This window comes from Pipra filicauda, unplaced genomic scaffold (genome assembly GCF_003945595.2).
Source record: "Pipra filicauda isolate LSUMZ 115617 unplaced genomic scaffold, ASM394559v2 scaffold572_size285001_pilon, whole genome shotgun sequence".
Taxonomy (NCBI): domain Eukaryota; kingdom Metazoa; phylum Chordata; class Aves; order Passeriformes; family Pipridae; genus Pipra; species Pipra filicauda.
In genome coordinates, this window is record NW_024104723.1 from 220,032 (window position 1) to 285,006 (window position 64,975).

General features: G+C 38.6%; 2 protein-coding genes and 1 long non-coding RNA gene across 9 annotated transcripts; 2 read left to right on the forward strand and 1 right to left on the reverse strand.

The window, feature by feature from the left end:
• Window positions 1-17,852: 17,852 nt before the first annotated feature.
• On the reverse strand, window positions 17,853-28,877 carry AMIGO2 (adhesion molecule with Ig like domain 2). 7 transcript variants are annotated; one of them, XM_027730726.2, is made up of 3 exons: window positions 28,760-28,877; window positions 22,443-22,530; window positions 17,853-21,354 (listed from the first exon to the last, which is right to left on the reverse strand). In XM_027730726.2, the coding sequence occupies exon 3, from the start codon at window positions 21,279-21,281 to the stop codon at window positions 19,704-19,706; it is 1,578 nt and encodes a 525-aa protein (XP_027586527.1). In that variant the 5' UTR covers window positions 21,282-21,354; window positions 22,443-22,530; window positions 28,760-28,877; the 3' UTR covers window positions 17,853-19,703. The 7 variants fall into 7 exon arrangements, with proteins under 7 accessions (XP_027586527.1, XP_027586525.1, XP_027586526.1 ...); XM_027730724.2 differs by lacking the exon at window positions 28,760-28,877 and adding an exon at window positions 28,327-28,717; XM_027730725.2 differs by lacking the exon at window positions 28,760-28,877 and adding an exon at window positions 28,327-28,717 and having other exon boundaries at window positions 22,443-22,653.
• On the forward strand, window positions 27,911-41,439 carry LOC120324524 (translation initiation factor IF-2-like). The gene is made up of 3 exons (XM_039387534.1): window positions 27,911-34,002; window positions 35,585-35,714; window positions 40,445-41,439. Exon 1 carries the CDS (start codon window positions 28,203-28,205, stop codon window positions 29,037-29,039), a length of 837 nt encoding a protein of 278 aa, XP_039243468.1. The 5' UTR covers window positions 27,911-28,202; the 3' UTR covers window positions 29,040-34,002; window positions 35,585-35,714; window positions 40,445-41,439.
• Window positions 41,440-41,552: 113 nt separating this feature from the next.
• Window positions 41,553-46,935, forward strand: LOC120324525. Its single transcript, XR_005565902.1, has 3 exons — window positions 41,553-42,833; window positions 44,323-44,439; window positions 46,590-46,935. It is a non-coding gene; the product is annotated as an uncharacterized LOC120324525 (long non-coding RNA).
• The last annotated feature ends 18,040 nt before the right edge of the window (window positions 46,936-64,975 follow it).

Below are 64,975 nucleotides of genomic sequence, written 5' to 3' on the forward strand. Positions count from 1 at the left end.
CTTCCCCTTATGAGAAGTTGTAGACTGCAATGAGGTCTCCCCTCAGTCTCCACCTCTCCAGGCTGAACAGACCAAGTGACCGCAGCAGCTCCTCATACAGCTTCCACTCAAGGCCCTTCACCATCTTCATTGCCCTCCTTTGGACACTCTCTAAGAGCTTAATATCTTTCTTATATTGCAGTGCCCAAAACTACACACAATATTCAAGGTGAGGCTGCCCCAGTGCAGAGCAGAGTGGGACAATCCCCTCCCTCGACTGGCTGGAGATGCTTTGCCTGATGCTCCCCAGGACACGGTTGGCCCTCCTGGCTTTCAGGGCACTGCTGACTCATATTCAACTTGCCATCAACCAGGACTCCCAGGTCCCTTTCCATGGCACTGCTTTCCATTCCCCAGTCTGTATGAACATCCAGGGTTGCCTCATCCCAGGTGCAGAATCCGGCACTTTCCCTGGTTGAACTTCATACAATTGGTGATTGCCCAGTCCTCCGATTTGTCAAGGTCTCTCTGCAGGGCCTCCCTGCCTTTGAGGGAGTCAACAGCTCCTCCCAGTTTTGTGTCATCTGCAAACTTGATCAGTATCCCCTCCAGTCCTGTGTCCAAGTCAATTATGAAGACGGTGAAGAGCATAGCCTAAGATGGAGCCCTGTGGAACCCCACTAGTGACAGGTCACCAGTCTGATGTTACCCCATTCACTGCTACCCTCTGTGCCAATTGCTCACCCACCATGTGAGTGTTTATCCAGCTGGATGTGTTTATCCAGCTGTGTGCTGGACATTTTGTCCAGAAGGATCCTGGGAAAGACAGTATGGAAAGCTTTATTGAAATCTGAAAAGATTACATCAGCTGACTTCACTTGATTAACTAGGTGGATTACCTTGTCATAAAAGGAAATCAGGTTTGATAAGCAGGACTTTCCTCTCATGAAGCTGCGCTGGCTGTGACCAATGACTGCATTGTCTTTCAGGTGTTTTTCAAAACCTCCCAGAATAATTTTCTCCATAACTTTACCAGTCACTGAAGTGACAGGTAAGTAGTTTCTGGGCTTGGAAACAGATAACCCAAATTTAGAATTTCTTGTTTCTAGGAAGTTTGGCCCCTTCAGATCTTGCTCTTGATGTTTGGTTTGTTTTTGTTTTTTCGTGCACACTCTAAAATATAATGTTATTTCTGCAATTTAGAGAGTAGTAAACCATTTTCACATGCACGTATTTCCCCAGACTCTCACAGTAACTGAAAGGAACTGACATTTTTGTCAGCTGCCTGCTTTGTGCAAAAAGAATGCAAAGAAAAGTAGCAGAAATGTCAAGTTTAGGCAGCAATGGAGGCTTCATGGGTTCTACAGTTTGGAATACTCTCTACCATGAGAACTGCCCTTCAGTGACTCTCAGATACCAAAGCTTTTCTGCAATTTAAAGACCTCGGGTATTTTTGTAATATGTTGTGATTGCTGAAACCGTATTTTGTGATGAACATCTGTGGTTTTTATTGTGAACACTTCCCTCTAGTATTATGACTATTATGACTAAATGTACCCCATAAAAGTTCAGTGCCAAAGACTGATCCTGTGGACAAGCCTCAAATCAGGGAGCTACATCTGTTGCCACAGGAATAAACCGTCTCTTCCATCTGTGAGGAGGCCACACAGCCTGTTTCTGCCACAATCCCGCATACAGAAGAGGGGCCTGATGCTTGTCCCAGAGGTAATTTTGTGGTCTGGTGGCTTTGTACTGTCAGACAATTTTTTATGGGATAGGTTTCACAGGTGTCTACACCTGAGTTAATTGCAGGGACTCCCTTTGTAGTCAGCAGATTCATATAGGGCACATAACTTGTATTGGACAAATGCTTCTCTTCAACAGCTATAAAGGAAATCTAGATAACCAGCTCAAATGTAGACATCAGCTAAAGAGATGACTGTGGTTGTCTGCTGAATCTCACCATGGGTATGCTTTTCTGCTTCTCTATTGCTCAGCTTCTGCATTTTGGAACTTGCCACATGCAGGTTTTTTAAGGTTGATGTCCAGGCTCAGTACAGATGGAAGCATATCTGATTTGTTTGTCTAGCTGATTTGCTGAAACATATTCCACCACTAATCTGGAAAAGCTTAGGCTTTTCTTTTGAAAAATTGGCAGGCAGAGGCAAATCTGGCCCCAGCAGTGTAGATGTATAAAGCACTTTGTCAGAGAGATAAACATGGTTCTGCTGCACAGATTGTGCTTCTTCTCTCTGCAAAATACAATCCTTCTCTCTGAGGATCCTCTCTGAGGATCCTCTCTGAGGATGTCTGCAGGAAAAACAGAGTGGTGCTGATGCTGGGGGGTATTTTGCAGCTTTTCAGAATTACCTTTGGGACTGATTCATTGCATGACCCCAAAGCCATCAAGAAGGAGAACTCTGAAAGCACTTCTGCATTTAATGAAGGGCTCTTTGGAGACTTCAGAGTCATATTCTTATCAGTCAAGAGTTAAAAGAAACATCTGCTATTAACATCTTTTTTTGTACAAGATGGCATTTTGAGGCTGTTTTGTGCCTCTAAAAACATGTCTGTGAAACATACATGGAGAGTGGAGAGGGAAATTTTGTCTGAATGCATTATGATGAGATATAACTGAGCAGTGGCATTTCAGATTCCCTCTGAGCAAAGGGCTGAACAGTAGAGGACAAGGCCTAGGATGGGGACAGCACTGTCTCCACGTGTCTTTCTTCTCATATTATTCAGGATAGAAGTGAACAAATACTTTTCTAAGGGTGGGTTGGGAATATATAACCATTATTTTGTCCTTATGCTGTTATGACGAAGGCTTAATGATTCTTAAGTGAACTCCCTCAGCTGAGAATGCATTAATAAAAATATCCTGCTTATCCTGCTTTGATGGACTTTCTAGAGTAGAAAACTGGGAATAGCTTAGTTTTTTCTATCATCCATTAAAATAAGTGAAAATATGTTAATCTTGCTTAGGCTGGGCATTGGAATCCAATCAATGAATAAAATATTGCTGTTTCTACATGGTCATGTAACAGAACAGAATTGTATTTTAATAGTCAACATATAAATATAAGAGCACTGGAAGACAGTGATATGTTTAGGGAAAACTGAGGGAATTATTTGGTACTCTATGACAAGATCTGCATGACTGAGAAGAAATATGTACAATGACTGGATGTGAGAGCACTGCCTATCATTTTAGTCAGAGTCTCATGAGTTGTCCAGACCAGGAGAAACCATCCAGCATGAAAATTATCTCACTTAGATAGAAATTCAATGTCCCATGTCAATGTGAATTGCTCGGTGCACACTTTAGAAACAGCAGAAAGAAACAGGTGCCTCTGGTAAACAATTTCTCAATTTGCCCTGTTTTTGGGATTGAATGTAGCATTCTCTGAAGATTTAATTTTTTATAAGGAAAGCACCTCAACCTGAGATGTCGAGTTTAGTTGTAAATGGTATATTTTTAGATCCCTAACTTAGGGCAGTTGAATCTCACTACTAAACTAATGTGAGATGCAGGACTTCTGTGAAATTAAATTTTTGAGCTAAAACATTTTATGGAAAAAAGCAACAAATCCTGGGTTTAAAATGATCAGTCATGAAGCATCTACTGCATTTTTTAGTAAATCAATACCACTGATATTTATGCTTATACTGTTTTTAAAGCCCTTTCCTTTATTTATAGCTTGAATTAGTCCAGCTTCAACTTTTCGTTGATAGATCTCTTTAAATCCTGGTCTGCTCCAGTGAGCTATTGCATAGCTTTGCTCCCATGCAATGCATGTGGGGATTTATCTTTTCTTAATTCACTTGTCTCAGTATCAGGTGTCTGGTCTGAATGAATCATTTACTTTCCCTTTGTAGCCCATGGAGACAGATAATGATTTACCCAGGTCCTTTGGGACATTTGTTTTCTGCTGGAGTAAAAGCATCCTGGGGTGATGACACTTTCTCCTTCCTTCAGTTACAGAGGGGGCCTGGAAGAGGTGGCTTACGCTAGATTCATTGCTAGATGACACTAGATCAGCTAAGATGATATGGAATAAATTCTCCTCTGAGATGTGTTCATGACACTCCAGACCTTGGTTTCAATAAATTAAGCACACTAAGATGCTGGAATCAGCCTTTAAAGATTTTTTAAAAGATTTTTTTCCCCTTCCTTCCCCCTCTTCTGTAGTCTATTATGTTATTCTGCATTGAATTCTCCCGAGTTTCTTAACACTACTCTCAATGAGTGGAGACTAGAAGTGGACACTCTTCCCTCAATGGAATATACTCTCCTGTTCCTACTTGGGATTCTCATTCGAAATGGTAAGAATTATGATAGCACATCGCTTTAGGCAATGCCAAATCACCCATGCCTCCATGTGACCCTCAAATACTTTCCAGAAAACCATATCCCAGAGTATGAGTCTCCATTCTGTGCACATGGTCTACATTCTTTGAAAAGATAAATGTTTTGAGGGATTAAGCTAAGCCAATTTATTTTTAAATTCCAGGTCTCAAGATGCACAAGGTAGACACTTTTCAGAAGGGTAATACTTCATCTGCACAACTTGACCTTAGCTGAAATTACAGTGATGTGGCTCAGAGGAGACAGTATTTTGTAAACCATATATTCTTGGTTCATAGAATTGCATGTGTTTTTTTCCCCTCTGTATTTTCAAAGAAAATGACTGATTTTTGCCTTAAGAGTCACAGTGCAACCACAGAAAGTAGTCATAAATTAAGTGTTTGAACACCTGGCAATCTGTGATGCAGAGGAATCTTGCAAGAATTCTGCCTCACGTTCACACATCTCTCATATGTGGAATGGCAGGTCTTTGGAAGGAGACCTACATTTTCTTTGCACATAGGTGTCAGTTTGGCTGGAACCTGATTTCAGCTGAACCAGTATGAATCTAAAGGAACATCACTGACTGTGCAGCTGTCACTCTAGGTTTACACACTTGTAACTCAGCCCACCCTGAAATTTCAGTCAGTCTGCATCTTCATGAACTCAGTGTATCGTTTAATGGAAGTTCATCTGCAAGAGAGAAAATAATACAAAGGATACACGGAAAAAATTCTCCACTTCACAGATGTCCTTGGAATATTAGAAAAATGTCAGCTTCTTCTAAAGAGAGGATACAGAGACTAATCTGGTGTACTTTATCCTGGATTGCCATTCTAAAGATGCATGGATATTGTTGGGGAATGCCTATGTACCCTGTGGCAGACAGATATAACCTTGCTGCTCTTCAGCTCCAAGCCAGAAGTCATTTGCCCATTACTGTTGCTTGTGCTCAAAATACCAGGTCTTGCTAAGTACTTTTAGTTTCTGGAATGGGGTACAAAAGTAGCCCATGGTGAGAGGAAGAGATTGAAATATTTTAAAACCATATTTTTATAAGAAGGTCTCAAATACTCCAACGTCACAGGTACAAGCATTCACAGGAAATATATAGGTAACATCACTCCTTAAAACTAAACTGTGTTACACATAAAGTTTTATATAAAAACTCAGGGCACCTGCTTCCATTTTTGTTCCATACTAGTGCTCCTCAAAACCTTTTCTTTTTATGTCCTGTTTTTATAGTATTTACTAAAGCCTTCTGACTATAATTAAGAAAAATGTTCACGTAATTCAATATGGTAGTTCAAAGACTTGCTTTATACAAAATAATTGTCCTAAAACTTTTTTTTGGTTTATTTATTCACTTTCCCTCTTCTTCTTCCCACACATGGGTCTTTTACTTAGCCTTTCTTCTCATCAAAGAGTTAGAGAGCAAGTCATCATCATTAAACACTTCATTTTTAGTCTATATCCCTCACAGCTTCAGATTTACTCCTTTGAGGATGTGTTTTATTTTAGCCATAAAGGTTTGATGGTAGTTACCAGAGGCTAACTTTAATAAAAGCGACTGAAGAATTTTCTAGTGAATAATTCTCTTTTGGAAATGCTCCGAAGAACAGATCTTTACCAACAATGTATCAAAAGTTGAATAAATGGCAATAATAAAACTGTCATGATAGTACCAAAATGTCTTCTGCTGGCTATGTAGAAATACAGATTTTTGGGTTTATTTATTTTCGTTTCAATTGCTGTATATATCAATGTAGCAAGAAATATGTATTTCTTACAATGTAATATTATAAATTTTCAAAAGTATTTTGAAATTTTCACAATAAAATTATCTTAAATCAAAATAACTTATAGCAACTATATAAATTAATGCAGAGTGCATCCAGACAACACAAAACTGGCTCTTTTTGGAGCTGGTGCAGTGAAACAACACCCAAGCTCTAGCAAGTGTTCAGGCACCAGAACCAGCTTCTGGGGAGTTGCCTGTGCTCTGGAGACAGGATAGCTCACACCTGAGCAATACCCTCTCTAATTACCTTTACTGACCTCACCAACTCGTGTTCATACATTTCCTCTCTTTGTCTCCTTTATTCTTGATGTCTTCTTTTGTTGCTCTCAGTCCTTTTCACATTCTTAGCTCTTTCCCTTAGCCTATTTGTCTCTCCTTCCTTCCAGTGCCTCCTCTGTGTCCATTTTGATGGCTGTTGGGAGAGTGACGTGCCCAAACCGTTTTTGGGCACTCGAGCTGTGGGCTGCCCTGTTTCTTGCACAGGAAGCTGGCGGTCACAACTTCCAGCTCACGGCAAGAGCTCTGACAGTCACTGAATAGAGCAGAGTATCGGTACTGGCTCTGAAATAAATTTCTTATTATATAAGGATTTGAGCCTGAGGAAATATAATGATAGCAGGTTGCTTTAACGAAAATTGTTTTGGCATGATATGACTCAAAAGCCCTAGTTCTAGTCACCATTTACCCTTAATATGCTAGTATATACACCAGGAAGATTTGAGTCAATTAGCAAGCCTCAGTCACAACAGGCTTGGGGAAGTACAGCCCATCCACTTGAGACTCTTCAGATGTGTAACTAATAACAAGTTGTCAGCTTACATTAATTTTTACACATCTTGGCTGCATCAGATATGTACAGGCAAAATCTAGTGTTCAGAGAAATGACATGGAGTTGAGGACTCCACAGGGAACTTAATCAATGCACACATTACATTGATCGCAAGTCATTTTTTCATTGCGATGAGATTTTTCTCCTTGTGTAACTCTTTCAGAATAATGTGTAGGAGAAAAGATAATAGAATGGAAATTGCATCTGCAAAATACAAGAGGCAGTTGGAATATTTTGTGAAATGCTGCTCAGTGAAGCGAAACATCTCTCACAGTACAAGTTCTCTGTCTGAAAGATGCATCCAGTATGCAGTACAGAGCCCCATTCAATCTGGCCTTGAACACTTCTAGGGATGGGGCATCCACAACTCCTATGGGCAGACCGTTCCAGTGTCTTACCACCCTCATAGTAAAGATTTTCTCTCTAATAGCTAATCTAAACCTACTGTCTTTCAGTTTGAAGCCATTCCCCCTTGTCCTGTCACTCCATGCTCTTGTAAATGGTCTCTCTCCATCTTTCTTGTAGGCTCCCTCTAGGTACTGAAAGGCCACAATTAGGATTACTTTTGAAAGGCTGGAGTCTGATCTCAGTTACACCTGCATGCCCTGAAATTAATTGATTTGATTTGATTGATGCAAACGGGATCCGAGACTGGCATCATGTTTAACCTGAGGAAAATGTTGCCCTTTTCTGCGATAACATCATATTCTCAAGAGAAATTGTTAAAACTGATTACTTAAAAAAAAAAATATTTCTTTACAAAATGTACAGAAAATCAAATGTTTGTCTAGAGCCAAATGTTAAAGACATCCACCTGACACCAGGAAGCAGCTATTCTGGATCTCTGCTTTTACACCTGGATTAGGAAGATATGCAGCAGGGCTACATATGGAAAACACTGAGGCTGAGGAACACTTTGGCCCTGAATGAATCATGGTGGATCAAGCTGAGGGCATGTGTACTCTTTCAAAACTGGTGGTCCCAGAGCAGATACAATTCTGACAGTTCAGAGAATTTGTTCATACATATAGTGCTACCATTTACATTCTCCATGTTTTATCTGTGGAAAATCAAGGCACAGATGAACTCGGTAACTTTGCCTGAAGACACGTGGATAATCTCAAGATACAGGATAGTCTCAGGATAAAGGTTAATTCCTTGCTTAAAATACAGAGTCGGTTCCAGTATGAGTCAGAAGAGAAGCCTAGACCAAAATACTGTCCACCTAGTTGGCATCATTTTGTGGTCTTCAAAGTTGACTTTATCATCTACAGTTCTCGCATACAGCTTTCTGCAAAGACATATGAGAGTCTCACAAGTGCCAAGTACACCTAACCCAAAGGATGAAAAATATCCCCTTACAAAAAAGGAAATTGTTCAGCTCAACATTGATAGCTCTGTTCTTTTATTTTATTTATTTTTATTACATCAAGGACACAAAACAAATTATTTAGGAGCCCAGTCTCATGCTTCTGATGGCTAAATATGTCCAGAATACTGCAGTGTAATAGAACAATGCAGCTCTAAATCTTTATGAGGCTAATATATAGCTCCCACTTTAAAAAGAAATGTGGCAATTAGTTTTTAATAAGGTCCCATTAATTTAATAAAACTATAGAGTTTTAAGATATGTTTAATATCACAAGCTTGTTCAGACTCCAGTTCTGGTTTTGTTAAGTGATAATCAGGAAAATACACTTTCTATAGGTCTGATTGTTCATATCACTTACTTCGACATTTTAGTTTCTTCCATTTTTCTTAAAGAGGTTGCATCATAAAAAAGACCAGGCAGAAAAAGTGGTAAGGAGATAACCCCTTAGTGGAGTGTCTCTGCCTTGCTTACCCAGCAGATTAATGTTTCTTTTAGAGGAAGTGCTACTGGAAATATGCCTACCATTTGGGGATGAAGTATTTTAGTAACTGAAAAAATACCTACCAGTTACACCATTAAATAGCAGACAGTCAAATGAGATGTGGAATACAAGTGAAGGCAATCCTGTCTTTCAAAAGACAATGTCGTCTTTCAAAACTTGTAAAACTCTTGTAAATTTAGGGAAGTGGGGAGGAATAATTTAGTTTCATTTTGGGGTACTCTGTGTTGACAGGCCTACATTTGGAGAGGGGAAACAGACTTCTCTCATTTTCAAAAGTCCAACCTAGACTGTACAGTTTCCTCCTATTGAGTCATAGTAAATCATGCCAGCAATCATACTGACCATGTCTATCAGTATTTCATGGTGGACTGCATCTACTGCAAAGCAAATTTCAGCTTTATTAGAGGTCCCAAGAGTATATCTCTATACTCCAAGGCCAAGTTAAACCTTCCTGTACTGATAGAAACCGTGAAAAGGAGAAAGACTCATCTAAAATGATCAGCATTCACAGCTAAGACAATATTGTGGTCCAGTGACTCGGAAATATTTGAAAAGTGAACCCAAATGACAATGTTTCTGGAGCTGCTTCATGAGTAATAGCATGGTCCCAACACGCTAGTGTTCAGTGGGATGCAGTTTCAGGACAAAATGACATTCACATCTGCAATGGAATGGCCACAGTTTGTCCCTCAACTAATTCATTTGTCATCCTGTGTATGACAATTATTTCAGAGGTACTGTTGAGATTGAGCAGATTTCAGAAGTACCATTTGTATAAAGAGCAAAATCAAAACAAATCTCTGGGGAAAAATACTGCTTGGTTTCTGCTAAAATTTCCAAACGAAAATAAGCATATATGAAATATTTCAATTTCAGATCAATTTGAATAAAAGAGCTTGTATGTAATCCCAGACAATCTTCAGCAACCTGCATTCAGGGCAGAAAACATGTAATGCAAGTTGTGGGGCAAAGGGGACCTAAATAAACATTGCCTACATAATACTACAGGCCTGGAAAAGACCTTGCAGCTCTTCCAGTACAATACCCTACACTGAGGAAAGACTAAAGATGCCTATAGCTTTCACAGAAGTTGTGTGCCTAACTTGTTTTTAAAAAATCCTCTAGCAAAAAACAACAACAAAAAAAAAAGCTGCAGCAGCATTAGTCAATGTTCTCTCCCATTGTTTCATTGTCCTTGTGGCCAAAAGGCTGTTCCTGTTATCCAGCCAAGGCTAGTTAACTTGTCAGCAGTGAACAGGGTCAATACAACTCATTCTTGTCAAATCTATCAGGTGTTTTTACCACTTTAGTAAGCTACAGGCACTTATAAATTGGTTATCTAACCACTTGTTCCAGAATCATTTCAGGAATTGGTGTTGCACTGAATAATCTATAATTCCCTGTTTGTGGTTTTTGGGTTTTTTTTAAAGGTAGTTATGATACTTCCTTTTCTTGCATAATCTGGGACCTGCCCATGTCCCATGATTTTTCAAAGATAACAGCGAATGTTTTTGAGATTTTTTCCATATTTCTTTAAAGTTGAACATCATCAGGATCTCGTGGTTTCAATTACACTTAGCTTATGCAGACATTTTTAAACTTAATTTATCGCTATTCTGCTTAGGCTCCTATTTTCACATTGTATTTTATGTGGTTAAGTATCTGACCGGAAATTAATCTTTTTATGTGAAGACAGTGAACACGTTGGTACTTTGTGAATTACTGTTATGAACCTTTACTTTGCCTTTCTTTTGCTTCTCATGTAGTTATTTTCCCTTGCATAATTTTGCCGCCTTTATGTTCCAAAATAATGTTAACACCTTAGCCTCTGAACTTTCTCAGTTCCTATTAAACTAATATCTAATTATGTTTCTTATTTCTATTTTCTGTATGACACCTTTTGATTTTAGTTTCTTAGGAAGATCTTGGTGCAGTTATAATGCACTTGGGTCCTAATTTTTTAAGTTATCTCCTGTAAGTTTATTACCGTGCATTTGATGTAGCTCCTATAGCAAATTTCTACTTTTCCCGATGTGCTTTATCTTTTAGATTATGTACTTCGGAAACTTGAGTCACACTTCTTTTTACGGATGTCTAGGCTTCTCTCATTGTACCTTCTAAAATTTAGCTCAATTCTCTTCTAGCTTTAACAACCTCACTGAGGTAGTGATTGCTGGTTTGTGGGTGACTAAATTAGAGGGTTTTGTTACTGATATTCTTAAATTGGAAACAATGATAGAAAACTGAAGTGTCTTTGTGCTTCAGCTGCCAAAGTTAAAATTGCTCACAGACACAGTATATTTATGTATATTGTTCATGTAAAGATTACTGACAGTCTCAGAGGATTTTTGAAGCATTCAAGAAACTCTGCTTTGAATATCAAAAGGCAATTTAGATTCTGGCATAGATCGAGTAATGTGTCCTATGTTGTCAGATCTTACCTGGATATTATTCAATATTGCAGGGACTCCTCCGGGGTAAAAAGACCTCCTTGGACCTCTTGCCATATGCAAATCACAAACTCATCCCAGTCATGAGCAATGTCCATGAGATACAGCGAAAAAGAGATAGAGGAAAAAGAGGTTCCACAGGGACAGTGTAGTTAAGTCTGGCTTATGTTCATGAAATCATGTAGAAACTAAATAAAATAAAATGGAAAAATCCTCCACAGAAAATTTCCAGATGCTGCTATTATTCAGAGAAGGAAGTAGAACTGACAAAGAGAAAAGCCTGAACTCTAGTTGTGTGAGCAGATAAATGTCAGAAATATGCCAGTGCTACTCCATGAGGCAGTCAGTGATGACAACTTTTTCTCAGCAATAAAAGGCTTCAAAACCTTACAGCCAAAATCAGCATTTCTGGCAGCCTGGAAAGGTCAGCTGGCATCAAATCTTCACTGATCAATGAGGGTCCTTTCTGGCTACTACAGCACTCAGCTCAACTTTAAGGGCTGGCTTTGTATGTCAGTTTTTGGAGAGCCTTTCAGCGTGAATATTACAGAAAAGCACTTGTCACAGCTGAGAGCATGGCCTTTTGAAAGGATTCAGGGAGCTAGACTAAAATGGTCCATTACGGCAGCATTCCCACAGGCTAATGTATGCTCAAGGACATTAGTCTCCCCAGTTTTCCTGTGTGGTCAGTGCAGAGAGAAAGGCTTTCTGAAGCTCTAAACTGTCCTCTAGAGGAATATACTTCTTTTCAACCTAAGCAGATGGCAACAGGCTACAGCCTGCGAGTTCTTGTGTGAAAATGCAATAGTCACAGCAACTAATATCATCATCTATTTGAAGACAGAGACATTTTATATTGATAAATACCTACCTGTGAAAGTATTTTCTCTTTGAAGTACAATGCATGCTTACTGTACTTCATAAAAACATTCAAAAAACATCTTGATATAATATGGGCTACTATGATGCTTCCTGTCCCAAGAAATCAAAATGTTTTGCAGATGCTCATTAATTAAACTCCACAAAAGTGGTCAAAATCAGATTTTAAAGCTTACATTATTAAAATAAAATTAACACATTATTCCACAGTAGTTCTCAGTAGTCATAAATACTAGCTTACAGCTTCCTAGACATGCATTAAACTCCTATTTCAAGTCCTATAAGCCTGGTCAAACTCTCTCATAAGCTCTGGGAAAGAGAAGCATTTCTTATCAAAAAGATAAGGCTAATCCTACTTTGCTCTATATGAGTGTATTGCAATACCTGAAACGTGGCATCCGTCCATTCTGTTGACAGCATGCAGTTGGTCTAGAAGTGCTGTTTTTTCTGGCCTCCAAGTTCCCAGACCTGCTGTTTAGGGAACCTTACACAGCAGCCCTCATCTTTTATATTTAGTCTCCAGGATGTCCTTGCGTTTCCCCCGTGTTACTGTGTCAGTTCTCCTCCCACTGCAAGGGTGAAATATTAATTGGCAAAGCTGACAGCAGCAAACATACCCTGATGCAATGTCACATCCTTTAGCAAATACATCTTTAAAGAAGAAAATGTTACATTCTGTCTTTAGGGCACAATTAAGTAGTTACTTGATTTTCTGCAGAGGAAAAATAAAAATCCTAAACACCCCTACTTCAGTGACGATATTTCAGAATCTTACAAGTGATGACTTGGAGACAGTAAGACAATCTACCCAAACCCACAAAAACTTCAAGAAATTCCCAGGTCATTAGTCCTTCTGCCACCCAGTCCAACTATCCACTGTCTCTTAGGGAAATCACGGATTAATATTACTGTGGTTTACCCACTGTGAGCTCATGACATGATGACAATTAAAGATAACCAGAAAGTACTTTTCTGTCCATGGTAAGGTCTTCTCATTTCTGGGATGAATGATCTACATCTGCATTATTGAGACAACAGTTCTCCATGCAGGAGGAAATTACTAAAACAGTATGAAAATTTAATATATTCAAAAGCCTGAGCCCCTGCCAAGATTTTGGGTACTGCTTTTGTTCTTCAGTTTTAACTTTTGATTCCTGTACATTATTTTATCACCTTTAACTCAAAGAGTAGTATCTTTCTCCTGGAAAAAAATTCCTTCTGTAACAAATTGCAGCTTGTGCTCTCCATAAGAGAAGCTCATTGCCTCTGGGTAGAAGGAAAACAGCACTGCCTCTGAGCCCCAGTCCTCGGTCTGCCTTTTGAACACAGTTTTGTTAAGAAAAAGGGCCCCCCTCTCACATGTCATCACTATGAAATGAATGTGGTATAATACAGCAGGTGAAATATTGACACAGGTAATGAAAGCTAGTCTAGTCCTTGAGTCCTTATAGCAGATAAGCACAAATTTTGCAAGTTATACCTTACCAAGCAGGAGAGCTGCAGGAAATATCCCCATAGCTCAGAGCTACTTCTAGAGTCCATGGTATCTGGTATAGGTCTAATTTGATACTATTGTATATACTGGATAGGGAGATATTTACTTGTATTTTTGAAGAATAGGAAAATGGCAGAATAATGACAGGATAGCTTTATAACAGTAGCAACAATAATAACAGCATGTCTAAATATGTTTTTAAAATGGGAAATGATATACAGGACAGCACACTCAACAAATCAGCTTATCTCTACAGAACATATGGATCACAGAAAGCATTCACTGCAACATGATCATTTTGCTTAAACTATATGCAGTGATTATCCACGCTTGAAAATAAAAACGGGAGGGGATACACATGCATTGACAAATAGAGGAACTACCTTTTTACTATATGGATAAAAAGGGAAGAGATAAAAGAAAGTTTTCGCATCCCCAAATTACAAAACAACTGATAGGGTTGCAACAACAAATGTCGTTCCCTCGCACTCATGAAAGTAATTTAAAAAATAGGATTTGAAATTATTTCAGGCAATAGCTCAAGTATATTAACTTCTGCTTTAAAAAGAAGGTCAGAGAAGCAAGTATACTCTCTGCTCTTTTGCAAAACATCTTCTTCAGCAGGATCCAGCCTTGATTGACATATCTGAGTGTTAGTAGCAGTAGTAATACCATACCAACCACTGTTCCCTATGACTTAAATCAGAAGGAATCTCAGTTCTGATACTAAAACCAAGGTGAAAAGCTTTGTTTCCTATCCACTGATGCTTAGGCAATGGTGAACTGCCTAGAGAAAGGCCCAAGGTTTTATTTTTTCTAAATACTCTGGTGAAAAATATAACAAATCCAATAGCTTTCAGTGATTCTGATGTCAGGTAAAAAGAGCAAAGAGGACAAAAGTCAGATGTAATCCAGTCTGAGGCTCTATCTAGTGCTATAAACCCTTTTGCTCCAAAAGCAAAAGGCTAATTGAGCTGCTCCAGGCAACAGCAGTGCTTATCACAGCTAATTTATATTGCGGTCTTTTACTGCCGACATCACCTCAGCTACCAGGGAAAGTGCTAGAAGTCGTTTCATTTCCGTGAAAGGACATTTTGTCTTACGCAAAGGGCAGCATTTGTATTTGCTGAGGTTCTGTACTTTGCAGCCAGAGCACATAATAGAGCCTCCATCCCCTCTGGAGAGGGTGTCTAAAGTTTGTTTGGATTTGGTGAGCATTTTGGTTTTAGGGCCATTAACCCTTGAGGACAGAAATTGGCAGTGTACCATATTAGTCAGCTCTCAAGCAAAGGTTCATTCCCCCTCCACCACTCCTCCCCTCTCCTGACATCCCTATCAGGCATATATGCTGTAGCAGCTTATAATGTTCCATGCATAGTTCAAAAGTACAAATAAAAGCACTGAATTTAAAATGGGATCTGTGGTAAGGCCTAAATGAGGATTTCAATTGAGTTAGTTGATTGAGCTAATCTGATTAAAGAAAACATCTTCCCAATTGTCTAGGAAAGGTCTGCATAATGCAATTTGGCTCTATCTTGCCAAGGAAATACTTACAGTTGATCCCGGACAGTCACGAGAAATATTCATATAGACTGCACAGCCTCTCTGTATACCAGAGTTACTTTATGCTAACAGAATTGTTTCATATCAGTGATGGTTTCTAAATCAATTTAGCTAAGTTGATGCCAAAAGTTGCATGAATAATCTTTCTCATTTAAAAAATTTTAAAACATGCCATTTTGAATTATTCAAATGAGACAGAAAATATCAGTTAAAATAAAACAACCCACAGGTCTATGGCTGAATAACCTCAAAGAAAACACTTCAATTCACAAATAACTTTTCCTAATATCTCAGTGATGTCAAAAACTGATTATATCATTCTTGACCCTCCTCTCCTTTCCTACTAAATGTAGACTTCATTAGGAGAAATAAATGAGAAAATATTATTCCAGTTAATTAAGTTATTCTGAAAAGGAAAGAAATATAGATTCATACAAGGAAAAAAATCCACTTAACAAAATCAGAGCATAAACTAGTAATTCACAAGAAAAACACTTTCTCCACTGCATCTGCTCAATTGTTTAATATTAATATTTGAGATTTCTGTAGGTAAAGAAGAGAAGTATGGTCCTTTTATCTGTGACTGGACCACTTCAGCGAGTTTGGGATCTCTCCTATTCAGAAACAGATATTAATACTCTAACGCTTTGATTTTTTTGTGTGGATCAATTTCATAGCTTTATTGCTGTCAGAGCCCTGTTAACATCCAGACCCTACAAAATACCCATGAAATCTGTATTTAGGTGTTTTGTAGGGTTTTTTTTATTTTATTTTTGTCATGTACTCACTGAAGACAAGAGCTGAGATATTAGCCTTTGGCTCAAGATATTTCTTGGCCTTCTTGCCCTCAACCTCAAACTTCTACTTTTATTCACATCTGAGCCCTACTGGGCAAATAGAAAAAAAAGGAACAGAAGAAAAATTCCTTAAATATGCACTCTCTTTCTCTACATATTTAATGATCAAAGTAATGTTTACCAAAGAAGCAAAAAGAAAGTCAGTAAAATCTAAATTGCTCAATCTGTAAATGAAACATGTATCCTGTCTTCTCAAAAGCTACTATGTACCAATGCCAGCTCTCATTTAGAAGTATTTGTTTTAATTAATCAATTTAAATAATCCCTTACAGCAACTTTGCAGTACATCCAGAGATCATCTTCAGGAAGCCGGTTCTTACACAGTGCACAAGGAAGCAAGAGGCTGTGAAAGGTCCCAACTCTTGCCATAGCCAAATGGTGACAATTCAAGCTTGCAGAAGAGAATAGAAGTGTGTGCTGGGTGGGTCAGCTACTGGCTGTAGTCCACAGGGGACTGTCACAGCTGCATTACTTTAGGGATGACCACAATTGTATGATTTGGCCCATAATGGCTGGTTTATTCTCAACCAGTTCAAAGACATGAGACATTATTAGGAATAAGCTGCAGACAAGGTATAAAAGTACTTTGAAGGAGGTTGATTTATCCTAGTAGGAAGAAATCATCTTGTGCAAACCTAAATTAAAGTTTATGGCTTAATCACAACTTGGCCCTAGGGTTTTGCTTGTTCAGAAGAACAAGCTATATAAACTGTTAGTTCTTTGACACTGTCAAAAATTAGAAGTTCTCAGACATCTGTTTTTTTGAAGAAGTGATGCTAAGGAAATAGATACATTACTACCTGGAGCACCATTTGCCCAACAAGCAGGGGGTAAACACCTGAGTTTAAAGGACATGGTGCTGGCTGTCAGAACCCACTGCAGAAGTCAGGCTGATATCAGGAAAGCAGTTCACCCTCAGCTTCCAGCTTGGATGGCAGCTGTTCAGTGCATTTGAGGGGCAGTCAGACATGGTATCTGTTCATCGTGAGGTGGTCACAGTCAGACACTTGACCTTATTGAGGTCAGAAGAGATGACCAGCAAGCAACCTACTCTCTCTCCTGCCACTACAGGTGGGGAACAGGGGGATAATGTGGTTGCACAGCTGCTGTTGCTCCCCTCAGGACTGGCCTGACAGGTTTCATACTGGCTTCACATGACTCCTTCACGAAGGCTAATGCCTTGCAGGTGTGTGAAGTACTGGAAACACAAAGAGGCAAGGACATGATCTGCCAGAGCTGTCTGTAGCCATTACCCTTATTTTTGATCCATGAGACAGCTGGAATCAATGCAACAGTCCTTTGAGCAAGAGAAAAGTTGCTCACTACTGTTACAGTGGTGGAGGACATATATTCATAGGAGCTCCCCAAAAAGACACAGCATTAAGCTATAGCTTAGAGCTCTGCCTATGACCTGTGTGGCATGGTCTCAGGCACAGAACACAAGAGAAAGCAAAACCACCTGGGGTTATTGGAGCAGCATGGGGAATATCTCACTCCAGGCATCTTGCAGAGGCAGTGAGTGACCCCATGCCCAGTCAGACTTCTTGCCAGTAGCTTGGTACCTTTGCCATACTGCAAACCCCTTTTAAGACCATGTCTGGATTGGTACAAGAGCACTCAACACCCCAGAACTGAGCTCTCTCTGCATTAAAAATATCATTCAGATTTTTTGTAGTTGATGGAAACAACAATGAGAAATCCAGGACACAGGCTATCAGATAAGACATAGAAACTATTTTTAAATTTACACAATAAAAGATACAAACTCCTAGTCATCTTCCTCTCTTAAATATTTATTATTCTCTACCTGGAAAAACAATTTTGATTTTCCATTTCCCTGAATATCTTCATTAAAATCTCCAGCAGTCTGCTAATTCCACATACCTTGTACACAACACAGAAATGCTGTTTCCTGAGCTAATCTGTTTGTCAGATAGCTTGTTTTCAAACAATTAGCTACATCAGGATTTCTCCATAGCAAATCAATTGCTAATAGCTTTGGCTTAGCCAGATATGAGCTTTAGCATGATGATACACTTCTCAAAAGAAATCACAAAAAATGGCCAGTAGCTGTTACAGTAAGCTTCTCAAAAATAAGTTACAGTTGCCATACCATGTAGCCCTTTGATTCTCATTTTGTTTATCCTTTATCCTGTCAGTATATTCCCCCAAAATAGAGTGAGACAGACATGCTCCATTTACTTGTCTTTGGTAAATTGTAATTCCTTGAAAAACCTCTTTGAAGTTGCTGCTTATCAATGTGAGGAAGACTGGCAAGTCTAGCCCAGTCCCAATGTAAGCAGGCTTAAATTAAAAAAGGCAAATAAAACAGAAAAAGAAAGAGCAAATAAAACCGTATGCTTATGACAATAACCCAACACTTCATGCAACCTATATTGCACAACCAGTCCAGGTCAGTCTTACAAGATTTATAAACTTTAACCATGCTACATTTGGGCAAGGAAGAAAGCACTACTCATAAGACAAGTGCCAAGCCTAGGCAAAAGCTGTGTTTTCTGAATTGAGTGTGTAAAGTCTTCTATACTTTCCATGAGTTTGTCCAAATACTGTATTTCCTCTTTTAAGAAAAAACTTTAGGAAACAAATTTATTAAGGCTGCAGGAACCACATGCCACTGAAAAAAATAATTGAAATACTTCCCCTATTTCATGAAGTGATCTCTGAAGAGAAGCCACCCACCTCTAAGATTAAGTGGGAGCCATGGTAATGGTGGCAGATTTGTGCACCACATGTGACACCAAGCATACAGTATGCAGCGGTGGTTAAGAAAACTGGTTAGAATCAATCCAGTTACCACAGCTTAATTAGTACTCTAATTACTCCTGATTAGTATGAGTCCCCATGACGGACAATTTTAATTCTTTGACTAAGGCAACTGCAAAAGTAGTGTGTTAACTTTTCATTTTGTGAAATATTTATAAACAAATACAAGCACTTGACTTCTCACAAGTAATCTCATGATTAAGTTTTGCATAAAATTATTACAATATCCCTCATTTAATGTTTTCAAGCAATTACTTGCAAATACACTATCAGTTGAAGGCCATAAACATTTACCCAGTGCTGCTAGCCATACCAGTGGCAAATTTAATTTTTTGTGCTGATCAGTCCAAGAAAAGTCATGAATTTTATCCCCTAGTAATTTTATGGAAAGGTTTCATGAGCCCGTGAAAGAAATTGCAGGAAGTCTGGACATTTTTCTCAGTAGCCATGTGAATTTGCTTCTGTGCTCACTGTAGAAGAGCTGATTTATAAGCGCAACCAAGAGTGGTGCACGGGGGGCAGCCTTTGCCTTTGCAGGTCAGCTATATGCATTGAAACCATCGTTAAGCATGCACAAGAAATTTCTATGTATGGAGCAGAAGGTAAAACTAAGGCTATGCATGCACTGAAAGCATTCACATTAATGCCATGCTGTTTGCTTTTCCCAAACAAGGTATCAATGTTGCGTGGCCCTGCACTCAAGAGAGGAGACGCAGTTCAAGGACTGACAATACATAAATTTTTTAAAACATTTTCTCTCTTTTTATTTGTTTTTCCTGATGGTTGCTACAAGCAGAGGAGGTATTCAGAAAAGTAACTGCACAATACAGACACAGGCAGCAAACTAAGTTGGTGGCATGAAAGGTGTATCTGAGAACACAGAGTTGACAGAATCAGAGTCGGATTTTGTTCGAGTAGTTTTTAAGATACTCTCAGTAATGACGCTGTCATTAGGAAACAGTTTTACTTTCCCATTCTGACTGTGTTTTGGTTCGTGTACGGGTTCCAGAAAAGCTACCCGTTTACCAGTGCTAGCCTTCTTCTCGTCTGCTGGCATTGTAGAATTCAGCTCTTGCGGCATTGTAGAATTCAGTATGGAAGAGTGGGCACTGCTTTGGTTCAGCTTCCTCTTCTTCTTTTTCGCCTTACATTGACATGGGCAGGGGGTCAGATAGAGATACAGCAATACTAAAATAATACTGGCCACACAGGCAGCAAGGGTGGTAAAAGCTGTATTAAATGCTTCATGAGCATGGGACCTGTTCATTGTGAAATTGCTAACATTTATTCTAACCTCTACGGTTTCATTTAATAATCTTTTCTTATTTATTGCGATGCAGGAATACAGTCCTGAGTTCTCTAGCTGGGCATCTGTTATCTCCAGGCTGCCATTAGGAAACACCTTAAAGTTATTGGTCTCCCTGTCTGGCTCCAGCAATCTATTGTCTGGACTAATCCAAACAAAGTGTGTGCCCACATCACTGATTCTGCTGTCACAGTGTACAATCAGCCTGTCACCAACTTGGGCATCATGAATAAACCCAAAGGCTTGGAAAGAGCTGTTGACAGTGCTTTCAGAGCAATTCAGAAAGTTGTCGAGCAGTAAAGGCAGTTTATTGTGACCTCTCGGGTCTGATTGCAACAAACAGCTGTACTCATTTTTGAAGTCCACCACTGAGCTGAACTGCCTTTGATACCAGAAGATTAGCATGGAGTACAGGACGCAGTCACAATTAAATGGGTTGCCGTGAAGATAAATTCCACTAAGTTGTTTAGCTGGCACTGAACTCAAGCGCTGAATAGGCATCAACCGGATGTGATTAAAGGAAACATCCAGCAATACAAGGTCTGTCAGTTTATGTTTTCCAACATATAAGTCCAGTGGGAAATTTGAGAGCAAGTTGTAGCTTAAGTATAGTTTCTGTAAATTGTACAATCCTCCAAACGCTAAAGAGTCAATCTGTGTTATCTGATTGTTGTACAGCAGGAGAACCTCCAGTGCCTTTAGCTCCTGAAACACAGGGCTGCCCAGTGTCTTCAGGCTGTTGGATGACAAGTCTAGGTACTTCAGATTTGGAGTTGTAGAAAAGCTTCCAGCGACAATGCTGCTAATGCTATTATGATTGACTATTAAAGTGTTCAGTTTTTCAAATAACACTGGGACCCATTCAGGCTCCAAAAGCCCAATTCTGTTATAACTCAGATCCAGCCTTTTTATACATTTATAAAGATTTCCTGGTACTCGACTGAGGTTCTTATTGGTGCAGCTTATGATATCACTGGCACAGATGCAGGCTGTTGGACACATCCCTGGGGCACTGCCACAAATGCTTACTGTGAAGACCAAGAGGCATGCGAGTCCTTTGCAGTTCACTTTAAAAACTCCAAGTTGAGTAGGAATTGTCTGCCTGTTTAAAGACATTGTCACTGTCTCTTAGCTGTCTCCCAGAGCTCCTTCCCACAGATTATACGTGCAGTTAGTTTTGCACCAGTTGCTGTCAAAAGAGGGATACAGAGGTACAGCATGTTAACATTATCATTCATACCCTGATTGATTTCTTACACATGTCTTTTGAAAAATACAGGGAATTAATCCTTAGTGTTTCACATAATTAATTGTAAAATATAATTCTTAGGTGATGTAAGCGTAACATTGGCTTTATATAAACATGAAATTCTACATTCATGTGTAAAAATATACACTATAGATGCAATATTTTTGGTCTTCAAAAAGAATGCAACTATTCTTCAGTCTTGGACCAAGTAATGCAATTTCTGATAGTTCATTAAAAAAAAAAATCAAAAATGTTCCTCTGTGGAACATGACTTGGTAATGGTATCCCCTACCTGTTTCCAAACCAGCACAGACAGAAAATTCCCAGTACAGGAAAGAAAAAGCCTCATCTAAAAATGTTATTTTCTAGTCTAGTGGGAAGCAGTTATAATGTGTTTCTTTATGATCAGAAAATGTCACACATTTTCAAGAAAAGAATTTTCTCAGACTTCTTAGCTTTAAATGTCATACGAATTTTTTTTTTTAATTCAGTAACTTACAGTTAAGGTATCAGCCTATTTTTAAAGATGTTCAATTAGAATATTTTGTATTCTCCATTTTGCTATTTGGCTACTTCTACCTTTGCCAATAAGTGTTGAGGCAGAAATCTTCTATGCCTGGTGCATACTTCAGGCACAAGTTTTGGGAACTTTAAGTAAGAATGAGTCAGCTGTTTCTCAAAACTTAGTAAAGGAAAAAAATATTTTGCTCATATGCAAATAGTAAGAAAAAACCCAACCATACTCTTTTCTGAGACTATTTTAGAGTCACTGTGGTTTGAAGCAGGGACATAACATTTGGCACAGTAGTGATTCTGTGCTAAGGGACATGCTTTTTGCCATCTTCTAAGAAAATGTACACATACCAGCCGAGTAATGTTCTCTCTTGTTCTCCCTGGATACCTGTTACGAGTTTGCCAGTAAATTCACAGGTAAGTTCATCTGCATTGATTATTGTCACCCCTTCAGAGCTCAAACATGGTATTCAGTTCCCACGTACCCTCATATTCATTTCTCCAATCTCACCCACCTGTTGGAGCAGTATCTGAGCAGGACGAACCCTGTAATGCCTGCTCTGAGCTGCTGATAGTGGCTGTGGCCAGGAGCTGGGAGGCTTCCTGTGAACAGTGGGAGGAGGAGAAAAAAGCATCCTCAGATGGAAAGTGAAACTGTATTCTCTGATGATGCAAGATGGATGAAGAAAACACGAGTCTTGAGGACAAAAACATTAAAATCAAGACCTAAATGGTGGAGGGAAGCAGGGCAGAGAGACAGTCAAAGAAAGTGAGAGAGAAAAGAAGGGTAAGAGATACATAGGGAAGGTAGTGCAAAACTAGGGGAGGTGGATGCTAATGGAGCATCATCACTGTTACTAACGAAGCAACTGAGGAGGAGGTAGTTTGAGGATGCAGAAGTCAGTCAAGGCATATGAGACTGGAAAAGCAGATGAGGAGGGTGTAAAGAGGACTAAGCAGAAGACAGGCAAGAGATTCAGGAGGTGAACCTTAGACCACACTTCTCCAGAGAATTTATATCTGCTACTTATGAACCTAAAATTACCTATGCAATTTATTAATACATGCAAAATGCAAACATTTCCACTCCCCCTCAGTTCTTTATTTCCCTTGCCTCTAACCCTCTGCCAATCTGGCAGGCTGCTCAGTAGCTGGCAGGTTACTCTTAAGTCAAGTGGTAGAAGATGTGCTATGAAACTAAAGAGCTGAACCTTCTAATGACCCATCAAAAGAAGAAATATGAAGGCAGTAGGATGGGAGAATTCACCTTTCACAACAATTTATATATACATTGGCTTTAGATGTTTGTATTCCCAAAAAAACACCAAGAGAATGGCAGGACTGCCAAGTCAAGTGCTCAAAAATTAAGGTGTCGGAATTAAGATTTCCTTGCCATTTTTGATTTTTATATACAGTCTTTGGTTATGTGATAGTTTTAGTCTAGGCCTTCCTCGGTGATCAGTTTGTAACCAAGGAAGTGGCCATGTTCCCAGCATTCCATATGATTTTTATGCAAGCCAGGGTATAAATAAGAAGGAGAGAGAAGCCTTTTCCCTCTTCCCTTCCGGTGGATCTAAAGGCACAGGTTCTCTGCTGTTGGTCCTGCTCATGTGGGGGAGTCAGGCCTAGTGAACCCTTGTAGGCCGTGGGAGCTGGAGGGTGCTGGCGGTCGTTTGGCGCGATTCTGCTATTTCAAGGAGAGTAGTAAGATTTTCTTTCGCTAGTTCTTTATTGATTGTTATCGTGCATACCTGCTTCTGGTTTCTTTTGTGGTTTTGTCCCTTTTCCCCCTCCCTTCCCCTTTTTGGGGGGTTGTTTGGGGTTCTCTTTTTATATGTACATAGTATTGTAACTGTATATAACTGTGATATATGTAAATATATATATATTGATATAGCTCGGTTAGTTTCGGATCTTTCAGTTTCTATAGTTTTTTTCCTTTGCCCAAAGGGGAGGGGGAGGTTTTTGCTGTAGTCTGGGGGGATCTGGAGGGAAGCCAACTCCAAATGGCTACAGGTTACATGATTGCTAAATTTTCCTCCAAAACCTTTCCTCACACTGTGCACAGGTTTTGAGGAAGAACAGGAAAAGAAAGGGTGATTACATTAGGAGCTCAGTAAATGCCTATATCTGAGAACTGGAGCATGTCCTAACCTCTGCCACAAAATTCCTGTGAGCTCAGGCAAATTATGTAAACTGGTGACTGTTAGAAAGTAATGAACACATTAAAAGCACCAGTTTGGAACTTAGAAAATAAGGAACCTCTGTGTGTTAAGTTTGGAAAGGACTCATCTGAAGAAATGCTGAGATGCGAGTCAGAATGCATGACTCTAGCTGCCGCTTCTGACTGCAAAGGCTTCTCCATGCTTCCCTCTCTATACAAGGGATATAGCAACATGATCTTAGCTATAGAAATATTGTAAAAATAAACTGATTGGTTTAAATGAAAGCTTAATATCAAGATTCATAAACTCTTCTAGGCTTTTACAGCCTACTGAAGCTTCTAACTGCATGGGGCCTTCAATGGGAAGTTAGGAACCCAGACGAATATTTTTTTTAAACAATCTTTTAGTTAGTCTACTGTATGAAGCAAGGCATCTGAAAATGACATACCATAAAACCATGTGCGTGAAGACTGAATTATAAAGTATCCACAAAATGGGAGATGTACTGCTGTTGCATAGGTTGCCTTCCCACTAACATTTGAGTGCCTGATTCTGCAAGCTATGCAGCGTAACTTTTAATGTAACTGCACTTGTTCCAAGACGAACAGCACTTTCAAAAATCAGTTCCCATGTTGAATATAACTGCGATCCTGGAGACACTCCCAATGGGATATACTAGGTCAATGCTCAGGTTTGGAAGGGTTAATACACTAGATAACCTTGCATGTTTGTTTCTGACCATGCCTACAACTATCCCTGAGCTAGTCTGCGACCAAATCCCATGGGCAGATCAGTGGGTACTATAAATCAACATAATACCTTTGAGTTCTAGGGAGCAAAAAAAGCTTGCAAGGGCTGAAAACTGGGTTGTCCACTTTCAAAGCTTGTTGAAGTTGAAAAATGAAAACTGTTTCAGATAACTTGCCTTGCCTGGCAGGGCAAATCCAAATTACAGACACCCTAAACATATCACAGGACACACAAGATGATTTAGAGATTACACTGAAGAGCAGAAGCATTCCTTGCCATGCCCAACTCACAGTGCAGTGCCTACATTCCCAACAGGTTCTCTCCCCTTTTGGAGAGTAGGACTTTTGAGTTGCAACTTGCTCTTCAACCTGTGTTCCCCAAACCTTCGACACAGGTTACCTAGGATGGTCTGCAAAGCCAAGCACGATCAACATAAATATTTATAACCTATGTGGTCATTTGAACTTACTCAAAATAACTGCATAAATATTTCTAGGTAGTAACGTGCATGTGTTAAGTGGAAAGGAAGAATAAAGCCTACAATTAGCCCTATATTGAAAAGTGGCATTTTGTTTCACCCCAGTCACATTACTTCAGGTCTTAGAAAAGTCCTATTTTACAAATTTCAATATTGCATATTTTCTCAAGAGAGATACTGCTATTGAACACTATCAGCTAACATTTGTCAACAGACTCTGGCAAACTACTTCACCATTCTTTCTGAATGAGCTAGGTAAATAGTTTTTTGATTTACAGTAAAGTAAAGGGCATGGTTGGGATTTTTGTTCTTGAATTCTTTTCAAAGAAATAATTTCTTTGTGGTGTTAAAGTGTGCCAAAAACACAGTACTCTCTGAGATAAATCATCTGTGCAATAATGGTACACATGCCTCTTAACTGTTCAAGAAGAAATGCAGGACATTTCCTGCTATCATAGGGAAGATCTTCTGTAGTCAGGAACAGGTAATGTGTATGTGTGTATGTGTGCTATTGGTTTTTGTGGGGTTTTTTTCCTTTTTTTTTTTCTTATTTCTGGGTTGGTTTTGGTTTTGTTTTGTTTGGTTCTTTTTAAAGTAATGAGCATCTAGAGCTGCTTATGGAAAAGGGGAACGCCAGGCAACATACAGCCTCACCATTAGTTATCACTAGAAGATCAACTAATGTCCTAGACACTCATTTCCCTTTTCTCTGGGATCTCTCTCCCAGAGAGAGATTATTAATGCCACATTAATAATCTCTACACCAACTTTCTTATCTCCTGCAAGTACCTTCAGGCTTATTGCTGTTTCTTCCAGGGGACCTGTACACCAAACTATCTCTCCCAGTTCATTTGAGACTTTGCTAAAAAACTCCTTATGTGGCCCATCTCTTAATTTAAGCAGTGAATTGGACTGAAGTCCTTTTGAAAATACTACCGCTAGTCTTTTCATCATAAAAAAATTTGGTTTGATAGATGTTATTCCTACTGTAAAGCATTTTCCTGGTGATGCAAATAGTCCCACATCTGGCTGGTACATCCTGCAGAGTGAAAATGAAAACATTTGCACACAACCTCACTGTACCACTGCAGGAACAGCAGCCTCTAGAGAGCGCAAACACCAGAAAATATTACAGATCTCAGTTCACCCTCCAGAAGGTTCACACCATTTCTATATCCCCTACCTCCTTCCTTGCACCACATCTCCTATGACTGTCTTCTCTTGAGTCTCGCCCCAGTCTCATCAGCACACAAATCACTCATACATCTTTGCACCTTCTCACTGACTTCCAGTGTCTACATAGGTGTTCTCCCACTATACCAGTCTACATATCAGATGAATCAGGGCTGTATTAGTTAAATATAATACATGAAATGAAACAGTAGTGGTTCAGATGTTAACATTTTCTCATAGCTCTATTATTTTTTTCTGGTATGACATTTGACAAAGCTTTCCTCATGAACTCAGAAGAAAAAGTGCTTTTTAGAATGGGGGTTTATTAATTTATAACAAAAATACTATACAAGTATAATTATTCATGCTTTTAATCCTAATTTTGAAAATCCTGCTTAAGTACATGACACAGCCATTAATTACAAACACACTAGTGGCATCCTATGCAATTAATCTTTCAAAAAGTTACACTTATAAGGAAGGTCTGCATAAGATTCCATTCCTTGTGTGTGTTCGTGGGGAAGATACTGTCAGAGGAAATATTCCTACAACGGCCATCTCACTTCAGTCTCCAGGTTCTACTCTGCTTTTATCACTCCTGAGTGTAAAAGGAATTCTCTGCATCAAATCCTCCTGACAGCTGTGCTCAGCATTTCTGACTGAGCAGATCTGGATTACTCAACCATCATAATCCATGAGATTTAGTGACATGACGGATTGGACAGCAAAGACTGTTGGTAAACTACATCTGGGAGATGTCTTGATACACTGGACTAAATCCCTGATACACTAAATTGTGTTTGGTGCAGGAACTAACAGTGATGAAAAAAATGGTTTATCATATTTGCAGCAAGCTGATCCCGAGGTCAGCCTGGCAAATGGAGTGGTATCTCTGGCCAGCATCTGGCCAGACCTCAATCATGCTGAACTAGAGATTAATTTGTCCGAGTAACCTTAGCCAGATAAAACTATCATTTCTTTGAAGAGAGATTTTCTCTTTCTTTTTTTTTTTTTTTTTTAAGCCCACGATAATTCACTTGGCTTAAAGAAAACTGAGACAGAGATGAGCAACCGGGTGACGTACAGAGCCTCAGTCGGAATAATCAACAGTCTCTTTACGGCAGTACCAGCTACATGAAGTCAACACTTATCCCTCTGAGGGAGAACAAGGGAAATAAATATTCATCAGTGAAACAATAAATTCACCCTTTTTGTCATGTTATTTTGTAAATCAAGCTGCAACCAAGCTTAAACCTTGCAAATTACTTCAGTTGCTAAGGAGATCAGCAAATAATTAAGAAAAAACGCAATGATAAGCGGCAGTGCCTCTTACAGTATCGGTAACCAGTCTCCAAGCAATGAATTTCCATTTCCTACGAAAGTTTAGTTGCCCAGTGTAGGATCCCCACCGCCTCCAAAATTTATCTGACGGGCTAAAGTTCAGAGAAATACCCTTGCCTATGAGGTGGGGGGCTCCTGCCAGTCTCCCGACAAGGTCTGCCCGCTCCAGCCCCCTGATTCCTATCGAGAGTCGACGGAGAGCAAAGTTTCGGTGAGTCCAGTGGCCGGGCACGCTAAGCCGGCATCGGACCGAGGGCACTCGCAGGCATTCCGAAGGGTCTCTAACTGACTTCCCTGGGCAGGCTCGGCCACTGCCGCTCCGCTCCACGGCGGAGGTACGGACTCGGTCTCCCCCGCCCGCTGCCGGCATGCGCTCGCCCCCGTCTCTGGCGGCCCATCTCAGCCCCGGCTCCTGCCCCGCTGGACCCTGTCCCCCGCCATATCCCGGCTACCGGGCGATGTCTGCTCCGCCACCCCGCCGGGCAGCGTTACCTGGAGCTCCCGGTGACCACTTCATGTCCGGGGAGCGCGACGCCGGCCCCGCCGCCGCCTCCAGCCCCGGCCCCGCATACCGCGCTCCGCTCGGCTCCGGGGGAAACTGGGGGCCCCGAGAGCGCGGCAGCGGCTCCGCTGCGCTCCCCCGCGGGCGCAGGCAGTGCTGGCCCGCTGCCCTCGGGAACGGAGCTGAGGCCCGAAGCTCGGCACCGGCGGCGGGTGAGGAGGGAAGGCAGCAGACTCCCAGTCACAGTGGCGACGGGGTTTTTATCGCCTCCTGCCTCCGCCTTCCCGGTCTCTCCCGCTGCGCAGCGCCGGACCCTATGCCGCTTCAGTCCGACGCACTCCCGGGGGGTTTCCGCGGCAGTGGGTCGGAGTCATCGGTGCCCCGGGGGAGGAGCGCACCCGCTGCCCCCGCTCCGCCCCTCACCTCCCAGGGGGCTGCCCCGCTCCGCCTCGGTCCGCTCCCCTCCGGGTCTGGCCGCCAGCCGCTCTGCCCCCGCCGACAGCGGGAGGGCTTCGCCGCCCGGGTGGGCTCAGCCCCTCCGGTGCACACCAGCCCCGAGCCCCGAGCCTGGCCTGCAGCTCCTCGGCGCCCTGGCGGGGGGCAGGCAGGCCGGCTCTGCAGCCACCGGGGAAGCCCCGTTTTCGGAGGAGTGGACGCTGCTGAAGACGCGGTCCCCGTTAAAATACATCAAAACTCTCCGTAAGGGGAGATGGAACCTCAGGGTGTTCGTAAGGGGCGGATAAATTTAAAAGGCATCGTGTTAGCTCTGGAAAACCGTCCTCTGGTTCATTAAATGATCAAAAGCCACGGAGGCTCCGTGGTAAACTGGGCTTTGATGAAAGCAAAGGAGTCCATCAAATGATACAAGTGGTTATCTAAAATTAATTGCTATATATACCGAGATTCTCTTGACCATGGAATCTGTGGGAGAGCTGCTGCAAATGAGGAAGTGTGACCAGATCAGGAAGAGGCAAAACTGCATCTGAAAGCCCATGAACACATTTCCCTCTTTTTCACACTGATTTTAACCTCCCGCAGTGAAGTTTCTCACTACATTTCCACCACAATTTAAAGTACCCTACATTTAGAGACTGACACCCTGGCTAGTTGAGCAAATAACAGAGATTGTGGATTTATTGTCATCCAGATATAGTTTATAGAACAGTTCTCGGCAAACGGGCTTGCATGTTAAAGCTGCTGCGAATCACACTTTTCTTCCAAAACCAAAGTGATTTTTAATATGAGGATTCATGGCTACATATAAAGCTCAAATTTAAGCTACAGGCAAACTAAAATTCTTTAGTATGGTACAAGGTATATGTTACATATGATTCAATACAGATCTGGTGAGATATAGGTGATACTGCTATTGATTTCAAAGCCTTTTAAGCCCTACCTTATAAAAATGCAGCTTTTTTGTCATCATTTTTTATTTTGTGCTGAATTTCTGCATTTCTGTGCAGTAGGACTACACAACACTGAAGTAATTTTAATCTTCAGGTTATTGATTCAACATTGATTTGTTTTCAGACTCTCCATAGGAATATTCATTTGTTTAAAGAAGCTTGTTGTCTTCATGTAGACTAAACCATTAAACTTTTCTGGTGACCTCCATGTTACAAATTATTAGGTGAAATTTAAGTTGGTCACATTGCCAATACAGTCTGACAAAGATGGTAGTCACTTTTTTAGTTTCCTTCCCTGCTGTCAAGACTGAATAGGTTGACCCTGCATTCTTTGTCAAGACCTACTTATGGAATAAAAATTCCTTCTGTGGTAGGATATGGAGTAGCTGTCCATTTGTGATTTTTGTACACACTTTCATTGAACTAAATTAGTTTTAAAATACTAACAATTTTAATTGAAGTTTGTTCAGACCTCAGTAAGTGTGAAGCACTTGTAGGTGCACAGTAACAGTACTGCTTGTAGCTAAGATATCTAGATTACAGTCATGAGAGCAGGACAAAGTGATAATTCCCTTGGGGAAGGCAGGATTCACATCAAAGGGAAGTCTAATACTTACGGTAATAAGAATTTTGTTTTCCAATTCTGTTTTTCTTGTTAATGCTGACTGGGATTTGCTTTTTATGTTGGAGATCTCAGGGCCCAGATTCTCAAGAAATTGATGGGAGTGGTGATGATCCTTACATGAGCTGCTCAGATTACAGAGAGAGGTCATCTGCCAATAAGCAGACTTTGCAGAGACATCATGATCAAGAGATGTATTGGATGGTCTGAAAGGAGTTCAGAACCACAGGACTCTTGTAGGTCTGAAAACATCTGGTTGCTGAAAATTACTGAAAGCTCAGTAAATTTTGATCCCCCAAAAAGGTTTTGAGAGTTGACAAGTGCATGGCATGATTCAATCTAATTCATTGTGCTATTTCACAACATAAAGGTGCTTTTGTCACTTGGAAGATTGCTTTTTAAAATCTAGTTTGGATGAGAACAATTGGTAATTAATTTTCTTCTACCAGATAATACTGATGTGAAAACAGTAACTATCCAAAATCTTTGTGGATTATACACGGACACAAGCTGTGTGAAGCTGACAGTACATTAATTAGGATGTGAAACCTTTCTTTTGATACTCTGTACAAATGTAAGGTTTCTAGCATCACCAGTAGAGATTTTTATTGCAGAGAATTGCTGATAGCTGTCTGCTTCTTCCAAAACCATCAGGATTCTGCCTGTGTTTCCCTGCCCCTCTACCAAACTATCTATTAGAGTGAAAGCTTTTCAGTTCTTGTTTTCACATCCTATGCAGTGCCATACAGACTGATAGGGCTTGATAAGGTCTTTTAATAACAATATTTCCCTTATGATCTTGAAAGCCCCCACAAATACAGAAATGCCTCTGGTATCTTCAAAATTAAATCTGTTTAGTAAAAAGGCAATTTTATTGCAGTTATATAATTAAATTGATTATTAAAGGACTTTAGTTTCAAAAGCTATTTGTTTAGGGGGAATTTATAATACCTTCATGACCGCAGTGTAACTACTGGGCTAGGGACTAATTAGGAAGGGGGTACTGGAAGAAATCTTTGTTCGCGAAGGCTAGGCATGATGACTGGAAGAAAGGAATATCCTCCACTTCCAGAGCCTCTTAGGCTCTGTTTCAGGCAAGAGCATGGTTTTCCTGCCATAGTGCTCATGCAGGAGGCAGGATTTCCAGTCTCCAGTTTTAAGCCTGGATATATACATTATAGCCATTAGATAGCACACAGTAAAAAGGGTCAGAGTCATCTTCCTTTTTGTGATTCCTGTCTCTCCATCCTGAATTAATTCTGTTTCAGTGTAAGTCTGGTCCGGGCTTTAGGGTACTTCAGTTAGCCGGGAGAGGAGGGCTGCAGTGCCTCTGCGTTTCGCTCACAAGATCCACTCTGTTGACAAGCAGCAGATCAAGGAGACCATCTTTCCGAGTCTGCTCCCTTGAGACCTGTTCCATAAAGTTGTCATTCAGTTTTTTAGGAATATTCTAGCCCAAGTGGTACCAGCTATGTGATGCTCCCAGTTAATTTCTGGCAAGTTGAAATCCCCATAAGGACAGGGGCAGTTCACTTGCAAGTGTCTCTTAGTTTTTCAAAGAATAATTTGTTGGCATGATCATCCTGGCTAGGAGGTCTGTAGCAGACTCCCACAATGACATCTTGCATTATTTGTTTGCTCCTTGATTCTTACGCAGAGGCTCTCAACAGTGCCATTGCCAGCTGTGAGCTCCATACATTCTAACCCTTCTATTACATACAGTGCCATCCCTCTGCCTCTTCTGCCTTGCCTATCCCTCCTGAAGGGACTGTAATTGTCCAGCAGAGCACTCCAGTCACAGGATTCATCCCACCAGGTTTAACTTATGACAACGATGTCAAATTTCTGGGACTGGGCCAAAGCTTCAAGCTCCTCTTTTGTTCCTCACACTGTGTATGAGTGTAGAAACATTTCAGGTGTGGTACATTGTAGCCAACACTTTGTGAGGCAGATTGAGGGTTTTCTCAAGTTTTGGCATACCATCCCATCACTCATCACTGGTGAGCCTGGTTTTGTCCCTTTCCCTCTTCCAAGCTAGTTTAGAGCTCTGTCAAGAAACCCCGCCAGCTCCTGTGCTAGAACTCTTTTTCCCTCGTGAGACAGGTGTATCCTGAAAGGTGTCAGTAGACCAGGTGTCAACTAGATCATCCCATGGGCAAAAACCCCCAAATTTTTCTGAGTACACCAACCTCAGAGCCACTCATTGACCTGATGGATCTGCCTATTCCTATCAATATTATTCCTTGTTACTGGAAGAATCAAGAAAATCACTACCTGTGCTCCTGATCCCTCTACCAACCATCCCAGGGCTCTGAAGTCTATTGATAGCCTTCAGACTTCTCTTTGTTATTTGGTCACTGCCAGTTTGAGCAACCAATAGCAGATAGTAAATCAGAGGGCCTTACTAGACAGGAGGGTTATCCAGTAATGTCCCTTATCGGAGCCCCTGGGAGACAGCAGGCTTCCCTGTGAGTTGGGTCCAGTCTGCAGATCAGGCCCTCCACTCCCCTTAGTAAGGCGTCTCCTGTTACAACTATCCTCTTTTCCTATTTACAGAGGATGTCTTGGTGCAGGGTACAGCTTTTGTTGTTTTTGGAGGCCCCACTACCCCAGAAAGGCCTTCATCCACCTCATCAGTTTTCTGGCCTTCCAGAGCCTGTTGTAGAAGGTGCCAGTCCTACTTGTCAAATTCTGAGAAGGAACCTTCCTCCTGGTACATGCAATGACTCCTCCTGCTTCCAGCCTTCATCTTTAACAGACCCTTGACTAACAGTCCTTTGACTAATAGCCCTGCAGGGTTTTGAGTCCACCTGCTTCTCCACTGCAATAGAGATTCAAGACTCCTGAGAGTCTTAAGACTGTAGTGTCTCTGAAAATGATTGATCTGCCTTTTGCTCATTTGCTCGAACACTACAAAGCCTGTTCACTTCTTCCTGTAGCTCCTTCACCTGGCGACACGGTTCTTCAACCACAGCACACCTTCTGCAAAATACCTGTTTGTCTACCCCAGCCTCACAAAGAGCATCCTGGCAACCTGTGACCTGGAGAGCTGTGTCTGCCATCAGCAGGTCTGTCTGTCTGGAGGCCTCTGACATGGCTGGTTCAGTGACTCCTGCAGCTACAGGTGATTGAGCTCTACAGCGTGTCAACAGCATAAATGAAGAAGCTTAAACTAGTATGCTAATAAGACCTGGGCTGCAAGGATGTCTTTGCTCTTCCTTATGAGATACTAAGTCTGTTTTCTGCCTCTATTAGCCGCTCCTGGATGGTCAGAGAGGAGCTCTTCCTGCCTGCGTGAACTGCCCTGCAAACTGCCGTGTCACACCCTCACTGATGTGCCACAACCCTGTTTGCCCGTTCCTGTTCACTGCTCTCTGGGTCGCTCATGCTCCCTGCAACCATTTAAATGTTCCTGGGTCGCTCCTGGCACTGCTCCCTCCTTGTCTGTTTAGCTGCCAAGGGCTTCCAGGTCGTGGGGCTGCTGCATGGGCTCTTGAAGTCAGGAACACCGCTGTACAGCTGGATCGCACCCCCTGTACTTCCCTTCACTTGCGTCCGCTTAAACCTCGAAGAGACATGGGGTGTCACCTGTCCACCAGTGCCACCTTTTCTCATTTGCTCAGAATTGCCACCAGCTGGTAAGTACTATTGAAAAGGGAGTAAGAATGGCTAATGTTAAGTTGACCTTGTTAGGAGTGCATATACTTCAGAATAAAAGCTTTATACTCCTTATATTTATTGATATAGCCCTGACTTCCTGCCTTTTCTACATTTAAATGCCTCTTTAGTATCTAAAATATTGGTTCCTGAATTTGGCAGATTTGCTGTCACTTGCAGTCCTCTCTGATGTCTTTGTTATCTCAGGGATTTCATAAGACCAGCACATACATCTTAAGTGTCTCTGTTTATCAAATTGATTTACTTGTTGTGTTCTGGCACCATCGAGTTTGCATATAATTTACTGAACATGCAGTTTGGATTATTTCTAAAACATGGAAAGAGCTTGAACCAAGGTATTCTCCATCCAAAGGTGTGTTTCATACATTGTATGAAAAATGAATGAACATTCTCAGTTCTTATTTTGAGCTAGATTTGCCATTGAAATTCAAAAGTTCAGAAAAAATAGAGGTATCATTGGCTTGTGTGCCTTGTGGATTTTTATGGTCCTTAAGTCTGAATTTGCAGACCTCAAAACCACCCAAAGACATTGTAAAGCATTGTTCAAGTCTTTGGAGCACATTTATACGCAAGGAAGGCATTGTTAAGCACTGGAGGGTAATTTATTTTCATTTTCTATTCCAAAGGCAGCACTTGAGAAAATGTTACAAATTAATGGAAAGTTATTGGTTCAGTTAATTTAGCCTTTAATAGTAAGAACATTTGGGAAAAATAATTTATCGTGGCCTTGAGCATTGTCTTTTAAAGCAGTATGATAGCTTTTCTATGATAACAGGTAGGTAACAACTTTTAAAATGGAGTTCTTGCAAATGAACCTTGCTGATGGACTTTAAAGGTGATTTTGAATGCACTCAGGTGTTACTTATTTATTGGAACATCATGTGTCTCTCATATACCCAAAATAAAGCAGAAAAATTTTTTAGAACACCAGATTCATTTTGCAGTATAATGTGATGTAGTGAGTTCCTACAGTAACTCTAAAATAACATCTAAAGAGAGAACATGCAAGTGTTTTTTCTATTAGAGCTTGGCATGGCAATATATGAAGTATTTGTGAATAATCTCTAGATTTGCAATATAGCCATGAGGTAAAGGAAGATGGAAAATCTCACCCTCTCAGCTGTAGTTGCTCATGAATACAGCACTAGAATGGCTGTACTTCTCAGGAGTTATGGTTCAAATCCATTCAATGAATATGCAGCACTGGTAGGAGATTGAGGAGGTTCTGTGAAGTGTCTAATATTGAGTGTGTGACTCATTTAATTGGCTTCTACCTCCTGATCCCCCTCATACTTTTCATGGTACTTCTGCACATTTTCTTTCTCACTCCAAGATATGCTGGATAAGACAGGTCAGTCTTAAACATGGTCTGTCAGGTGTGTGTGCCTAATTCGCGGACTTACGGAGTGGAAGAGAGCACAGGAGGTGGTGTGTTGCATAGAAAAAAATAAGTAAAAATAAAAATAATAAAAAAGCCCATATAGAAAATCAGTCCCCACCTACAATCTTCCTCTGCATCTCTTTCTCTCCATATGACTCAAGGTGCCAGCTGGGGGCCTCCATTCCGTGACCAGTGTGTGGAATCCCAGATGACAGTGCTGCAGGATCCTCCAGGCTGATATGAAGACACCAGATCTAGTACAGCTCACCCCTACAGCTGTGTTTCCTCAGGGTGTGTGTGTGGGTGTAATTACATGGCTGAAAAGGAGAGAAAAGTTTCTTCATACAAATTCCTGCAAAAGAGGGTTAACTGTAACTCCTCATGACAATGCGTTACAGCTGCAAGGCACCAGAAATACTTTTTGGGAGATGTGAACAAATGTTTTATTTTTACCTTTTATAAAAGAAGAAACTGAAGCTCCTAACAATTATTATGATGCGTTTTTCCCAGCCTGTGTCCTTTTTTAAAGCAGATATTTTACCACTAGCTTTTACCAAGTAGCTGACAATTAACATAGGAAAACTAAGTAGGAAATAAATAAAATTGGTCAACAAGACTTACTTTACAAAAGCTTTTATGATCCATAGTAATCCAAGCTAAAGCTGCTCTGACTTGGCTTCGACTAATAACAGGGATAAGCACAACCATCCATTATCATTAATCACTTTTGGAAAAAAAATATATAAGGAAAAAATCTGTTTAGAACTGGCACTATGATTCTGACATGAATGTAGCTTCCCTGCTTATTCTTTCTGGCAATATATGATCAGGAGATAAAAGGACAGATTGCCCATTATTTATAACCATGCATCTTGAAATCAGCAAGGGTGACTGTAAGGGAAGAATTCTGTTTATATGCAGAATCATGTTCAGTAGGCTGCTCATTCTTTTTGTTACAACCATAAACCAGCACAGTCCACTGCAGCAGTGTATATCCATAATGACCATGAACTGCCCTCTTGTTTGCAGTGCCTTTGGGAATGCTGAAGTGGCCCTTCTCACTGAGCATGCCTCTGACATACTTTGTATTTTGCAGAGAACATTTCTTCTTTCTGGTCCTTATGTTTCAGGACTGAAACAATTGCAATGTTGTTCAGTGCAGTTTGCTCTGAAGTATATTTGTGTTTGCAGAAATGGGAATTCCCTGCCTCACTCCCTCCATCTTGCTTGTGTCTTGTGCAGGGGTAGAAGTCAGTATTAGCATCTGTTCTGGGCTAAGTTCACAGTAAGGGGTGCCTGAAAGTTCCCTTTAAACCCTGATATTGATAAGGAGGCCAACAATCACTGAAATAACTATGGGGTTTTTTATTTGACTATGTTTTGAGGCATATGATATGGCAAAAGTTAGGAGACCTACTTGTGGCTCTGACCATATCCCAGTTTCAATATAGTGGTTAATGCCTGTAAATAAATCAATACATTTTTATTGATTAAATTCAAAAACATACTATATATTCTTATCAATGTACTCAGTTGAGGTTATGGTCTTTTCTAATAGAGACTCATTTCCAATACACCTATTGTACCCTGGATGGCTGATAGCATCTGAGTGCTTGGATTTTGTAAAATGGAGAACTAAGAAAAAATAATACATTCAGAATAATATAAAAATATTTCAAAACAGCTTATACTTTGAACTTTAAATGTATCTGAAAAAAGTTGACAAGTCTAGATCTTGAGACCAACTTTAAAGTGGAGGAAAAGAGTATTTTGAAAAATGATTATCCAAAAAGTGAAGCAGAGAAGCATCTTTTGATCTAGTAGAAAAAAACCCATAATGCTGCAATGAGAAGCTTTCACAAGCCATTGCTTTAGTCACCACTCGCAGCAACATTAAGTAACACAGAAATGTTTGTGAGCATGGAAGAGTATATGAGAGAGAGACTTAACCTGTCTGCCTCCCTGTTTATTTCTATTCTCATTTCGATATCCTGAAGAAGCAATTATTTATTTCCAATCCTGAAACAAGAAAACTTTTTTAACATCTTTGTTTTTGCACTTGATTAAAAACTCCAATAGAAGATTTTCATATGAATAAAGCACCTACTGGGTGTCCTGTCCATATGGAATCTCCAGTAAAGCTTAAAAGCTCATGTTCACTTGCTCAGTTCTTCTTCCCACAGTCAGAGCATTTGTTTGTTATTTCTCCTTTACCCAATGATTATTTTTATGAAGCTTGTAGGTCTAATATTATATCTGAGACTTTAATGCCTCTGTAAGTTTTACTGAAACTTAAAGTCTCTGGGGAGACAGAAAACTGTAGTAACAGACAGTCTGTCTGAATAAGCCTTGTTTCCTTGATGCACCATGTTGGAAATAGAACAGCTGAAATAGGATTACAGTGCCCGGTCCCTGAAGAAGGACAAGTGGGAGATCCTGTGCATTGTCTCTGCCATTTGTGTCTTTTAAGTGTGGGGGACTGCAGTCAGCTTTGTTAATGGTTGTACACATATGGTATAATCAATTTCAGCAGGTACTTTCACTTAGCAGCCAGTATAGCCTAATTTATGGCTGATCTAATTGATAAGAGACTAAACAGAGTCACATTGCTAGGTATTGCTAAAGTTAAAATTGGGTAATTCTGGTTAATGACACAGTAGAGTCTTTGGACCTGCTTGGTTCAAAAAGCTTTAAAAATGCAGGAGAGAATGGACATCACTTCATCCATTATTTATTAAGGTCAACTCGTCTTATCATAATTTTTTCCTTTCATGGGCTATGTTTTTTGTTAATAAGACTTTTCAGGTCTACCACAAATTTAAAATACAAAGTCTGAGTCTGCCTAAGATCATGATGTTACACAAATAATTTTTTTTATTTGCCCAGGACACACTCATCTTTATCATTCATGACAGCAAGTAACCAGAAGGAAGAGATTTACAAAGCAGCAAATTTTGTTTTCAGAATGTCATATCTGCCTTCAGCTGGTTGTCTGTAAGTTTATTACTGAACTACTGTGTTCAAGGAAATAGAAAAAAAATCAGTCCTAAGTTTTATTTGCATTAGTAACTAAAATGCTTTTAATAGGAAGCCTACATTCCAAGCAGTGGAAATAAAATGCCATTCTAATCTGTGGAAGGACTTTTGCTCTTTTGCCACTAGAACAAATCAGTTTTTGTCAGACAAAGCCTTTATTATTTGATAACTTCCTATGCCCTCACAGATGACCATGTTTATTTCCCAGCAGCCATCTGACTGCTAGAAGCTTGAAGAAGAACACATGGTGAGGCAAACTAACTGCTATGCTTTAACCATCCAAGTCTACTTTTCCTGTAAGCTCCTGGGTTTTTTGGCCACAGAAAACATCTACTTTTAATGAACACAAATAAATCAATAAAATTCACATGTATGCTATTATGAGGTTTCCTTCCCTTTCTAAAGGGAAATATGATTAGCATTTTGAACTCCAGATACCTTCTTGGGATTTTAAATATAGCTCCCTGTTTTTTTAGCATCACTACAATAATAATGATCATAAACATTGGGAGAAGCTGCAATGAGATGATAATTTGTGCCCCTTCTGTGGTTATTCTTGGCCTCACATAAATCCATTAATACATTTCTCTCTGGATTTCCTAGAGCTGATTTTTATATTCATGCTTGTATCCAGTAGGATGTTACAAAGGCCAGTGTGACTGGACACAGTGATAAGACTAAGAGTCAAGTAAGAATCTGAGTCTATTTTAAGTACTATTTCCTTTTTTGCAATTGAAATGCAGAGGATGATTTTCTTAACTTATAGAACTAAATTTTGAGAGTCAGATGGGATTTTTTAATATTGGAACAACTTTGGTTTTTTTCATCTTTGGCCATTGCTACCTATTTCATCTTGAACAGTCTGTACGCGCACATTTTCTTTTATCCCTTTGTTGCTTATGAGTTTCTTGATGTGACCCATGGCTTGCACCCAGCCAGACATCAAAGTATATCCTCAGGTAGTATGTATAAATACTTTTACTGAGTGTATCAGGTCATCTATGCTCTTTATTCCTTTTTTTAGTTAGTGCCGTCAGCAGGATAATTTAATTTTTACATTACTTCGGATCTTTTGGGTGGGAAACTCGGAGGATATAGACAGTACTCATCCTATTTTTGAACCTTGCCTATTCAACTCTGGTGGTGAGTTTCCACCAGTCATTTACTTCTCTAACATTTTTCTGAACCCTGCTGTTTTTGAAGGAAATAGAATTTCTTTTGTTAGAAAAATATATGTATGGTACATTTGGCAAAGCTGTTGCAACAGCTAAAATCACCTGAGCCAAGCCACTGCTTGTCAAACGTGCAGTCACATTCAGAACTTTTATTTAGATGAAGACATATCAAAATTTTATTCTAGATAGACTTGATTTTCAGTTTCATTTGGACTGACAGTACATGGCTGATGGATACTTGATGTTAGAGAGCAAGTATATGCTCACGTAAACTTATGCTTCAGATTGTTAGTTTGTCATACCAGTTCTTAAGAAATGACCAAGGGATTAATTTTGGAAGGTTAATAACACCTTATTTTGTTGAGAAAACTGAGCATTTCCCATTGTAAGCCTCAGGTTTTGGTTGCTTATAACCTTGTAAATATTTCACAGTTGGAGGAAAAATGTCTTACACTGTTTGTCTGCTGCAGTTGATACTTGATTAGAATGTGTCAGACATTTCTGAAATGTTCTGAAATACGTGTAGGAAAAAAAAAGAAAAATTAACAACCAGTATTGCCTGTGTTAATGTTTCTGAGGAGTTTTTCTTGGAAATGCTCTATCACCTCATTTTGCAGGAATTTGTGAAGAAGTAGTCAATTTATAAATCTTTGAATAATTATGTTTTGCACAATAATAAACCAAATACCCTAAAGGTTCTGCCTGGTATTGGAAATGCCCTAGTCTATGATGAAGCAAGGGGAAAAAACTGTTGCTGGGTCTTGAACCTGACATTTGAAGTGGGGGTTCGTCTCTTTCTTTTTTATTTAGTGATCAGTCCTGGGGACAGAACTGCTGGGAGAAGGGAGATCCTTCTGTGGCAGTAGAGAAGAGGAGTGCTTAGACGTGGGTGTGAGAACAAAACAATAATGGAAAAAAATAGTAGGCAGTAATTGCACAGAGAAAAGTTATGAACCAAGGTAAACACAGGTAAGCTTATTTCTGGTTGATATTGTGTGGTCAACAGTATAAATCAGAAACTACACTGAAACCCAAGATTTATCAAAAAAATCAGGTAATCATGGAAGATTTTAGATAGGAAGGAACTGTTGGAGACCATCTGGTCCAACCTGCCTGCTCAAAGCAGGGTCAGCTGTGAAATCAGTTCAGGTTTCTCAGGGTCTTGCCTAGTTCTGGCCTCTCTGAGCAACCCTTTCCCATGTCCCAGTTCAGCTTGTCCAAGCTGAGAAAACTTTGATCCTCTTTCCCAGGCAGATATGATTGACAAGCCATCTCCTGATTGGAAAACCTCTGAATCACCTGCCTAGTAACACTGGGTAAAATTTCAGTGTAAATACTGGCAGTGGATGGCAGCTCTGTGTGAGCTTTCTTACAGTGATTTTCTGTGAGACTTGTATAAAATGAAGTGTGCAGGTAGCCTGTAGCATCTGTCGGGAGTTACAGAGGTCTCTGCTGTATTCCCCTAATTTTTCTGCAGCCAGAAATGTACTTTTTTCTCTGTCTTCTGTCCTTTCCACCAGTTTACCTGTTTCTGATCTAATGGGAAAGAGATCTTCATAGAAACTAAGCTTTTATTCAGCCAAGCCTGGCTCTGCGTGAGCCGTCACCTGCTCCTAATAGCCACCCCACTCGGCCTGAGGATTTAGCTTGGCAGAACTCAAGGTTTTCAGGGAAATAAACTTTACAATTTATCTTCACATCCACTCAAGCACATCACATAGTACAGCAAATTAGCAAAGATTTTTTTAAAAGTAAAAATCACTCCATACTGCAAAAAGAAAAAAAAAAAAAGAGAAAAAGCTAGTTTTGTCCTTCTCCCTGTTATACAAAGTAATTAAAATGTTTGGAAATCTAGAACAATATTTTGATTAACAGTGTTTTCTTGTTTCAATCTTTTATGGAAAAATCTCCTAGATGAAAAAGAAATTATATGTCTTGCATCCAAAAATAATTTCAATTTACAGGTATTGACAATACTTAAGACAGCACTAGTTTTGGTCATGGCAGTATAGCATCTGGCATGTGGCATCAGCCTTACAAAGTCAGCTATTGTATGAAACAGTAACCTTAGTTCTTATTTGTGATTTTTGCCTGTTTTCGCACTCATCTGCAAAAGCAAATCAGGGGAAAACCCTGTTTCTAAACTTCTCTTTGAAAGTGTAAGGTGACAAATACATAGTTCCTTACATGGCTTTCATTAACACAGAATCTTTCAGTGCGTTTTCTAAGGCAGCAAGGGCTATGAAATAATTCTGCCCATGTGTCTGTGTATCTCTGTTTCATAAGAACAAAGTTTCACTCTACTGTCCAATATTGATAACATTTTTTCAGATGAACAGACCTTTTGTTATTAAGCTATTAAAATATGGTTCATATTGCAGCTGGGTAAGTAAAACGCTCCCTGGGAGAAAAACTGCAAGATGCCTGCTCTGTTTGGCCTGTTGCTGACCTGTCACCAGGTGAATGCTGCTCAGCAACTCAGCACAGCACAACTGGGAACCAGCCCCAGCACTGGGTTTGGAGGATGTGGGTAGTGAGGGATTGTGGGGGGAGATGGGTGGCACTGTGATGGGCAAAAGGGACTCATCATAAGAAGAGAAGCTGGAGCTACTACAACAAGGAGAAATACAGCATTTTAAGATTCATAAGATTAAAAGCCTCAAGAATTCCTTTGTTGAAAGAAGTCAATACTTTGTAACTTACAAGTGATATATCAAATTGAAGCCATAGTGATGTTTTATAGTAAGCTATCCACTACAGTTAAATACAGCCTCCTGTGCTTCTGAACTCTGAACTCTGATCTGACGCTTTGCTGGACTTTGTGGTCACACAGTTCTGCTTTTAAGAAGTTTGGGTTTGGCCTGGGGTGAGTAGACTCATTCTAAAATGTTTAGTACACTGTATGGTAGTAACTTGTTGCTCTAAACCACTTAATTCACAATGATATTATATGCCTTTTCCTCTGTGGTAAAAAGGATGTAGAACTAGATGACTGATGGATCGTTGCTGGTGGTGAAATGGTTGTTGTAGCATTAGATTGTGTGGTTTCATTTTTGAAGTCTTTTTCTTTTAGATTTGAGAGTTCTCTAGCCAACCTTCAGAAGAGTTATGAGAAACCAGAAAAGTCCCTTTGGAGTCCTGCAAGGTTCAAGTCAGGCTGAAGGATCTACTTCTTCTCAGGCAACAGGTTATTTTTCAGGTAAAGGCACTTTTAGGGACAACTATTCCTGGGGAAAAAAACACATCAAAAGATGAAGTGAAAAAAACTTTGAAGTGAAAGCGAACACCTTTGACTGGAGAAATGGCCTCAACTTTTCACAGTGAAGTCATAAAGTAAGTGCTGTAAAGGAATTGTTTTTGTGACAGACTTGCTCATGGGCAGTCAGAGAACAAAGTTCTGTGCAAGTACGGTGTTTTGTGCCGGATACCTTGGGACCTTGCAGTGTAGTTTTGGAACTCTTCCAATATTTTGAGATGAAAGGATTAGAAAAGAATCGATCTTTTGATTTTTTTTTTAAATGTGGTTTAATTTGCCTTGCTCCTTGTTTGTTCCTTTCAAACACTTCAGCTAACACTTTCAAGTGTTAGCTGAAGAGCAACATCATATTGATATTGCTCAGCTTATTTATCTATATATATGCACTGATTTGCAAAATACTTGTGAAGATGACTGTTTTAATTTCAGATATTAAAAATTTAAGGAACAGAGATGGGTAACAACAGACTTTCTAAATAACCTCAGAGTATTTCCTTTCCAGGGAAGCTGGAAATATACACATTTACTGCCTTTTTCCTTGCCATTTTCCCCAGAGATTTGTGTAATATTTTCTTCTACTTTAATGTAGGAGATGTAACTTCTAAAGGGCTTTTAGAACTGGAAAGACATGGTTTCTTCATGGAAAGAGTTGTCAGTTCTTTCCTTGGAGGTTAATAAAGTGATCTAATTAATTTTACATCTATTAAGAGGTGAAGATTTCAGAAAATGAAGCCTGATTACAGAACAAACCCTAGTACTATCTCCTTCCTGAGTAGGTTTTGCTATGGTTTCTCTGTTCTGGAGTCAAATGAGTATTTAACTAAATTAAATGAGCTTTGCACAGACATGAAAACAACAGGCCTCCTCTTTAATTCAATGTAAACATTATTTCTGAAAGACTTGATTTCCTTTTAAATATCTACTAACCAAAGGTTAATTTCTCAGATTTAAAACTAATATTCGCTAACAACAAAATTATCATCAATCAGTACTAAATTTCCAAGAATACGGACAGGCACATAACACCTGATGAAATACAGTGAAGTAAATAAAAATCATTTTACTCAAGAGGGGCAGAACCAGCAGTAGGATCATTTCTGTGATTCTCAGTTCTTAACTATTTCTTTACTCCCTACACTGCAAGGAAAGAAGGGACTGCAATGCTTTCTTGTGTTATCTATGGAAGCAGGCAGAGAGATTCACATGGGTACTCCACAAGGAACAATTACATGTAAGGTGTGTTTTCCAGCCATGTATTCGGGCACAATTTATCAATAGTAAAAAATGGAGTGTCCACCATTTTATGTGATAGTTTGTTTCAGTATTTACTCATCCTACCCGTAGTAACTGCTGCTTTTTTTCACTTTGGTTTGGTATGGTTTCTTTTTGAGTCATTGGCTTCGGTTATGTCTTTGATATATGTATTTTACAGGTAGGCATGGTAGATGAAGACCTGCCAAGATGCTAAGGATTTACCATGACCTGATGAAAATCCTTGTCAAAGTCTATTATGATGCTTTTCTGCTACATCATGCCAACACATGTCACAGTAAGCCATCTCTGGTTAGGAAATTTAGCTTCAAGGCTGAGTATGTTTGAGTAGGAACAAAAAGTCCTTCTGCATGTAATAAACAAAAAAGTTATTTCTGTTTTATGATTAATTCAAAATTGATCTAGCTTTGCTGCAGAGTAATAAACATTCCTGAAATAGAGTCTTTCTGAAAAAGAACGGAACATACAATTGCGAGAAACTTTTGATTCTGAAATTGTGTTTATCCTGCATATGTCTAACATGCATATGATTTTATTCAAGCTTAGTGCAGGCCAGAATTAGAACAGCAAATTGCTTACTTTTGGGAAGAAGTGTAATCCAGGGCTTTACTGCTTACATTATTTGTTTGACTAGAAAAAGGCTATGGTTGAAATCACTAGTTTAATCTGCAGCAACTGGAGCATTTGGTAACCTACTGACATTGAAGTCCTGAAGATTGTAGGGCACATTTTAGCGAATCCATGACTAAAAGAATAATGACTTTGTCTGTTTATACTGTTATCATAACACTGGAACTGGAAATGAAAGCACAGTTTCTTAATTATTTGATTTATTTGATTACTTTTTTTAAAACTTCTTTGCATTTGTTTTTTTTTTTATTCAAAGATAATGTGTGGATCATGGCTAATGTTTTCACAACAGCAGTTCAATATTTGGGTTCTCAGAGAAAAGTCTGCTCATTTCATTTTCAGATCTGGTCTAGTGATGATTTCTTAGTTATCACAATACACACTTCAGACTTTGTCTGCCCTCTGCCTGTTAATCAAATTTAATCGAAGTGACATAATTCACTGATCATAAATCATGATTTAAACTAGTGATCAAGAAAACTTAAATTGTGCATTTTTTAAACATTTTCTCATATTTACATTTTAGTTAAGATTCTGCATAATGGCATTCCCAGAATAACTCATTTGAATCCCAACTTTCAGCTAAATTTAAGCTTTACACTTGAAGATTCACCTTGACTTACAAAAGCCAAAGTATCTTTTAGTTGGACAACTTCTACGGTGTTACAATTATTTGTAATTGTTTGTAAAAACTTGCTTTTTAAGTTTTTTCAATATAGAAAAATGTAAACAATATATTTTGCCATTACTTAGTAACTAGTTCATATCTTGGAAGTTGTGGCAAGCTGCATTTGATTAGAAATTAGGATTCGCTTATACACAAACCAGATTCCTTTCTATTGAATTAGAAAATTGCTTTCTTTAAAAAAAGCAATAAAAATATCAATAAATTACTCTGTCATATGAAGAAATACTGACGATGCTTAATGGTTCAAACTGAATCAGGAGATGACCAAGTCTTTCAAAGATTTAGAATTAATAGATCTTAGAATTAATTTAGAATTAATTATTTCTGAGATGGAAGAAGAAGACAAGATTTATCACTTTCCTGACTTTTCATTTTTCAACCAAATAATCTGATTCATGGGCAAAAAGACAATGTCCTGAAAAAAATGATTTAATTGTTAGTCACTTCTGTTCTAGACAATTAGCCAATATATTCCATCTTTCTTTAAAATTCCTACAAACTTGTACTACTTCAATGATTAACATTTGTTATGGTTGGCATGACTGATGGGGAGTAGCTAAGAGTATAGCACTGTTTTCACCTTCTGTTTTTAGGCATTTAATTTAGTACTTTGTGTTTGGAATAGTGGCAAGCATTTTCTTGACGTATCTCTTCAAAACTTGCTATACAACTTCAAACTTTAGCAGTTCCTTCTGTGCATTTTTTTGAGGTTCTTCATGTCCCAGCAGTGTTCTCAACAGGTTGAATTCACCCACCACCTAAAATTTGACTATAAATAATATATGAAAATATTGATAGAGAATTGGTAGCAAGTATCTTCCAAAAAACCAGCTAATAATCTTTCCAAAATACTTATTAATAACACAAAGATTTTTGACTATTATTAAATTTCAATTAGTTTTATATTTTATGATAAAAGCTGAAAGGAAAACCAGGAATGTGTTTCAGAACAAATAAGCAGATGATTCAATTAATTCACCTATACCAACACTGTTTCCTAATCACTGCTTTTCAAAGAATAATTCTACTAATGTAATTTGATTTTTCTTGCATGTGTTTTGAACATTTGCATTTGCCATGGAATGAAGTGCAAATTTCATTTTTTTTAGCCTATTTACACTTGAACTTCTTGAGAATTCTCCATATGGAATCTTTTTTGGACAGTTGTCTGTGTATAGAAACCATCTCTGAAGAATGACAAAAGGCTGAAAAACAAAAACCAGAAAGGAAACCAAACATGAGCCTGTTAAGCAGGGAAAAGGAAATTGATGTTGCTTCGAAAAATGAAAAATATTAGTGTTTTGTCCATTACGGTGATTCAGCTCCTTAATCAGTTATATGGAGCTGTATAGTTTTTATGAAACTGGAGTTGACATAAAAGATTAAAGGTATTTTTACCACTGATTCTGTACCACACCCTCTGTCCAGGAAATGAGGAATGGCTCTCTGATGCTCTATGGCTATTAATTAATTGTTTCTATTTTTATTATGTCTTAAAAAAAGCTCATAATAATTTTAAATTAATTTAAAAATATTTATGAAATAGAAACTGTAATTACATTAAAAATGTTTAAATTAAAGTAGCGGAACATTGCAATCTATTAGTAACACTGAAAAATTGAACTTATTAGTAGTCACAAAATAATGGTCAAGCAACTTGGGCCAGGCAGCATAATATCCACTATAAGTAATGCAAGACTGATGCATATGGAAAGTGTTTGGAAAGTTCACTTCTTGGCATGTGCTCTGTGAGGAGCCATTATTAACTTAAAATATGAATCTAAAAATGTTATGGATTATGTAAACTGTATTATGGATTGAATTCAGTTGCTGTAAAATGCTACATATATTTATGGTCTGTAGAAGAGCTCCAGAAAGTGAGATTGCACAAAGGAGTACTTCAAAGACAGTGCAAGACAATCAAACTGTATATGTACACAGCTTGACTTCTTGCCACCACAGCATCTGCAGCATCTCTGTAAATAATTTCCTGAGTAGAGACCTTGACATTCTTTTGTGTTATTTATTATTATTTATTATTCAGTATACAGTTGATGAACCACTGGGGAGAATGAATTTGTTGCTGCATCAGAGACACTTGACTGAACATAAAGTAGGAAGACTGTATGGTTCAACATGTTTGTCATAGGCAATTATCAGCACTACATTCACAATTTCGCTGAACTTCTGATAAAAGTTCTATTTGCATCTGGGCAATAATAGATGACATACCAGAGAAATTAGCAGTTTGTGGTTGGCTGAAGCTATATACTGATTGCAGCACGAATTGCAGTAGCTCTATATGAAGTGAATAAATGTATAAAAAAATTTTTGTAACTCCTTCTGAAGAAATGTTTACATTTGTTTACAGTTATAAACACTTGAACTTTCAAATAAAACATTTTGATCAACAAAAAAGTATTTCAGATTGTTCATTAAACTAAAATGCTTGAACATCTGCAATGGTTGTGCTAATGAAGCATTAATCTGCTCCGCTGTACATGGGATTTTTAAACTTTTATATCTTTTTCTGAGTTTCTCAAAGCTTCTGTTTTTTTTTTCCCCTCCTGGAAACACTTTACATGGGGCAGATGTGTGGAGAGCCAGAGAAGGAAGCTTCTGTGGACCAATCTACAAGGGTTCCTTCAACCATAAGCTGGAAGTTCATCAGCTGAAGCTCCGCCAGTTAGGCTTTTCTGTACATATGTACTGTAGGACAAGCTGAGCAAGACTCTCCAGCATACAGTGAATGTGGCAAGGTTTTCTTCTGTGCCTGTCTCTCTGCCCTGTTTTCACACTGTGGAAGGACTCTGCACCTGGGTTGGGGCAATCCCAAGCATAAGCACAGGCTGGGAGGAGAATTAATTTAGAGCAGCCTGGGGGAGAAGGACTTAGGGGTGTCTGTGGACAAGAAGCTCAACATAACCAGTAATGTGCACTGGTAACCCAGAAAGCCAAATGTGTCCTGGGCTGCATCAAAAGAAGCGTGACCAGCAGATCAAGGGAGGTGATTCTTACCCTCTGCTCTGTACTTGTGAGACACCACCTGGAGTGTTGTGTCCAGCCCTGGGGCCCCCAACACAAGAAAGATGTGGACCTCTTGGAATGAGTCACCTAAAGGGGACTTAGAAGAAGGCTGGAGAGGAACTTTTCACCAGGACATGTAGTGATAGGAAAAGGGGAAATGAACTCAAGGAGAATAGGTTTAGATATTAGGAAGAAGTTCTTTCCTATAAGGGTGGTGAAGCACTGAAACAGGTTGCCCAGAGAAGTTGTAGACTCCCCATCATCGGAGATGTTCAAGGCCAGGTTGGTTGGGGCTCTGAGTAACCTAGTCCAGTGGAAGGTGTCCCTGCTCATGGCAGGGGTGTTGAAACTAGATAATCTGTAAGGTCACTTCTGACCCAAACCATTTTGTGATTCTATGAAGGATAACTCTGACCTGTAGTAAAATAGTTTGGGCTGGAGTCAGAGCTGTGAGCCTGGGAATGAAGAATGAGTGGGAATGGGGAAGAAGAGGAGGCATGGGAGGTGACATGCAATGTAAGAAAGCTGGCAATTAGGGTTGTAAAGCCATTTTTGAGGGAAAATATAGAGGTGAGTAGAAAATGAAAGTTATTCTGGCTAGAACCCTAGTAAGGAAAAGTAGGAGCTAAACACTAAGCTCTTACCCATCTGCAAGCTGAATATTTTCTTTGCCTATATTTCTAATACTAAACTAGGGTGGGAAAATCAGCCAAATTTCTTGTCAGCAAAATATTTTAACATATTATTGATCACAGGAAAAGCAATGCTTTTGTTGAGAATGGCTTTGTATCTTCCATTAACAGAAGAACAGTTGCCATCAGATTCTGTATGGTTACAGGATCTTTTGAATTCTTGTTCTCCAGAATTGTGACAAAGACATAGCTCAGTCATGAAGGTTTGCAGTCTGAAAACCACTGTAAAGTGTACTTCAACAGCATGGCTCAATCGTAGTGGGTCATGTGTTTTAATCTGTTTCTGGAAATCATCCAAAAGTCTTGTATCTACTGTCTGTGATGAGCTTAGAGGTTGGAAATCTTTAAATTAAACTGGGAAGGAATTAGCCAACATGCTGTGGGTTGTAACTTAGTAGCAAGTGGGTTATTGTTTTGTTTTGGGATACTTGTATTTATGAAAGACTGAAGGTATTTTTGGATACTTCATACATTTAAAAAAGTACCTGAAATAGTGGATTAGTTACTATGGGGCTTAAAATAATGTGCTTTACCTTGCCATTGGATAAACTAAGAACATGCACATATTTGTTTATGGATCAGTGATTAGCTGATCAGAAAGAACAGGTGAAATGCTGTATAGTACATATACATACTGTTACTTACATTATGTACTTACATCCTGTAAGTACATATACATACTCTTGATCACCTTTAAAATGGTTTACCTCTATCTGAGAGTGCTGCAGAAATCTAGTTGCCAGACAGTGTCTGAGCCTTTGGCAACCACTGTGAAGTACAATCTTCCACACAGATAATATTCTGCAAGACTATTTTCAACAACAGATCCTGTTTGAAAATGTAACAGACTAAAGTAAATCATGCTTCTCTGTATCAAAAGCCAACCAAACTCCCTTCTGCTAATGAGAGACTACAGCAGAATAGTAGAAAACATATTGTGAACAGTCATCAATAAATTGAGAAAATATGTCTGATTTTGGGGATAGAGCCAGACATGCTGTGAATGGGGTTGTAAGACGCAAGTGGTGCTAGCAGGAGAGAAAGGGGAAGCTGTAATCATCCTAGTCTCTGGTATGTCTACTAGACATTTGATCATAACTAATTGGCTAAAGATCTGTCTGGCCCTGGAAGAAGCTATCTGATGTAGGTAGACTTATCCTTTCAAAAATCAGGTAAAAAGGCAATGTTTTGACCACAGTCATTCAGCTCGAGAGGGACTGTGATACTGTTAAAAAGAAATAGAAATCAATGCAAAAGAAATCAGTTGAGATATCAAGTTTAAGAGCACTCTTCTTTCTATATTAAGAACCTGAAAATGAAGTGTTAAAAGACTTGGATCACAACGGTATGTCACAAACCTGGTTGCCCACTAAAGAAACTAGTACTCCTCTATGGTAATTAAAGTCCCTGGTAGACATAAATTTGGCAGTACTGCTAATTACCTAACTTTGTTCACTGAAAGGGAGCTAGATGCCTGTAAAATAGAATAAGTATAAAAGAATAAGTATAATAGAAATGACAAAGACTCAGAGTTCAAGAGAAAAATAATACATTTTGGATTAGGAGCATAAGCGTCTTTATATAATTTCTCCTTCTATTTATGCAGACCTGAAATTTGTTCAGCAAATGATTGTGGAGACCAAAGAGCTAATGTGACTCATGAACACTGGCCCTCCCATTGGCTTGACTGTGTTTTTCATTCTGAGTACATCCTTTTTCATTAGTGACAAAAGCTTTCTGACTGTTTTGTCTTTTATCAATAATGAAGCATTCATACCAAGTAATTTTTTTTTTCTTTTTTTTTCTTTTTTTTTAGGGGGTGTGTGTTGGTTGTTTGTTTTTTGTTGTTGTTTGTTTTTAAAATTACTATAATCCAAGAAAGGAAGAACAAATAATTGGATAAAGGATTCACATGTGAAGCTTGAATTTTTCGAAGCATGCTGTAAGCAACTGATTGTTGCTTACACCATCTGCATTTTTAAACACCCATCTGCATTTTTAAACATTTTTATTTCATGTTCAGCAGAAACAGTATTGTTTATTTCCTAAAGGATAAGCAACTAGAAATGAATATAATTAATATATGTATCTCTTTTTCCTGTCTCTTATCACAGTCCCAACAAGCCATCCGCATCTATGCTTCAGTAGGTTTTATGAAACATTTGCAAATGACAAGCAGATGGCCTCTTTGGGTTGCTGTATTAAACAGTGAAGATTAATAATGTTACCCTCTATGCAGTATGTTCAGTCATATCTTGTCTGCCAGAAGCTGGTTGTTTTCAATGCTTCTGTCTATAAACACTTATGGCCTGCTCTATAATTGAACAAATACAGGAACAAGCAATCTTGGATAATATTATTAAAACAATCTCTTAATATTCTTAAAAAATATATATCCATAGTAAATGCCATTTCTCACAAAGTAGCAAGAACCTATCCATCCTTACTGAATTTTTCCGTGTTCCCTTTTTTTAATTTATTTTAGATGACCACAGTACCTTTATATGGATTTGCTGTCTGGTTCCCATTGAAGAAGACAATGTTTATTGTGAGAGCTTGTCAACTTAGGGAAAATAGCATATGACCATATGGTAAGGGTATCAAATGACAGTGTAAGAATGACTTCATATCAGGTCCCTATGTAGAAGTGCTTTCATAAAAGGTAGCTTTTTCATGTAAAAGTTTGTCTTCCCAGCAAATGCATTAAGCAAACTTACATTATCCTTAGGTTGGAAATAGGGTGTAATTGGATATTTCTAGATTTTCAACACTTTGGATCATACTTCAATAAGGATATCAGTGGTAAGGTGTGGATTTATACCTAACTACTACTCTGCCTTGACTTCCCAAAGTGGAAGAGCTCCGGATAATTCCCATTTAGAAACACAAATTTCTAAAGAATGAAACAGTCCATGCAAGATGTTTTGTCTATCTTATATAGTGACAATTCCTAATCTCTGTTAATAATTAAAAAACTAGGTGGAAGTGTCATCTTTTCTCCAATTTCTGTATAACACTGTGCACACTTAACATAGATTAAGTGGCAATCATTTCATCTCTTCTGAACCCCCAAGATTTGCCTGCTGCATTATTTTGATAGTCATTGACACAATTTTTATCCACTTAATTTAATTTTTCTCTTTTAAATGAATCAGAGAAATAATTTTGATATCCTATCACTTTGAAGGTATTGTATCTCTGACATTCAGTTAACTTCAACCATGCTATACTGTCCCTTTGCAGATCATAAAAGTGTCTGAAAAGCTGACTCATGCCGTATTCTGCAGCTCATTGCTTTTTTCTTTTATATACTTTCTTGCTCATGCTGATCAGTGGTTTCATTGTCTGTGATGCTACAAACGTCTTCATCTTTCAACCTCTCACAGTCACAAACCTTCCTGGAGAATGTTTGATCATAAAGATTTCACAAATAAAAAGGCAAATTGGATAAATAAAGTTGTATGTGAACACTGTATGTTGGAAAGTGTGAGACTTTATTTACTCTGGCATTTTTTTGTAGGTTATTTTTCCTGAGTACTTCATTAGTTGGCTTTGACTGGATAGTATAAAGATTCTTGGCACTCTTAGTAGTACTCAAGATATGACGACTGGGTCTCACCTCAAAGAAGTAAATTAAAATAAAAAATAAGACAACTACACCTTTACTAAATATATGCTCCTGTCTATAATACTGTGGCAAATCTTGCTACCTTGTTCAGTTGTATTGTTCTGAGCTAAAGAGCAAGATCAGAAAGCTTGTGTTTTAAAATTATGGAATAGTTTACAGTGTATGGTGCACATCTTCAAACACTATTCACAGCAGGATGTGCACTGATAGAACTGATCCTACTGAATGGACCATGTCCCCATGCTGCAACTCCTCCTTGCAGTCATAGCATGTCATTGAATTTCTGGAAGGAGTTTGTACATAAGATATGAAAGGGAACAACAGCCTAAGTGGATGAGTAAAATGAGAATGGACAAATATCTAGGCAAGTGTTAACTTGGCTTTGATAGGTGTAAACTACTTGACTGTTTATGCAGGGGGTTGCAGGCTGCAGAACCTTGGTTATTGATGCTATTGTCCAGGATTGCACAGCAGCTTTCTTTGGAAGTAACAATGATTTTTCTTCAGAAGAGGAAGATTAATCTCCTTCTGAAGGTGATGATAACAATAAAGAGAGCCTAAGAAGTGAGGGTAGACTTAACTTAAACTAGACTACTAGTTTATAGACAGCTGAAATTACACAAGGTGATCTTTTTCAGTCATGCTAAAAATAAAAGAATAAAAATAGAGAGTAAAAAATAGTTCATTATCCCTGTATTTTTCTTTTTAAAAAGTACCTTATTTAATCTTATCACCATGAAATAAAAGAATGCAAAACCTTCAAACATATTGAAATATTTTTTTTCATTAATAACTTATTTATTATTAAGAATGCCTATATTCTAAAACTGAATTTAGCTTACATCAGCTTTCAGATCTTGTTAGATCTTGTCAGTTAAAGGGCTATGAATCAACAGACACATTTCTGTCACATGTATATGTATTCCATGTTTTATAAGCTTATTTTTTTACACTTCACAGCCCCCTACATCAGGGGCACAACCCTCAGACTGTTTTGGTATGCTTATGGGGCCTGTAGCTGTAACTTTCTGTCTTTTTTAAACAGAAGTCCTGGGGAGGTCTTTTAAGTCTAAACTGTTGGTTGTACTATTTCCTGAAAAATTAATCTTTCTTCTACTAAAATAAACATGACATAAATACCACTAAGAGCACAGCTGGGAAAACAACTTTGAATGAAAGAAGGTAAAATGTTCTAATTTTCCTGTGTTTAAAGACAAATATTTCAGTGTAGCTGATTTTAATGGTTAGTTTTTGTTTGGTTGGTTTGGTTTGTGGGGAGGATTGTGTGTTTTATTGTTGTTGTTGTGGTTGGTTGGGTGGGTGGGTGGTTTTGTTTTTTTTTTTATAAATAGAAAGTAATTGTTCCTAAAGGTAGATGGTTTCATCACGCTTACTTGAATAGCATGACTAATTTGATTTCATCACGTATTTAGCAACATATGTTGCTAAAAATAATCATCATAAGGCTATAATAATTTATCTATATTTTTGGATGTCTTAAAAAAAATACGTATATATAAAACGGTTTGCATAGTATTTTTAAGTCCTAGATGAGGTTCAGTGTCCTTAGTGTGCATGGAATAATTCATCATGAATGTGATTCAATGTTCACTGTGATCTGTGCATTTCCTTTAGTGAGATTTGGATGGTGCACTCATGAGAAATCCATTTAATTTTCACAATTTAATACTGCATTAAGGATGTAAATGCCTGTGATGATAAATATGAAACAAAAACTGATACTTCAAGCAATAAAATAAAATAAAAATACCAATACTAGTTATACTGTACCCATTTAAGAACAAAAGAAATTGAGATAATATGTTGTTTCTATTCATCAAGAAAAAACTATGAGAAAGTATTTTCACCAGTATCTGATAGCCAATGAAAACATTTTCTTATATATATTTATTGGATTATTTTTTGCCTTTTAAAAATAATTTCATGACCTTTGTGTATATGAATTACATCAAGAATATTATATTACAGACCCTCACTTTCCCAGTAGTTTTTCTGACTGTTATTTTGGGGTGTTATCTGAGAGTGCAGCTAAATCTAACAACTTGCATTTAAGCAATAGTAAAGGGAGAATGCACATCAAATGTATATGTTGTTTATCTGAAAGCAAAAAGACAGGTTTCATAAAGCATCAGATTTCTCAGTGTTATCTGAAATTATTCTGCATTTAAGGATGGTTTCTTTTGCAAAATGGGCTGATTTTTGCAAAAGTAGTGTTCAAACAAACATACACCATGAAGCCTATTCAAAGAGCAGTGCGTACCTCTACATCCGGGACACTGAAAGTTCCTACCTGTACTTTATAGCTAACTACTCCTTTTCCATCTTCTACACAATATATCATGTACTTTCCATCCTGATTATATTCATAATCATAAAAATGCATAACATATTCACCCCTGAATTCATTGTGTGCAAAAATACTTCAATGTGTATTAAAGAGCAATGCGACCAACTTTATTTTAAATTTTCATAAACAAATAAATCAAATTATGAAACTGTGTAGTCTAAAAGCTAGTTTATAAATAAGAAAGGAAATTTAATAAGAAGGATTAAAAACCAATTTTAATGCTGCTATGTCTAATAATATTTCAATCAATATTAATGCTAAAAAGGTTTATTGCAGTTTCTCAATTTAGTATCTTGATTTGAGAAAAATTAGCATGTATCTTTTTTACATGGCCTTTACTCCTAAAATGCTTTGATGTGATTCTGTGGGTTGGTAGAATGTGAAAAACAGGGATTATAGTGATTTTACAAGTGTACTTTAGTGCTGAAACTTTAATTAAAGAGAAGTTTGTGTGAGTTTTATACAGAACCTGAAATATATGGTAGCAAAATGTGCTTTGAAATCCACATTTAACTTGCAAGCAAAGTAGGCTTATTACTAAACCACCTCTCTTCCCGCAGCTCCTTAGTTGTGCTCTGTGGGCCACCAGTCATCTGCAGAACGTTCTGTGGGATGCTCTCTGGAAAGTGCAGGGGTTCCTGTGGTGTTCTTTCACTTTGTTTCCATTCTTTTATTTGCATGGAAAGAAGTTAAGAATCTGTCAGTACTTTCCCAGTGCTGCCTAGCTTCACAGTAACAAACCCCAGGGAGTCATGAAGAATTGTTCATCCTAACTGGTCTGGTTTGGCAATTTGCTGCACTGAAATAGTGAAGAAACATTCAAAGTCAACTACTCAGTAACAAGTTGTGCTGTCATGGCAATTACTTCACACTGCTAAATATTTAAAAGATGCTTTAAGAAGAAAACAATGAGGAAATTAAAAAGTTAAAAAAAGTGCATATAGAGATGAAATCCAACATGATGTGATAAAGACAAAGAAAATGGGAATGGTACCTAGATCCACCTCCTTTAACCACATACTCCAGTATAACTGATAACCAAGGAGAGCATGTCTGCTTGCTGTTGAAATTATTAAAAAAAGGAAGAGGTTGTGACTTGCTTTAAATGAATTTAGTCAATGTTTGATGTCCTTGTAAACATATAATGTAATTGTGAATGGAGTGGAATTGTTTTTATGTTAAAGAACCAATGACTGTGGTTGGCATGATCTGTAGAGAAGGTGGTACAAAGACAATGTTTTTCTTCTGATAGCAGCTATGTTACAAAGCTTATGATTCCCTGTTTTAATTCCCATTGCGCCATTCTATAGTCTATACTAAAAGAGTAAGTTCATGTTCCCCATTTAAAGTCAGCAGAGACAACATTTATGCCAGAGGTATTTTTAGTTGCTCTTAATCTCAATAGGCTGCTCTAATTGATTTATAGAGGGAAAATAAACAAGCATAACTTCTTTTTTTTTTTTTTTTTAATACTGTCTAGTGCTTGTTGCTCCACTTCAATGTAATTTTAGTTAAATCTAATTTCAAGTCATCTCAGCTGAATTACTAAGTAATAACGTTAAAAGCAAAACTAACCTGAAAAAAAAACCCAGATGTGCAGTCCGATCTTGTTCTGATTGCAGTTCAGGAAAGCTAACACTAGACAATTAAAAAGCTTGTAATTATTTGAGACAAAGATATGTTTTTTATTAAACTAGATTTAGGTATTAAATCCTAAATATTAATACTGGACATATGTTGACAATCATCTGTCCCATTTGCTAAAATCACTTTAACATCATCTAATAGTCTTTTAATGTCTTTTAATATCAACATTTATTATCAAAATAACTCTTACTTAAGAAGACATACCATGGTTCTATTATCTAGTTTCTAGGTAGATTCTAGTTGAGTAGGTAACTTTTACTCCTTCATAGTATAATAAATGTAAATATTTGCAATTTCCATTTGCTAGGTTCAGATTTTATGGTTTGTTCAACCCTCCAGCCATGATCCACTGGATTCTTTGCTAAGGAGCTTAGCAGCAGCATGATAGACAGAGAAAATAAAGACAGTTTTCTACTTCAGGCTTTGATGTAGCCTTGGTATCACTGGCCATTCCTCTTTCTTCAGGCACAAAAGAACTGGAGAACTGGCTTAATGCTGTGATGCAAAGTTAAGATATGTACGGTTTCAATGTTTGGGACTGACATTTCTAGAAAGCAAACAACATGGATATCCATCTCCTACTATCTGGCATACAAGACATTCCTGGGGGAACTGAGATAAGAGTGCGTTGGTCGGAGCAGCCTCCAGGGGTCATGGCAAACAGGCATAAATCAAACTAATAAATAGTGCAGTTATGGTCATGCAACATTTTAAAATCGATTGGTGACTGTCAGAACTGTTTCAGTGTTGCCTCAGCTGCCACCCAGTGAGGGGTCAGGTGCAATCCCCAGGACATCCTACTCAGAAGGAAAGATCTGGAATGGCCAGGAGACTGTGCTTCATTGTTAGCAAATACATGTCAGTGCAATGACTTGAACTATGCTTATGTTACTTACTCACTGATGATACTAATAGCATCCAAAGAGCAAAAACACTTTCAATCTGTTGTATTTCAAATTATATTTGTTCTCTAACAACTGAAATTATGTAGTAAAAATTTTTTTCTAAATATAGCATTTTATTTCTTTTCCTTGTTAATTTACATACTAAGACATCATTTCTCTGTGGCTTTGCAGACAACTACCGATCTGCAGAGACAGGAGCTTGCAGATGTAGAATACATATACTACTCTAGCTAAAACATCTGTTACGTAACTTGTCCTGTCTCAATCTGCCTGATCATGACTTTTTTTTCATACATCATTGTACTCTTCAATTGTCAGAGAAATTCTATAAATTTTTCTGAGATAAAAAATTATGTCCAACCATTATTTCCCTATAAATTTCTTTTGTGAACTTAAAAAAAGCCAAAGAACAAGGAAGGATAATTTCTGGCAACTGTTTCACGTGGAGAAAGAAATGTTCATATTTTGTGTATCTCAATGCTTAAAAATCATTATTTCTACTATTGATGCAGTGAATGTAGAATCATCTTAGATAATAATCATGCTTTGATTTTAGTTATTTAATGTCCCTTTAAACATACTGTTTTCTAAGAAGCAATTAAGTATGTTTTCGTAGTAGTAATTGCTTTTTCTACATCTTGAAAATTGCTGATTCTGCTTCTCCTTAAATCAATCATAAAAATGCCAATGACTTTCAGAGGAAAGTCATGATGCGGGTGCACATAACACTGATTGCATATAGTCAACGGATATTCAAGATGAAATCCATCTGATCAAATATAGGTACCTGCTTAGGGACAGGATGAACCATTCCCCAGGTTCTAAACTTGCCTTGAACACAACAGACCACAACAAGCTCTGATGAGGACATAAATTGCAGATAGCTAAAATACAGCATTATTGGCCTTATCTTTAATCCTTCACCCCCTCCCCTTCAGAGGTCTTCTTTTCTAGCAGGCCGAATATTAAAATCTCTTCTTGTAATGGTCATTGGTCAGCATTTGGCCGCTCACCAAGGACTGCACATTTTGCCAGAGTCGTTGCAGTGTAAACAGTTCGTGTTCCAGAGGACAGAGATATTGCCTCAAAAAATACAACTTTGTAAGAATGTGCAGTTAACATTTTTTGGTTTGTATTTTCACAGTTCATCATGCTGGATTTCAAAATATCCAGCTGTATTTGATTGTAAGAAGACACTTTGAAGATGCTTGTCTAAAGTAAATATTTATGTGCATTTATAAAAAATAGGAAGATATTTAAACAGGATTATAATTCTTAAAATGACTTAGACATACAATAAACTTAGAAAGGAGAAATAATTTATGTCCCTTCAAAATCAGAACTATGTTGTCAGCTTGTTTGTCTCCGATCACGTACAGGAAGTACAACAGCCAGAAACAAACCCCAGAAGTTATTAACAATCTTGTCTCATGGATCTTTCTCTCTTCCAAACATAAATTTAGAGCAAGGACTGTTGGAGCTGCTTCATCTGCTGAGAGACCAGAGGTACCTAGAAGGAAAATATTATTATATCAGTCTTGCCATGTAAAGGACTTATTTGTGTGTTGAGGGAGTCACACATTTTAAACAGTTAGGTCTTTCACTGTGACTGGGGAATACTTATTTTAAGGTGAAAACCTGTGCTGTAACAATAAGGCTGAGTGCATCAAATTTTACTGTGTGGTAGCTTCTGCCTGATGTTTTTGAGAAGACTTGCTTTATGGGAACTTGAAGCAGAAGTTACTAGCATCAACACATTCACAGGCACCTGGGTCACATTAGCTGAGAGGGTAGCTGTGTATCAGCTGAGCTTAGGTCACTGACTGCATGAACTCCTGGAACACTGTGAGTGTGCTATAGTAGCATAAACCACAACAGAAGTGGCTTCAACAAGGACGCTTTACTTCATGAGAAGAACATCCCAGAGGAAAATGAGGGTATCAGTCAGGGCAGCTTGCTCAGCTAGTAGTTTCTTGGAGCTGCCTAAAATTTAGCCTATAACAGGAGGGGCAATTGAGTCCCTCGGGCATTTTAAAGTCAGTCAACCACCAGCTTCTCAAATGGTCTCCCACATCATTCCATACTTCTTTGAAAGATAATCATAAGCTACGTTGAGCGGGAATAACTGGAAATATGACAGCATCAAACTCACCAGAAATTAAGAATTAAAAACTAACTGCAAAACTTCATATTGTAAACTGACAAAAATTATTTAATTTTGAAGGTTGTCTTGTTATTGCGTAAACACAGTAAGACTTGCATATGAATGAAATTGCTTGGTAGCAGCAGGACAAAACTGTGAGCTGTACAAAGTGGAACGGTATAAAAGGCAGAAGTAAAATGTCAGTGTTCTCCTATGAAAAATGTACTTTCTAGCTTAGACTTTCTGAACTGACACAATTATAAATCAACAAGGCAATGGCTACACTTGCCATTGACAGAAATAGGAATAAAAAAAATAAGGATGCTTAATCCTGTGATTAACTTGCTGATCATCATATTGTGTTGCGTTTTTTCCTCTCCTTGGGCAATTTCTGAAGACAGTCATGTGGTAGAAGAAAGGAGGCTAATTGGCAATCAGACAGAATTGAGAATACATCAAGAAGCCATAGCAGAGTGAGAGGATTTTTCCTGAGGAAAAGGTCTGTAGAGCAAGACCCTGCAACTGCTCTATAAGCAAAGATCAGAAAGCTATCATTTGTTGTTTATCACAAACATGACAATCACCACAGTCATATGTGATGAGAATGACTGCTGCCCTTGATACTAACAGTCTAACACTTAATACTCCTCAACAGGTTTATAGCCTCTTCAATTGTAAAACTAATTTGGTATGATAAAGACAACTCAGATTGACGTAGGATTTGGTAAGAGTTGGGTTATGGCCCCTTGGGCCATAGAGATATGGTCAGAGGACTGGAAGGGGAAACTCAGCACCAGACTACTGGACTCAGAGGAATGCAATGACTTCACTAAAATCCCGTGTTTATGTTTGGAAAAGTATAAGGAAAAAAGAGGTAATGAAAAACATCATTGTTTTGTGAAATCCAAAATTAATTTCTTCTTCCTCCCTAAATGTTTTTAGTCCATTCAAATTAGAGTTTTGTATAATAACAAAAAAGACAATATATTTAGATTTTTAAATAAAAAAAAAGTCATGAAAGTCAGCATCTTTTGAAAATCAGCCTTTTCAGGCAGATATGTAACCAGTCTCTCATGGGAGTGTTCGGAGACCCGAACACTCCCTCCTCACCAAGCTCCAGCTGTTTGTGGAAGTCCTTCCTTCCTCATGAAGTCCAAGAAGGTAGCTCTGAGTCCTTTCTCCTTGGTCCTGTGTCATTTCTGCTGCGTGATCTCTCCCTCTCAGTCTCATACCTCGGTTCTGTAGGCTGCTGTAGTGTAGCTTATCAACGTACGCGTCCTCCAAGTCAGTTTTTGGCTGCCCCCGGTCAAACTTCAGCAGGGCAACTCCCAAGCCTCTCTCTCTTTGGCTCATCTCCAATTTTGCCTGGGATTCTTTTCCCTAACGCCGAGCTGCTTCGTTATCAGCCTGTCCACTTGGCTCTGCTTCAATGCTGAGCCTTGCACCGCTCCCACAAAACAGTGAGAGGGAAAACCAGCCGCATTCTGCAGCCTGACTGCAGAGGGGGGGGAAGAAGAAGAGGGCTTGGCCGCAAGGCCTGCCTCTCTCTGTCTCTCGCTTACCAGTTGTTTGTGAGTCGTGTCCCTCACAAACATACACTCACTCCAATGCTGTCTCTAGCTCTGGCCTAGGCAGAGTTGGGGGCCCGCAGGGCTCCCCTCTCCCCCCCCGGTGGGGGGGAAGAAGGAGCCCAGCCACCCCCCAGCCTTCTCCACCTACACGCAGAAGACACCAACAGAAACTGCCAGCAGCTTCTGGTGGCTGTGTATATATGGTTTTTAGCAGAAGTGAACAAGACGAGTGGTGGTTGGCTCTCCAGGGAACACTGCCCTGGCACCCAGTCACCTCTGAGCCTCCGACTCTCGGGGGGGCCAATCTTAACCCATGACAAACACAAATGTTATTTAATGACACTGTAGGTATCTAGATGATCTACTGTCTGTTTTAGATGACAACTGGACAATTTAAGCTAATTAAAACTCACAGAGGTCCTGCTTCTGCTGTTGTCTTGAAAAAACTACTATTGAATTTAATGGGAAAAAGGCAAGACCTTGTTCAGGTTATACAATGCCATGAATGATTTCTGACATGTAGAAGACATTGTGCTTTCCAGTAAAAGACTAAGTGTAGGTTATCTTTCACTGCTTGATGAACTGATTTTTTTCTTAAAATTGTTAGAAAGTGCAAGGGCATAATTTTATTACTTTGCTTTTTAAATGAAACATCTAGATCTTTACGGCAGGGACTGTCTTCCAATGACTTATATAAAGCTTGGTTCTTAACTGGAACTTCTAAGTGCTGTCACATTGCAAATTATAGGCATCTGTGATAAAATGCTTCTTACAGAATCTGTTTGGATCTCACTTAAAGTGAATAAATTACTTCTAAAGATTCTAGAAAATAAACTCCCATCTCCTTTTGTACACATGCTGAGCTTCCAGTAATTTGCTAATTAGTTTTAAAATTAATGTAATCTAGAGACTGCAGCAAATCTCTAGCCATGTGAACTTCTGAACTGAGACTTTTAATAAATTTGAGATGGTCACTTAATAAAGGCTTTCATCAGAGTTTTAATGGGCTTCATTCTGCAGTAAACTTCAGAAAGAAATTACAAATAAGGAAATTAAATTGCATCCAGTCCTGTGGGAATAAAATAGGAATATTCTATTCCTGTGGGAATAGAATACTCCAGCTTCAAATGTGTGAGATATCCCCTGCTGAAGAGCCTTATACTCCTTATGTGCTACCTTGAAAAAGCTGAACCTCTATTTCTGAAGAAATTTTTTGAGATTAAATCTATTAGAAGTCTCTGTTTTCTTATAGAAATTAAATTCAAGAAGATTTCTGACAAGACCTCACATTTTCATCTGCTTAGAATGAATCAAATGCACATTTTTAAGAGGGAAAAATAATGAAATATTTTTTTCCCACAAGATAGAGAAAATCTCAGGATTTCAAAGAGACTTTTATGATGACCTGGACTACAGCATGGAGTGAAATGACTAAAAGGGATATAACACATTAGGACTGTATGGACTAACATGTCATTTTACATGTCTTAGTGATTTTGTCATTTTGGTGCCTGAATGGGTTGATCTGATTTTGAAGGGCTTTGGTACAGCATGTCAGATTGTACTGGCATTCTCATTAGGATACACACGTGGTAGCCTCTGCACTATGGCTCCCTTCCCTTATTCTCACTTCTAAACCTATTCCTACATAGTTTGGGGCTGCAAAATTCACAAAGGGCATAGAGTATCTGGTGCTGAAGTTCTGCTGATGCTAATCTAAACTTGGCCCAGACCTTTTGCATAGTTATGGAAAATAAGGCTGATTTACTGGGCATATTAGCCTGCTAACCTTCTCTCTTTGTGGTGTTTAGTATTTCAAAGGAAGAAACACTAGTAAGTTAGATATTGGGAATTCAAAAACTGCCATGTTTGGTTCTTGGGTCTCTCTCAACCAGTAGGCATTATTTCAATCAAAACAATTTGCGAGCAAAGTCAACTTTGGGCACAGGTTCAACTATTCAGCTAACTGGACCCTAAATACTCTATTTTTACAGCTATTTCCAAATGAGTCTGTGGTTCTGAAGTAAGCCCATTTTTACTGTTTAATCACTGTTTGTAAAGGCATCTTTTGAATCCAAGGCTGGAGTTTTAGCTGGTCTTAGGCAGTTTTCAACTCTGTGTTATTACTGTATATAATTTTACAGGACCAGCAGTCTAAAATATAAACCATGTCTGTGTTATCATGGTAGTAATAATTTGATCAACACTGGTCTTTTGAAAGACTTTTAGTATTTTTTTTCCTTAAGCTATCATTACCTAAAGGATTTCTTTTCTTTCTTTTTCTGAAGTGCAGCTTAAAAATGATTGTGTTGGATTTTTTTTCCTCTATTCAGACACAAATCAAAAGGTTTTTTTGACAATTTTGCTAGTGTTCACTATAGAATTAAACCTGACATTATAAATACTAAATGTACTTGTGGAAGAAGAAATAGACCTTTTAAGCATTCATTGTTCAAAGTATCTGCTTGTCAAAATCAGGAAGAGGAGTGGAAGGAAATCACATATTGTATGGTAACAAACAGACAAATAAAACACAAAAGATTTTTCTTTTCAAACCTGTCATGTACTCCAGAACAGTTCTTGCCACGGGAACACTTGATTAATCTCAGCAGCTTCCACTTTTCCAGTTGGGTACTGTCCTGTCACTTCTCCTGGTAATTGCACATGCAGAGCTGTTTTACCTACAATAATGGGTGAGTGAGTTGGTATTTCCTACTCATTTTGCCAAGCTGCAGCAGTGTATTCTCCAGTATACTGCACATTACCGGAGAGTGCATTTACCCAAGGGAAAATACATCCCAAAATAATTTATGATCAGCCCTGTTCTAGCAAAATACCAGGAACATGTAGTCCTCTCTGCAGCACTGTGACGCAGTTTCACTAACATAAAATTAGACAAGGCTGAGACTGGTTCCTCTGAACTGTTGTATGATGGACTGCCTTTGTGATTTCCTTTGGGAACATTGAGCATTGCTAAATGGGCAAGGACCACAGCCTGTCACATGTCTCATATAAGTTAGTATGACCAAGTCCTGTAGATTTCTCCCCTAAAGCAGAGGGAGGTTCATGGCTTCAGTGCATGCATAATTAGCCCCATAGTTTACTTGATTGAATTGAAATACAAGCTGATATTATTTCCTCTCTCTCTGTTTTTTTTTGTTTGGTTGGTTTTTTTGTTTGTTTGTTTGTTTGTTTGTTTTTTCCCTTATGGAGAGACATGAGGGGAAAGGAAAGGAAAGGAAAGGAAAGGAAAGGAAAGGAAAGGAAAGAAAGAAAAGAAAAGAAAAGAAAAGAAAAGAAAAGAAAAGAAAAGAAAAGAAAAGAAAAGAAAAGAAAAGAAAAGAAAAGAAAAGAAAAGAAAAGAAAAGAAAAGAAAAGAAAAGAAAGAAAAGAAAGAAAGAAAAGAAAGAAAAGAAAAGAAAGGAAAGAAAGGAAAGAAAGAAAAGAAAAGAAAGAAAAGAAAGAAAAGAAAGGAAAGAAAGGAAAGAAAGAAAAGAAAAGAAAGAAAAGAAAG

What these genes read in the sequence shown, in the direction of transcription:
- AMIGO2 (XM_027730726.2), bottom strand. Translation starts at nt 21,281, where the DNA reads ATGTCTTTAAACAGGCAGACAATTCCTACTCAACTTGGAGTTTTTAAA.
- LOC120324524 (XM_039387534.1), top strand. Translation starts at nt 28,203, where the DNA reads ATGCGCTCGCCCCCGTCTCTGGCGGCCCATCTCAGCCCCGGCTCCTGC.